At 36.5% G+C, this 72,089-nt stretch overlaps 1 pseudogene; it reads right to left on the reverse strand.

Annotated features, from left to right (window-relative positions):
- Positions 1-34,961: 34,961 nt before the first annotated feature.
- LOC114508770 lies at positions 34,962-35,561 on the reverse strand (annotated as a pseudogene).
- Between the last annotated feature and the right edge of the window lie 36,528 nt (positions 35,562-72,089).

The raw sequence follows: 72,089 nt of genomic DNA on the forward strand, positions 1-72,089 counted from the left end.
GGATCTGGGGAAAAATATACATTTGTCTCAGAACTTGACATTTCTTAAAAGGAAAAAAAAATACCACTCACACAGTGCTCCATCAGCTAACTTTGCTGATGAATTTGTTTTTGGCAGCATTGGCACCAAGTACAAAGATAATATATATCTAAGAATTTAACATAGCAGGGAGGGGTGGGAAAAAACATGAGTTTTTCACTGGATACTTCAGTTGATACAATTTTACAGAAATTACATTTGATGGGGAGGAAAATCATGTGACCGCTTCCACATCTGATGGACAGGATCTTGATTCCAACTTGACACCTTCACAGGAATGAGAAAAGTACTCACCCTGAGACTTGCTATCTGTCCACAATCACTGAGTCTAACATTCTGTAGCAATTCATTTGGTTTAATAAACTACAGCAAACTTATTCAAACTTCTATGAAGTTGCCAAAAAAATGAGATGATTTGACTGGAATAACATGTTCTAACTGCTCTGTGATGTAAGAGAGGTGTTATTCTACTTTCCACTGTACCCACTGCATTCCACGGTTTGCCCTCAATTGTCTCTAAATAGTGTGCCCAAGAACTTATATAACATTTCCTCCTTCAAAATCTGGTTTCACTTAAAGAGACAATAAGCAGTCAATTATTTGTTTCATATGATTGATTTTATCAGGGAGTATGTTTTTTCTAACTTCTTATATTATAATATTGGGCCTGGCCAGGTAGATCAGTTGGTTCAGTCCCAATATGCCCAAGTTGCAAGTTTGATCCCCAGTCAGGGCAAATACAAAAATCAACCAATGAATGCATCACCAAATGGAACAATAACATATTAATCATGATCAATATGTTTTACTACACAAAAACATAGGAGATTTTTCTGTGAATTCAGTATAAGAAAGTCTGGTCTTCACATGAAATTATTTTATTGTTACCTATTAGAAGGGGAGTAGGATGGACAGGGCTAGGACATCAGTTTTTATCAAATGTTTCCCTAATTCAAAAATAGGTTTCTATTTTAGTAGGAAGTAATTCTAAAGAATTGAATAGTACACGTGGATTTTTTAAATAATAAAATATTAGGAGTAAATCCAACCATTATAAAATCATAGAGAATAATCTAGAGGCATATCAATATCTTTGCTGGTGGCAGTGACCCATTCAAGGTGTCAGCTCCCTTGTATGACTTAACCTCTCCAACAGCCCACAATACATTACAATGAAATGTTATGGATCTTATATGTTCTGAGCTGCCTTATTGTGGAAACAAACAAAAAACAATCAGTCTCAGGAGAAAAGAAAGAAAAACGAGATCTCCTTTCTTTATTTTTGCATTAGTAATTCAACAAATGAGAATTATTTAGGGGAAAATACCTGCTGTTCTTTTATAAACCTAAAATGTACACTGTTAGAAGCAAAAGTTGAAATGTATTTTTCCCTTTATATCTTTTTCTATGTATTTTTGATAAAAACAAAATTTTATTTCTGTTTTTTTCCAACAACAATCAGCTGCTAATGAATATGAAGAATAACACTTGCTATATTGAGGAATTCCATAACATGGATACAAAGTTAGAAAAGTCTCATTCTTTCAATATCAAGAATGTCATAGAATAATCCATAACTTACAGTGCACCATCTCAGGGAAAAGTACTCTTATTTTACCCATGTACTTTGATCAATCATATGAATGAATTAAGTCAACCTTTAATACTCAGATAATAATTATTTTTTAACTAAATGTTTGTTATAGAACTAAAATGTGAAATAAATTAAATCAGTTTTTCCCCAGCTTGGAGATTTATATTAAATATGAAAATATAAATAAATTGCATTAGATCCATTCAAAACTTCATACTGAATGAAGGAAATATTTGTAAATCTATAAACCAAAAAATAAACTTAAATTAAACCTCAACTTATCCTATCTAGTTAACAGTTTGCTTACAATTAGGGATTTTAAACCTTAAAAATGAAATTTTATTTGCCCTAACTAATGGATTCATAAGAAATATGTACTGTTACATTTAGGTAAGGCTTTATTGATTTGAAAGTTTTGTTAATGTTGTGTTACAACCTGTATTAGATAAGTTCATGTGGAAATAAAACAAAGAACAGAATCAATATTGTATCATTGTGGAGTTTTAGGCAAGAGATACTAATTAAAATTAGAATTCAATGAGGAAAAACTTTTCAAGAGAAACGTAGCACAAGATTTTTAAATAGGCCCAAGTAATAAGACAATCAATTTGCTTTCCTTTGTTTTCTTTTTTTCAGTCACTCTACTTATTTTTAAACTAAGATAAGAGAAAGAGCAACTACCCAAGTATAACAGAAAATGATACTTTTAACAGTGCTGAGAAAGTAAGATAGTGAAACAGACCATTGCAAGTTTCGATAAAAATTGAATTTAACAGAATAGATTTCTCACAGCGCTAACTTATAAATCAAAATTAGGTTCTTCATCCTGTATTAACATAAAACAAGAGATATCTAGAGTTAGGTGGAGTGAAATAAAAGACACTGGGTTCTGGCCAAAGGAGCACTGGACAACTCTCTTAAGTAATAAGAATACAAGACACTCTATATGGAAATAAGGAGGTTGTTTGTGTCCAGTAAAAAATTGCAAAGTGTAACTAATTTTTAATGAGTTGCCTACGCTCTAAGGAAAGCTGCCTGAGGGTGTGATAATAAATAATAACTGAGAAAATGTCCCAGATTTTATTAATTAGCCAATAAGGAAAAATGTGAAGTTTATTGTCTAACCCACATTATGAAAAATGGACCAGCAAAGTAAGGCTGGCCAACAACTGACCACAAGCTCTAGGGCTGTAGCTATACAAAGATATGAACTGTGGGCCAGGCAGAATGGCAATATTGAATCTATTCCATTACTATTTATAAAACAAAGACTGAAAACAATATCCCTTGCTGCCTCAGCCATAGAGCAGGAACAAAATCCCCACCATTTGTAACCCTGAGTGTACAGTATGTCTCAGTGAAAACAAAGGACAGGCAAGAATAAAAATTATGGTAGTTCCAATTAAAATAAGGCAACTGGGAAACAGTTATCTCCCTAATACAATTCATATTTTTCATCTGTGATTTAATACAGTAAGTAAATTAATTTATAATCCAACAATGTACATAAGATGGCAAAACTAAAGCCTGTTTACAAAACACTATGTGCATAATTCATAGAATATTCAGTAGAATAAATTAGGTAAGTAACTTATTATATCATTTTAATAAATTATTAATATATTCACATATTGCCTATAAAAATATGAAATACACTAAAAAGTGATCCTATAATCTTAATCAGAATAGGAGATATGAAATACACTTTTGGGGTCTTTTTTCCCCTTCTATTGTTTTTTCTAATGCTTTTTTCTGCATAAGACGCATCTATTATTATACATTAAAAAGCTTGCTTTTATATTCATGGTGTATGTCACTTTTCATATTGAATATTAATCTATTGGAATGGGAAATATACAATCTGAATAGCATGCCTTGTCACCTGTGAATAATTGCAATTTTAAACTAGAATACTATTGTAGTATGACACATGAAAGTATTTAGTATGCTTGCCAGGTATGTTTTAAGTCCTTAGAGTAAAAATCTTTTACTTAGTAGAAAAAATTTGCAGTGGAATCTACATAATTATAATTATTCATGCAAAATACTTCATACAGCTTCTTACAAAAACAAAGTGATTAAAAGGCTGCCATTGTTAAGAAAAAGAAAAATACATTTACAAGTTTAGCAGGTTGTTTAGACTAGAATGTATATCAATTCCAGACCTAAAAATAAAAATATAGTTGTAATTTAGTAAAATCAAAGCCTTGAAAAGTGTCAAATGCATGTATTAGAAGTTAAGATTTTATTTTCCCCAAAGAGCTAGCATTGAAAGAAATTCCCATTTCCTACCTTACCCATCACATACCTACTCCCAGAGAGCAGAACATTTGAGCTCACCATAATTCCTTTTCCACTCAAGATCCTCTTGAATGTAACACCACCTAGCATTACTAAATCTATCTTGGGTTGCAACATTTGGAATAGCTTAATTATTAACAAGTAATACATCATCAGGCATGTTTCACCCAGAGCAGATCCTTCAACTGATTCTGACGTGGACCCCATCAAGCCTTAGGCTATATCAGTGTTCCCCAAGTGTGGTTCCTGAGCCAACAGCATCTCCTGGCAACGTTAACAAATGAAGATTCTCAGTTTCCACCCCAAATCTATTGCATCAAAAATCAATCTGTGTTTAGCATGCCCTCCAGGTGATTCTCATGTGCTAAAATTTAACAGTCACTGCTCTATGTCACATAACAACCTACCTAGGTCCTGAAGATAAAGTTAGGTTGAAGGGGAGGGACTATAAGAGGCACCTTCATTCAGTTTAAAAATAGGACATCGTTTCAAGGTGGTGACAGCTCTCTACACCTCTCTTTACAGAAAAGAGCTAGTGTAATGGTACTAGTTTGCCCAAAGCACATCCCAGATGGTACTCCCATGATCCATGTAGCCCCACTTTGTCCTTAATTTTTCTTTCCCATTTAGAAAAAAAATGCCTGTTCAGGGCTATACATTATTTACCTTTTTCTCTCCTTTCTCCAGTCACATAAGCAGCACTAAGAAAGATTCTGAGGTTTGTTTGTTTATTTTGTTAATCTGCCTTTCTCTCTGGGGAAAACTGGGCCTTCTCTGTTTATATCCTTTGCAGATGTGAGGGATACCAGGGACTAATATCAGCCTACCTTTACAAGCCCTGCCCCTACCCCATCCATGAGTCTTCAAACTCCTCTGTCCCTTGAATGCAGCAAACCCATCCATTTACCATTCACTGTTAGCCAACTCATTCCCCCTCTGGCACTTTGCAGTCACTGCTCCTCTACATGGAACATTCTAGAACCCAGGCATTACTAGGTTTACTTTCTTTCTGCCATTTGACCTCAGCCTGAAGTCATCTCCTCAGAGGAACCATCCCAGAACACATAGCCAACCCTAAGCCTTGCCCATTAATGGCTTATCATTGACCCTGTTTGAGTGTATTTACGCTCCCTCTGAAAGTGCTGTATTTTATTTCTTTATTTGTTTGGGATTTCTGGACACCATAAAGTTCCTGAGAGCAGGGACCTTATCTCTCTTGTTCACCATGTTTGTACCTAACACCAAACAGCACCTGGCTCTGAAAAGTGGGCATTCTAAAGATATATGTGTTTATGTGTATGTGTGTTCAATAAGCGAATAAAAATATTGCCACAATGTTATGTTTATTTCCATTGGCGGATCTCTTTGATTGAAAGTAAATAAAACTATTTCAATACTATTCTAGTAAATAAAGTATTTGTTAAAGAATATAAGAATGTTTCTCATAAATCCAGGAAAGGAATAAATGTAGATCCAGGACAACTGGAATAAGTGCATGAAAGAAATGCAGTATGGGCTCTCCTCTTGTCTCATGCCGTTCCTTTGCTGAGGTCCCCCAATCTTTTCTCTTATATCGAGTTAGAATATCTCATATCTCTGGTCCACATGGCAGAAAACCTGACACCACTATCTTTGAAGTTGTAACTGTTCAAGTTTAAGCCTGGTGGAGAAAGATAAATTCTCATTCTCATGCTAAGGTCAAAAATTCATGGAAGTTAAATATTTGACCCAGCTGATGATAGGTTTCCAACCACAGTGGGAGTGGAGAGAGGTCATAAATAGGAACCCTGAGTTATACTAGACATGAAAGTATTGCGTAACCCAGGTTTAATAGGAAAGAAATGGATTAGTTCTTCCAAAAAGAGAGAGAGAGAGATAATTCTCCAAAAGATAGATGCTGAGTAGACAAAGCCATTAGTTCTATTGTAGTTGAGTAGTAGTAAGTACATTGGGTCTTAAAGGCTCTTGATAAACTATTGAGAGGCAGTACGGCATTTGTAGAGGGCATATAAACTTTACAGCCAAGCTTCTGGGCTTTAAAATCCCAAGTCCGTCACCTAAAACCTATCTGAACTGAGGCAAGGATTATTTGCTATTATGCTTCAGTTTTTCCTCTATAAAATGAGGACAACACAAGACTATTGTGAGTATTAACACATGGAGAGAACTTTGTGTCTGGCATGAAGCATTGACCTACAAGTATACCAACAGAATGTTATAAACACCCTAACTAAGCCATCTGCAAATGTATACTGTCAAAAGAAATGCTAGATATACTTCATATTTTTTTAGGTTCATTTCCACACATCAGTAGAAATACTACATTTTGAGATAAAAATGACAACCATTTGGATAAGTGAATGTGAGTTCATACTATATATAAGAGAGAGCATTTTTCCCTATAAATGGACATGTGATGGGATCATATGTGGCCAGCCTCCATGCTGTTCTCCACCCTCATACCCACACCCAACCACTCTCAGCAGTCTCCTGCAGGACCTCTTTCATCTCCACCATTTCCCCATTGACAGACCTGGTCATCCACTGTGGACATACTGAAATCAGTCTGTGAAAGTTGCTCCAAACAGAAAGAGTCAGAGATATACCTGAAAAGTCCTGTTTCCTTCAATTGCTAAAACTAGATAAATGGTAGCAAGCCCAGAAAGAGAGAAGGAGTATAAAACATAGACAGAAGAAGGCAGTTGGAATTCCCTTGAAACGAGGGAGCCATCTTCAAGAAGGTCTAGCTGGAGCATGGGAGCAGATACCCTACAGAGCTGGACTGTGCCCCTGCTTTCAACTGGAAGTCCTACTGCCACAGAAACACAAAGGGCAGCTAAGATGGGAGTAACATTTGTCAGTGCCACAGGGACTTCACCCAGTCCCACACAATCCCTGCAACATACATGACACTGAGTACTTGTGATTGATCTTCTGTCCAATGGACACTTGAAAGTCTTAAGAAACCCAGGCCCTTTTTCCTCCACATATTGAAATCTTTCAAAAACTTCAAGCAGCAAAAATTTTCAGGCCACACAGAAAAGATATGTGATTTTTTTTAATCCAAGGAGCCTTAATTACTATAATAAATTTAAACATATATTAATAAATCATGTGTGATGGTCCATAACTATTTGATAAGTTGGCCCTTTCTGAAACAACAAGACTTCTCACCAAGCTATAATAATTTGGCAAGATAATAAGTGGCTCATAATGAATATTATAAAAACATGGTGTCACATTAAAAAAAAATATCTGTCTTTAAGGTGGTAAGTTCATCATAGAAATTCTCCAGCATTTAATATCAGAAAGATATTGGTCTTATTGTTTCAAAATCAGGAACAAAGACATTGGTCTCATTGTTTCAAAGGCAGGAACAAAGATGCTGAACTTATGGCAATTTGGTCTATTTTACCTGTTGTCCCCTAATGCCTAAAATCAAGGCTGCTCTTGTTGCTCCTAACTTGATCTCCCATTGGCCATCTCAGATATTTGGGCATTAAACTCTTAATAGCTTGTATTCTGAGACCATTTATTTAATCATGGTGCTTTGCTGATATTCACTCATTTCTCCTCTGGAGGGTGGCTTTGCTCTCAGCCTTCCTCCACCATACTCTCTTATACACAATATTTATTAGGAGGGCGGCAAAGAATTCCTGCTGCAGGGGTTTGGTCTAAATTACCTTCAATGGCCCTTTAAAAACTGAGAGTTTTATGACCCTCAGTATGCATGTAAGTCAGGATTTAATCCATTCAATTGTTGATGACATGGACAACCTAATAAAGTTTCAGAGATCCAAACAGATGTTCTGAGAAAACACGCCAAAGTCATTCTCTAAAAGATCAGCTGTGCCTGGAAACCATTAGAAAAAGCTAGGCATCAAAATTACATTTGTGGTAACTCCAGAGATTGATTTTTGTCATCATTTTCCTCTTTAAATATAAATAAAAATAGGAAACATGGTCATATTGTTTTGCCTTATGGAGTCCTAGGAAAGATGAAATGTATTTTATTTCACTTAACTGTTTTATATGATTTTAAGATATAGGATTACTTCATTCTTGAAATGTACAAAATGGCCACCAATGGTGAAAACATTTTCCAATTTAAATGTTGTACAAATATTTTGTAAATAACTACAAAAATAAAATTTCAAAATTGAGCATGCCTTCTGGTTGGTGATATGGAAATAGCACATTGGACATTCACAATATTATCAAGAAATGCTACACCCAATGAATAATTCGAACTTATACTAGCAACCCAACAGCTGTATGATTAAAGAACTTTTCATATAGCCTTGTTTTCTTTAAGATTCTGCAGAGATGTTTCTGTACCACAAGTTATATTTTCAAAAAGACCAACGTTGTCATGATAATATCAAAGTTATGAAGCATCTCGCACCTAGGGTTTTATGATATGTTTTACTGCATGTTACCATGTCTCTTCAATGAACAAAAATTCATTGATTTTTCCGTATCAAATTCCTGAATGTCTACCAAAGTGGGTCGTGGGAGTAGAGACTTCACATATTCCCATCCCACAGATCAAAGTATAAGTTTTATCTTGAGCAAAATTCTACCCTGCTTTACCCCCAAAGTTCAACAAATGTGTGCAGTTTATTCATGAATGTCAACTGAAAACATAAAGCATAATAATCATTTATAGGTAGGCAGATAATGAAACTTCTCTAGAGGTTATTTGTATTGCTCTTATCCTGCTTAAATGGATTGAATATGTCAGCCCCCTTCTTGCCTCCTACTCCAGAATGTTGAATAGCAGTTTCTGCTACCATCAAATAAGTTTAGTGTAAAACTACTGATAGCCTAAAAATTGTGTACAATTCAACTACTTCACCCTTTAGTGAAAACTGTTTTTTCAGATATGCAGAACCATGAACCAAGATAACATATTTGCCTATTTACCAGGGTAACAGCTGCTGTAATGAAGAGGCAAGTGAGTCTGTAACACATGCTTTCTGTAAGGGACACAACCTTAGTCAGAGTGGAGCAGAGCTGGTGGTATAATTACCCTACCCACTGAGCCCAAACTTCCTTACAAAGTCACACATTATGGTTAAAATACAGACTCAGCTTATGCAACTAAATATATTCCACATTTTCTATGATCAGCCAGCATATTATATCCTCTTGAATGATCAGAAGTATTGGCAAGCAAAGGATTTCATATTTTTTAAAGATTTTATTTATTTAATTTTAGAGAGGGAAGGGAGAGAGAGAGAGAGAGAAACATCAATGTGTGGTTGCTGGGGGGTCATGGCCTGCAACCCAGGCATGTACCCTGACTGGGAATCAAACCTGCGACACTTTGGCTCCCAGCCTGCGCTCAATCCACTGAGCTACGCCAGCCAGGGCTGGATTTCATTTTTAACAATTTATATCCATTCTTGACCATGAAAATAGAATTTTCTAGAAAGTGCTATCTGAAAACATTAATAGGTACCTATAAGAAGGAGCCATCCTAGACGATTGTATTACTGGGCTAGTGTTTTTGCGTGAAACAACACTAAAACAATTTTGATGATGCCTTGAAAAATATAATTAAAAAAACAATTTATAAACACAAAATCTTTTCTAATGTCTTTTTTTATTGTGTAGTAAACACTCATATTTTTCTCCAAACCAATTTTGCTTCAAATATTTCAAAGAACAAATTCTATCAAACCTGTAGAAAAGTAACTCAGATGTTTATATTTAAAATAAGCTCAGCCACTAGGGAGCTGTTACTTTATAGTGGGCTGTTGTCAAATAGAAATTCAAATCACCTTGCTATACTTTTCACAAGTGTCCATAATAGTCAGATACACATGACCTTCCAAAGTTAGTTTATTTTGGATTGATACCTTGATTCCCCAAGGATTTGGATATTTAACAAGTATTACCACTGACTTAAATAAGTTCAGAAAAGATACTAAGTAAGCTGTGTATGCTACAATCACAAACACAGAGACGTATCTGTGATGGCCAACATTCCTGTAAGTGTGTGATCCATTTTAGCCTGATTAGCAACGGTGTTCAAAATGGCTCCATTAATCCTCACAAAACCTCCCCCACCTCAACCCAGAACCAACAAAATCTTCAGCTTATTTAAGTCTGAAACTTGAGAAAATAATCTTGCACTCTGTCGGAACCCCAAATGCAGCTGTAGGTATCCCTCTGAGGCCTTCATGGGGTTGTAGACACCTCAGTAAAAGAGTTTTATTAGTGTTAATTATTTAATTTTGAAGGGATTAGACGAAATTTTAGCATAACTGACTGCAATCCACATTCCACAATCACCACCTCGATACCATGACTTCTTCCAAGAAAATGGCCACGTATTTTGAGAATGGCTTTATACAGTCAGCATGTTGTGCTGCTTGAGGTTTCTCTGAAGCGGAAAAAAAAGAGATGAATAGTTTGAGGTTTTTCAGGCTAACTAGCTACTTAGGAAGGAAGCAGTCATAAGCCAAAACTCAGTGAAACATGTCACGCTGTTTAAAGGCAAATCTGTGCCTTTAATTCTCATTCCTATCTGAAAAAGAAATTTTATTCTCAATGAACAAGTTTATTCTCATTGCCTTGCATCATAGGGGTTAGATACTAAATTAGAATACATTGTGAAAAAAAACCTTCAGGTCATAACTGAGCATTTAAACAGCTTTTCTTATTTGACAGCATTAGCAACAAAAGCATTAACCCTTGCATTAAGACCATTCAGACTCAATTTTGGGGAAACAAATCAGCCAGAAGCCACATGGGTGATGTTGCACACACACACAAAAACATTAATCTTGAGAAAATGCATTTTTTACTGATTGCCTCCTATGTACCTAGTATTATATATACCAATGTGTAATGAACATACTATTTCCAGATATTATGTTCAGCCAGAAAATTAACTGTGGATTGTGAAAGGGGAAAAATAATCCCTCCAAACAAGAAAATTACCTACTGGTTCATACAAATCAGACCTGGCATTTGAAGCACAGGATGCTGGCTTTTCTGTGCAGCATCCAGTTAAGCTGGCATCTGATGACAATGAGCACGTTGCCAGTATCAGCTGCATGCCAACCCTATCACTAGTTGGGCTCCAGCCCCCAAATAAAACAAAGACCAGATTACTGCCCTGGAAATATCAAGAGGGAGGAACTGCTGCTTAAAATGCATTTAAACAATCTTCCTATGTTTCTTACAAGATTAACCCTAAAAGTCCCTGAGAAACCAACTCCTTCCTGCCCCATGCTTTGTGCTCTCTTGGTTACAAAGCTTCATTTAGACCTACTCTTTGTGTATCTCTCTACCAAGTGTAGAAGTTGGACCCCAAGAGCTTGGCTTGTCACTCTTAATGAGGATGTAGTCAGACAGCTGAAACCCATGCTTAGAACTATAGTTTCATTACACCTCTTATCCAGGCAAACAAAAGAAATTTGGCTGTATTGGTATACTTAGGGGCCCAATGCTTGTGCCTTTTATGGATCTACCATTTTTCTTTCATGCGTATGCACATGTACCTACAAAACTTACAAAATGAAATGAGGGTTGTTTTCCCCATTTACAATGGGAAAAATAATGAAACTGCAAGATTCAGGCAATTTGCTGGGAGTGCTCTTTCTCCCTCTCATCACTACATCTTGACCCAGGAGTTTTTCTAAAATCCTCTTTCCTTTAAAGTTGTGAATGTGTTAAATTTACACAACTTCTCAATGGCAAGGAGGTGAGAGAATCATGCAGTATAGTCATAGTCACCAGATGGATAGCACTTACCAATTTAGGTTACAAATGTTAACTAGAAGAGCTGCTGGTATGCCATGGTATATTGACTATGGCAGTAGGTAACCATTCCCCCACATCATATTCATACAGCTAACAGTAGCATGCAGGGTAGAATACCCCTTCTAAACCCTGGAAATTTTACTAATTAGTTTTAGGCATGTACATCCTTTTAAAAGCCTATCACTGAACTAATAACTTCCAAGAAAGGATTTTAAATATCAGAGATCCTAGACTGTTAATGAGAATAGCCATATCACCACAGCATATTCTCTCCTAAATAAGAATTTAGAGGTTCTTAAGATTTAGGGATCCCCAACCTTCTTCCTCCTGGTCCTTGGATGCTGCTCCCTGTTACCACCTGAACTCTGCTTCCTGTCTTACCCCCAACCCCAGTCCTGGAAAAATTTTGCCCCGAAACAGGTCACTGGTTCCAAGAAGGGTTGGGGACTGCTGTTCTATACAACACCATAAAGAATTGTTTTAAGGATGACAACACAAATAGAAACTGTGAGCATAGAGTTCAGGTCATGTTCAACACATAGAGCAATAGCCCAATAAAATCTACCAATTAAAAGAAAAATATAGGACATAGATTCCAAAAATGCAAAGTTGTCAAAAACAGATCAACTCTACTATGGATATTGAAATTCTAAGTTGAATGTTAAATGTGAAAATTGCTCAGAAACGTTGTTTGTCTTTAATTATTATAATATTCTCATTCAAATTAAAAAATTAGGTGCTGTAAATTCCAAACTTTTAATTAAGCGAATTAGCTTTTGACATTTTCTTGGAAAAAGATGTTCCCAATGTGGTTATTCCCCTTTACTTGCAATTAAACATTCCCCAGCACTATTTAAACACTTAGTAAAGATAGACAATTTAGAGCAATGTGCCATCTTTTCAAGCAGTGACAAAGCAGCTGTTAACCTTAGGCATCATGCTTTTAGCAAGAGGTGGAAATTCGCATGGAATCTGAATGACCTTTTTATGGTGATGGGTTCAAATACCACAACTCCAACCTACCACAACTCAACCTATAGCAAGATCAGTTTTTGATTCTAGAGAAAAACCAGGCTGGTACTCCTAGAATAGCTGTTTCATTTACTAAGGCAGAGCAGATCCTTGCCATACCTAAGGATGTCTAACTTTGCTTTAATATCTCAACTATAAATATTCTGCTGCCACACTCCTGTTTGCCTCTGTCACTTGAACTTGTCAGAGGAAAAAGTTAACTCTGTCAAGAAACAAGGCCTCTTTATATTTGCCTAAAGCATAGCTGAAGGAGCACTGGAACTGACATTAACTACAGAAGTACCACCTTGCCATGTGTATTATAAGCCTCATGATATCACAGTGTTCCTAATAATTGGTAAAGATAAATAAAGCCTGGGCGAGATCATTAGCAATATCTTTCTCACTCTGCCTTTGTCATTCAGTGTTTGCTTTTATGATGGAATAATGAATCTCATTTTGCAGCTCATTAAATATGTCTTTACATTTTAGCAAAATAATAATAGTAACACTTATTTCCTTTGTAGGAAGTGCCCACTGTGACATTTCTCTAATTAAGAAGTTTGACTTTTAAAACCTGCTCTGTTTGTCACTTAGATACAAAAGCTTCAAGAGAATTAAAATGGTTAGTGATGTTGAGGTCTTGAATTGAACGTCTCTGCCCTCCTTCCATAAACCCTCCATATGGGACTTAATTTTCATCATGAAGACAGAAGTTCTTGTAGTTTATTTTTAACATTAAGACAGGAGCATGGAGAATTGATTTTTTGTGACTCATGAAATGTTTGTTCCTTCAAAAAGAATGAATAAATAAAGCACAAGTGATTGCATATATGTGTATTTGTGCCCATTTGAAATCAAGTTCTTTGATATGTAAATACTGATTCTATCACTAGGGAAAAGAAAAACATTTTAAAGAACCCCTTTTAGAAAAAGGTTCCAATTCATTTCATAAAACCTGAAAAACTCTAGAAGTACATATAGTTATTCATCTTTGAAGTCACCTGCTCAGTCAAACATTCTTAATTGTATATCTGTGGTTTCAAATGTTTGCTTTTGTAATAAAACAATTCTAACCTTATGGGACTGTCAACCTCACAGAATAAGATCAGCTAACTAAAAGCTTTTACTTTGGTTTTTCAACAATGCAATAGAAGAAAATGAAAAGAAATAAGAGGACAAGAATAACATGGTATTCAAACAACTCAAATGAATATGGGAAAAGAAAATTATACTACAGAAGCCATTGAATAATGGTCTGTGATCTTATCAATTTTCATAAATTAAGCAGGTTGAAACTGGTCAGTGTTTACCTAGCAAAATTGAGTGACTAAAAGAGACTGATGAAAAGCAAATACAGTCAACTTGATTTTATCTGTGGGCAGACTTAACCAACCTGTGGGTTAGCAATGCCATCTGATCTTTCGCCCACCCACGGGCTTTGTGTTCTTTCTGAAATTCCAATCCACCTGGGGCTAGTAGAAAATCTCTTCACAGTCTCCACTGGGCTACACTAGCCGTACTTCAAACTGAAAAGCATCACTTACAGCCAGTCACTGTAGTGAAGAGAATGAAGAGAAATTCTCCCAATTTAGCATCGAGGACATGATTCTCAAATTTTGATGTATGAGACTTCTCTTTATTTAAAAAAATGTTAATGTTTGCATATTTTGTGTCAGGCACTGTGCCAAAGACATATGTATGCATTATTTTATTTAATCTTCACAATACTATAATGAAAAAATTATTGTAAGTTTCATTTTGGCACCAAAGACAGTAATTTCAAATAGCTTTGAAGTCCCACAGACAGTGAATGGGAGAGTTAGGATTTGAACCCATGTTTGTCTCACTCCAAAGCACTTTCTTTGGGAAGCCATCTCTTCTACCTTCCACGAGGTAGAGTCAGTGGTACCGGAGGTGGTTCATGACATGGGCTGGACTATTCTGATTCTCCTGGGCACATGAACATTGAGGAAGAAAGGAGATGGAGTTTAGTCATCAGAGGGCTGAATCAAGAACATCAAAGAGCCCTTGCAAGGATATCAATAAATTTCTCTGGTCTTTGTCTTCCTACTACCTGGTTGCTCAGCACTTCCTTTGATTCCAGGAGCCACTCAAGATCTTTCTACTAAACCCTCTTTCTTGTTTTATTTGGAGTTGGTTTCTGGTGCATGCAAGCAAAGGATACCTCTCAGAGACTCTATTATAATAATGCTTAAAATACGCATACTAAGTATTTAGTATCAAGAAATAAGGAAGATATTTCCTAGCCCCACAGGGAATTTGGACTGTACATGGAAAGACACACACGTGTGTAGCTGAAGCTCTGTCAGGAGTATGAACATACATTATCTGAGCATGAATAAATCAGCAATGAATTCTGCTTAGGAACTTCAGAGAAGTTTCAGAAACACTGGTGGTTAACACAGTGCAATAATTTCATTCTTCTTAAGACATGAGGATGCCCTGGCTGAAATAGCACATCTCTTGTTTGGAGCAGCAACATAATTTGTTCATTAATTTATTTGTATTTTCATTCATTCTATATTCACATTTAAGCAATTCTTTCATTCTCTTTCTTTAAGTATATATGAACAAGAAATTTTAAAATAAATAAATAAAAATAAACAAATAATTCTGTTTGCTGGTCTCAAAGAAAGATACATATGTATCAAATACTTCCAGTGATCTTTTACATATCAGGTTGACTGAGAAGCCATTGTAGTGCAGAGAAAAGAGAACAGATTTTACGAGTCACACAGACCTGAGTTCAAGTGTGGCTTTGCCCCTAGCTCTGAGTATTCAGGCAAGCAACTTAAAATCTCTGAGTCTTGAGCTCTTTATTGGTAAAATAAAAATCATGATGCTTGACTCATATACTTTTTGAAAGATTGCATAAGAAAAGCTATATCTGTAAGTTAGAGGTCTGATACAGGTCTCAGCTAAAATCAAAGTGTTGGCAGAATTGACTATGCTCCTTTCTGAAAGGCCCAAGGGGAGAATCTGTTTTTTTTGCTTTCGCAATGTGTAGCAGATGCCCTAATGCCTTGGTTCAAGGTCCCCTGACATGGAGCAAGGATGGCCAGTCAAATCTTCACATTATATTATCCTGACTCACTTTCTCTTCTGATTTCCTCTTTCAGTTAGAAGCACCTTTGTCATTTTATTGGACCCGCCTGGGTAATCCAGACTAATCTAGGATAATCTCTCTATTTCCAGATCAGTTGATTAGCAACCTTAATTCCATCTGCAAAATTAATTGTCCTTTGCCAGGTAATACTATATATTCACACATTCCAGGGAGAATGACATGAACATCTTTGAGGGGCATTTTCTGCCAATCACAATAATGAAAAGTAGAAACCATAACAAGCTGGTACATATTACAAGAACTACATGCACCATTGCAAGATCATTTATTGAAAAGTTACCATTATTGGAAAGTCATCTTATTCCATACCTGCATGTGTATTCATTTATACAAGTCTCAGACACTGTACTCTAAATAAATTTCACCTTAAAAAAAGATTCTTTATGACATTACTTAACTGGCATTATGTCTCTATTTTGAAAGTCTTTTCTTTCTGTGTGTACATATTAAAGTTAATGTCATAAAACTTACCTTTTTTTCTTTGCTTTGCATTGCTTTTGCCTAATTCACTTCCTGGCCTTTAAGAAACCTAGCAGAACTAGAGTTATCATATTTCACCATTCCCGAAAACACACTTTGAAATCACTGAGTTGTCTAATAAGTACCAATAGCTGAAACAAAAATCTTTCTTTAAAATGAGTTTGACAGTCACCTTCATACTGATATGCACTCAAGAAATTAATTAACAGGTTATTTTCTTAATTAACTCCCTAAGTGTAGGCTTCAATATAAAACACAGTCAGTTGCATGTGGTCTTCAGAACACTTTGCTTAATGGGGAAATGATGGATGAGAGGAATGTATAAGAGGAAGAAAAGCCATTGGAACACCTCTCATTCATCTTTTTCCATTTCACTCTAAAAATCACAATGTTACCATGTATAATTATTAACAGGTCTTTACCTGAAAATAAAGCTGCTTCCCCCAAATTATATCAGGTTCATGATAAATTTTTCCTTGAAATGAAAATCACTGCTTCACATTCACAGAAAAGAGTAAGGCACTACACCTTGGTAGAAACTGCAATCAAGTCCTTAGTTCACAGCAATACTGTGTATGATATGAATGCTTCTATAGAAAAACAAAAATAAGCACATTCATCCCAATATCTGATTCAGTATTCTTCTCAACCACTTTATTGTTGCCCTCACCTAGGAGGAGTTTTTAGATCTCTTTTTCCTCTAACCACCTCACACAATGACATTGTAACACCACAAGTATACCAAATAGCTGATTAAGTACTACATGTATATCTATGCACATTATACATAAAAGGAGTAAGATGTTCTCACTTCCACCAAGAATGGATATTGCCTTGTAGAGAATACACGCATATGTGATGCCCAATCACATTCACTTGTTAATTAATTCACCCATCAAATGTTTACTAGGGGCTTACTGTGCAAACAAACTTCATGCTTATTTTAGTAAGACAGAGCAAGCATACAACTAATTACATATGCATCCTAATCTTGATGTTAAAAAACAATGTCAAGAGCAAGAAAATGTTTCTGTGGGCAATGTCTCAAAATTAAAACAACAAAGAGTTCGTTATCTGCAGCACTCCCTTGTTGTAATGTCTAAGGAAGCCATGGGTCCATGGACATGGCAAGAGAGGCCGGCACTAAAGTGGAATTCTTCTGAATGTTCTCAGTTCTTCAAGGCTTGGGCTATGCAAACTTATTGGCCACCTGCATAAAGTGCCATCACTGTCACTGAGGGTTTGCCTCCATCAATCCTTCCTCCAGAGGCCTACGCACTTGGACAAAAGAACAGTTAACTCCTGGGATAGGAGAGATACATAATGTTCAACTGTGTAAAGGTGGCCAGAATCCTCTTTTTTAAGTACTTTTTATTGATTTCACTATTACAGTTTTCCCAATTTTTCCCCTTTTATCCCCCTCCACCCCGCCCTCCCAACCCTCCAGCATTCCCCACCCCTTAGTTCATGTCCATCGGTTGTACATATAAATTCTTTGAGTCCTCTGCTTCCTACACCATTTTTTTATCTTTCCCTGTCTATTTTATGCCTACTAATTATGCTTCTTCCCTGTATCTTTCCCCCCTAATCCTCCCTTCTCCCTCCCCAATGAACTACCTCTGTGTGAAGTCCATTTCTCTGATTCTATTCTTTCATGTCTTGGAATACTTCTTTCCAGCCCCTTCTTGCCTGTAAGATTTCTTTTGAGAAATCAGCTGATAGCTTTATGGGAACTCCTCTGTAGGTAACTGTCTCCTTTTCTCTTGCTGCTTTTAGGATTCTCTCTTTGTCTTTAATCTTGGGTAACTTAATGATGATGTACCTTGGTGTGTTCCTCTTTAGGTCCAACTTCTTATGGGACTCTCTGGGCTTCCTGGACTTCCTGGAAGTCTATTTCCTTCACCAGATTGGGGAAGTTTTCCTTCATTATTTGTTCAAAAAATTTTCAATTTCTTGCTGTTGCTCTTTTCCTTCTGGCAGCTCTATAGTTTGGATATTGGAATGCTTTAGGTTACCCCCGAGAGTCTTCAGCTTCTCTTCATTTTTTTGGATTCTTGTTTCTTCGTTCTGATCCAGTTGGATATTTATTTCTTTCTTTTGTTCCAAATTGTTGCTTTGAATGCTGGTTTCCTTCTTGTCACTGTTGGTTCCCTGAATATTTTGCTTTATTTCATTTTGGCTATCTTTCATAAGTTCTTTCATTTTTTGACCAAGCTCAATCACTTCTGTGAGTATTTTGATTACCAGGGCTTTAAATTCTCCATAAGATAGGTTGGCAATCTCTTCATTGCTTAGTTCTGAGGTTTTGCTATGTTCTTTCATTTGGACCATATTTCTTTATCCTGGCACACCTGATAAGTTATAAGGGGTGGGGCCTTAGGTATTCATCCAGGTACGGCAACCCTCTTTGCTATGCTGCCTGTGTGGGAGAGGCCAGAGAGGGAACAATGCAGCTTACCTGCTGGTCTCTACGCACTTTCCAACAGCCCCTCGAGTCAGATTGGCAGTATCTCCCACCATGGCAACCCCAGCTGTAGCCCACAGTCAGCTCTGAGTCTCAGTTTTCCCCTTAAGTCAGTCCTTGCCTCTCAGCTCTGCTTACTTCAGCAGTCAGTCCTGCCCCTCAGCCCGCCTGGCTGCAGTTTTTCTGTGTTAGGCTGCACAGTCTGCCTTACCACTCTGGTTGTTCTGGTTGATTTTTTCTTTAATTTCTTGGCTGTCAGAGTTCCATGCAGTTTGGTTTTTCTGGTGCTTCTGGTTGTTTATTGATTTTAGATTGGTTGTTATCCTCCTTTTAGTTGTGTGAGGAAGTGAAGGGTTTCTACCTATACCTCCATCTTGGGCAAAACCCATCCAGATTCCTCTTTTTTCAGTGACAAGTGTTGACAATGTAACAACACAATTTATCATCTATAATTAATTTTAAAAATATTTGAGGACTAAAATACTTAGAAATAAATTCAACTGAAGAGGTAAAATACCTGTACTAGGAAAACTGTAGGCCACTGAAGAAAGAAATCAAGGAAGATACAAATAAATGGAAGCATATTCCATGTTCATAAATTGGAAAAATTAACATCATTAAAATGGCCATTCTACCCAAAGTCTATATACTCAATACACTCTATACACTCTAGACAGTCCATACCCCCAAGGCAATTCCAATTAAAATACCAATGGTGTACTTCACAGAACCAGAACAAATATTCCAAAAATTTATGTTGAACCAAAAAAGACCCTGAATAGCCTCAACAATCCTGCAAAAGAAGAGCATAGCTGAAAGTATCACAACTCCTAATATCAAACTATACTATAAGGCCACTATAATAAAAACAGCCTGGTAGTGGCTCAAGAACAGATGTATAGATCAATAGAACAGAACAGAGAGCCCTAGAATAAACCCACACCAGTATGAGTAATTGATATTTGAAAAAAGTGGAAAAAACATAAAATGGAGCAAAACAGTCTTTTCAATAATGGTATTGGAAAAACTGGAATGGTACATGCAAAAAAATAAAACTACACCTCAAACATATACCATAGACAAAAATAAACTCAAAATGAATAAAAGACTTAAATGTAAGTCACAAAACCACAAAAATCCTAGAAGAAAGCATAGGTAGTAAAATCTCAGATATTCAAAATAGAAATACTTTTGCTAATATATCTTCTAAGGCACTGGAAACAAAGCAGAAAATAAACAAGTGGAACTATATCAAATTAAAAAGCTTCTATACCGCTAAAGAAACCATCAGCAAGATGAATAAGGAACCCACTATATGAGAGATCATTTTTGCAAATGATGTATCTGACAAGGGTTTAATCTCCAAAATATATTAAAAAATTAATACAATTCAATGCCAGTAAGGCAAACAACACAATTAAGAAATGGGCAAAAGACCTGAATAGATACTTCCCCAAAGAGGACATACAGAGGGCCATAGACATATAAAAAATGCTCAACATCACTAATCATCAGAGAACTTCAAATTAAAACCTCAATGAGATATCATTTTACACATGTCAGAATGGCTACCATCAATAAGTCAACAAACAATAAGCATTGGCAAGGATGGAAACACTTTTGCACTCTTGGTGGGAATGCATTCTGGTGCAACCACTGTGGAATCCATTATACAGTATCCATAAATAATTAAAAATAGAATTCCCTTTTGACCCAGGGATTTTACTTTTGGGAATATACCCTGAAGTTCCAAAAATATCAAAACAAAAAATATATATATGCATCCTTATAGTTATAGAAGCATTATTTATATAACCAAGATTTGGAAACAGATTAAATGTCATCAGTAGATGACTGTCTAAAATACCTGAGGTACATTTATACAGTGCAATAGTATGCAGAAGTAAAAAACAAGAAACTTTTACCTTTTGCAACATCCTGGATGGACCTGAAGAAAATTATGCTGACTGAATTAAGCCAGTCAGTGAAACAAAAATACCACATGATCTCACATATATGTGGAATCTAATAAACATAATAAACTAACAAACAAAATAGTACCAGAAGCTTAGATACATAAAATTGACTGACAGCTGCCAGAAAAGATGCAGGGAGAATAAAATGAAAGATGGGGAAGGCATTAACGAAAGAACATTTATGCACAACCTATGGACACAGACAACATTATGAGGGCTGGCTTGGGGAGGGGAGAGAGTAAGGATGGGTAGTTGTGGGAAGAGGGAGAGAAAGCAGGAATAGCTATCACAGCATAAATAATAAAAATAAAAATAAATAAAATATTTGGAGACTGTCATATAGACAGTCTGATGCAAGAAAAATGGCATATATTAGAATGAACAATTTATGACATGTCCCAATGGTTTTTAAAATGATAATACATTACAATATATGCTCCTGATAAAATTTAGAATATGGAGAGAATTAGAAAAAAAGAGTGACTCAGAGCCCCATTCCACTAATAGAAGCAAATTTAACATTTAGTTTGAAGCCTGGGGAAGTGGAATTCATTAGGAAACAGAAAGCAGGAGGCACAGAGATTGGAAAGGATGCAGGAGTTGGTGGAGGGTGGGCTGGCAGTACAGGGAAAAGGATGTTGTTGGAGAATTGGAGGCCCAAGCCGGGCAGAACACCACAGCTGTTGCCAGTGGTCAGAGCAACTGCCAAGCCCTGAACAGCAGTCAATCATGCTTTGGTTTTCCACAGACTGGCCATGAGGTTGCTCAAATATCTCTTCTGTTATTATTGCAGGGGACACTCATTTACTAAGACACTTAGATTGTGTCTCTCTTCTTCAAAACTGTGACTTAATTCAACCTGATTTGTCAAATGCTTACACTTTTAAATAAATCCAAGTTTATTCAATGATTTGACTCAAAATATGAAAAATAAGCTCTATTTATTTTTTCACTGTCTTTCATAAAAAATAACTTCTCTTTGATATAGCCAAGTACTTTCAGTGTGATTATCCCCCCTATCTAGGACTGTAACCAGTTAGCTAGGAAGACAACCAGGGTGAGGTCTAAATGGGAAACCTAGAAATGAGATAACTTGGCTTGAGGGTCCTTGGCATAGAGCCAAGGTTTATGAAGTCTGGGGAGAGACTAGAAGGATGATCTGACTCAATCTAGCTTAAAGTGAGGCTCAGAGAAAGATGGAACAAAGAACAGTTAGCATAGAGAGGCACTTAGAATGAGGACCCTGGCTACCCAACATAGAATAAATAATAAATCTTGCTTCTCCCACTTACCATTGCATGAACCTGGACAACTTACCTGACTTTTTCATGCTTCAGTTTCCTCTTTTGTAACATGTGGATAATAATAGTGCTCACCTTGTCGTGTTGCTAAGTAGTAAATAGTATTGATTAATTAATTATTAGTAAAGTAATTGGAACAATACCTTGTACATAAAAATATTATGTATAAGTGTCTATTAAATGAATTAAATTAACACATCAGATTCCCAAAGAATCTGAAAGAATAATGTCTATGGTGTGCTGCCCCAAGAATGTCACTCATGGGAAGACCCTGAGTAAATCTTTAGGTGGAAAATAGTGGTTCAGAACATTGAAATCTGTGCCCATGTCAGATTTGAGGACACATTAAAAAATTAAAAGAGAGAAAAATATTCATAACTTGAAAGCAAGTTTTTAAAGACCACATGGTCATTGTAATTCCCATCATAAACTAGCAGGTTAATTTGACATTCATGTCAGGGCATTTTACACTAGTTCCCTCAGGTGATTAGTTTCAGGGAATGCTGCCTCTGTTGGCACAGTCCTTCACTAGTGTTCCTGACAGTAGATCACCTACAAACTAGTTAGTTCCTGCCATGGTGTTAGGTTGATCATTTGCAACAACACTCAATCAGGTATTGGTGTGTATTGAGCAAAACTCCAATCTTATGGGTCTATTTTTCTCATTTATGATATTCTAAAATTTAGATAGATTTTCATTCATGCTTCCTCACTGGTATGCTACTAGAACTCTTACTGTGCCTTGGAAAAATGCCATTGGCGGAGACTTTATCTCACTAGGAATTTGTAAATATATTCAGGAACCTCCCTTTGTCTCAGCAGAGAACTGTTTTGAGTCACCCTGAGATGCAGACCCATTTTTCTCTCACTGCATCCACTTTTTTCTCTCCCATGTGTTTCCTGTTTTACTACATTTCCACATGAGATGACACACTAGTTCTTATCCTCGTTTCAAATATATTAACTATATTCTAGGCACCATGCTCACCACCAGTAGAGTAATGATGAGCAAGGTAGACATACTTCTTGCCTCCTGAATTGAATATACAGAGAGGCAGGTGTATTAGTCAGGTTTCTCCAGAGAAGCATTACCAACAGAGTATGGATAGATAGGTAGATGGAGAGAGAGAGAGAGAGAGAGAGAGAGAGAGAGAGATTGACTTAAGGAATTGGCTCACATGATTGTAGTCTGGCAAGTATAAAACCTGCAGGATCAACCAACAGGCTGGAGACCCAGGGAAAATTTGGTGTTGCAGTTTGACTTTGAAAACAGTTTGGACAGAGAATTTCCTCTTCCTCGGGGAATCCCAGTCTTTCTCTTCAGGCCTCAAACTAATTGGATAAGGCCTACCCACATTATGAGGGATAATCTGCTTTGTAAAAGTCTATGAATTTAAATGTTAACCTTGTCTAAAGTATACCCTCATAGCAGTATCTAGACTACTGTTTGACCAAGTATCTGAGAACTGTGGCTTGTGGCCTAGCCAAGTGGATACATAAAACTCACCATTAAGTAACAAGCAGGCATTATCCACTAGAGTGAAAAAGCCTACAGAAGAAACAGATGGTGCTATCCAAACACAAAGGAAAAGCTCTATCCCAGACTCCAGTGGTCACAGGAGGTTTCTGCAAAGTTTAACATCTAATCCAGGGGCCACTTCCAGTCATAAGGAATATCATGCTGTATTCCAGAGTAAGAAATCACGTGCCAGAATAAAGACCTGAAAGTTATCTGGAAAAGTGGGAGTTGAGAGGCAAGTAGGTAAGGAGAGAGACAAGGCTAGCTTGTCTTGTAAAAGGTTCTGTTGACCACATCAAGAAGCTGATTTTTTTCCCAAAGGCAGGAGGGAGTCATTGAAGTGCTCAAAAGAAGTGATGTGATGGGAATTATATATAATGCCCCTCATTGTATTATGGAAAATTCTATTGAAGTAGCAAGCAGGAAGTCCCTCTTGGAGTAAGTTGGGAAAATTAGGATGAATTGCTATGGTGACTTGTGTGTGTGTGTATGTCCTCTATGGCAGGGTTCAACAAACATTTTCTGTAAATGGCCAGATAGTAAATACTTTAAGTTCTGTGGACCACATGTTCTTTGTCACCAAAATCAGCTTGGTAGTTGCAGCATGAAAACAGTCATAGACAATACATAACAAATGGACATGGCTGTGTTGCAATAAAACTTTATCCATGAAAAACAGGTGGTGGGCTAGATTTGACCTTCAGGTTATAGGTTACTTACTGCGGATCTAAAAGAATGAAAGGCCATGGACGACTGATTAACAAATTGCTTAAGAGAGAGAACCAGCATGAAGTGTTGACCAGCAATGGAGGGGGAAAGCTGGGTTAGGGAAACAGGGAGGAGGAGGAAGTATAAAGGATGATACATTTAAGAATGTATCCAAGTGAAGATGTTAGTTAAGGCTAGAACATGAGAGCCTAGAACTCACAAAATAAGTCTGGACTAAAGGGAGTTGTTTGCGTACAGACTTTCATTGAAGAAAATAAATTGTCTATGAGGAAAGTGTAGCTAGAGAATGGAAGAAACCTCAGAAAAGAATGACTCCCAGCATTCAAGAGATGTACAATGGAAGACAAATTTAGAAAAGTGACAGGAAAAGAGCGCTCAGAAAGGGAAGAAGTAAAACACAATCTTTGTATCCAAGAGACAGACGATAGAAGGGTGCTTACAGAGAGAGAAAGAGTGCACCAATCAGCACTGTTAAATGTTTCTGTAAATATAAGCAAGCTCAGACCTGACAACATGAGTGAATTTAGTAAGAAAGAGGTGTTCCATGAGCATGGCCTAATGGGTTTCCCAGAGGAACAGGGAAGAAGGAATCCACTACCAATCCCTTTGCAGATGCCTTCTCTACAATGTCTTCAGGAGCACTACCAATACTCAGTTTGCTATTAATCATCACATTACTGTAGTCTGTTCTTTTGCTTCCAGTCCATGCAAATTCTTAATTATAGTGCATATCTGAGGAGACAGTGTGGAAAAACGTTAACCACATACAATTTTTCTCCAAGCAGTATTTTTAGAATCTCCTATTAAGGCACTATTCATATAATACTAAATTGACAAATGAAGACTGGAAGGAAAAAATAGTCTTACTGGGTATTTTAGTTATTGTAATACTTGACTGTGTGTATTAACTATATATGGTGCATATGTAGTTTTGGAAAACAGAAGTTTAAATTAAAAACATATTATCATTACAATTATTAAAATAAATCATTTTATCTTTACTGATTACACATTTTAGGTACAGAATTTATGTGCGTGTGCATATGTGTGCACACTATGCTTTGTTGGCATTAAACACAGAGAAAAGTTCTGCTTTAATTAATAGGTGTAGGATAAAAATTTGATGAGGAAATTTTATTTTAAAATACCTTTCATTAAAGGAAACTGGTCAAAACTTTTTTCAGCTGCTATTTTCAGCTCCCCTTACCTGCTCTGAAGTACCAGCTTAAACAATTTCTTTCCCTTCACACTTATCTTGAAGCTTGTGGGGGCAGAGATAGAAACAAATCTATTGCAAGACAGCAAGGATGAGCAAACGTCTTTTCTTTCATAGCTCTGATCTGAAGTAGTGTTCATTCTACACTGGCTCTAAGAAGACAAGAAGAGGCCATGTTGCAAGCACTCCCAGCAATACTCACTTTAATTACTTTAATTGGCTCTTCACTCAGCATAAGAAGAAAAGAGAAGAAAACATGAGAGTAATTTTAACTATTATCAATGTTATATTTTTCATAATCTTGTTTTGATCAAGATTTTTCAAGTAATCTTGAAAGCATTCACTTTATTTTTCTAATCGGTTACTTTTAGAAAGAAGTACACATTTTCTATTACTCCAAAAGCAGCTCTTGATTATCATATTAAATGGCAGATCAAAAATTCATATTTATTATATGGAAAAAAGTCCAGAAAATATCTTCCTATTGATGAAGTAATATTTAGAATTTGACACAGCTGGGTAAACTTTAGAACTATATGTCTAATTTCTCTATAAAATAAAATGGAATTCAACACCATATTGCACCTAATGACTTTTAAGAGGGCATCATTTTTACAACTTTAGCTTGGCTATTAATTTACTTTAAAACAAATTACAATAATAGACTTTTTTTTTAAATTATATGTAAGTTAGAAACTTTTTCATTGGTCTCAAAATTAGAGTTTACAACCATTTTCATAATAAATATTTGATGAGAAATAAAACGAACAGCTTGAAATTCATTACATAGAAACCAATTTCTTTCTTTATTAGAATTCCTTCACAAAAGGTATTAGGTAATTATCGTGTTATATTGTAATTCATGCACATAAAATATCTCAGCAATGAAGGTTAATTGAAGCTCCCTCCTCATCATTGTAAATGTCTCTAAGCTGCTTTGTCTCAGCAAATTAAAACAAAGATATTCTTTAATAAATGCTCAGATAAAATTGATAACAGAAGGATACTAACCTCATAAATGATGTTCCCTGATATATTTAAAGTTTTGTTTTAAATATTTCTAGTTTGTATTCCTTACTCACTCTATATTAAGCATAATGCCTATAGAGAGAACATATAGATTTATAAACCATATTTATTTTCTTGCTATAAAAATGCAAGAGAGAGATTTTACCATATATTATTTCTTTCTCTTTCTTTATGACTTTATTTAAAACTTGTGCAAGTAATCAGCAGTTTAAGTTTTCTAATATATTATCAGTTTTATCATGTTTTCCTGACCTTTGGCTATTTAATAGTCAAAACTTCCACCTATTTGTTAGTTATTTTCCTGTATTTTGTTAACTTCTTAAAATTAACCAAGTAAAAATGAGTAGCAATTTGTCTTTTATTTAGAAAAAATACATATTAGTTGCATGAGCATTGCATGTGAATGTGTCATAAGGGGGCATATACACTGTCAGGAGCAAGGTAGTATTATGTGTCTCTTGTGAGCAAGGAGGGTTAAGTGAACATTATGTCTCTGGAAATTTTTAATAATATATCTCTCTTTTGCTTATTATAAAGACCAATGGAGATGACTCCAGGAAGAGAAAGCAATTATGAAAAGAAAATCACAAAGAACTAATTATGTTTTTACTTATAACATAAGATTAATTTAAAACTGAACATCAGTGAAAATAGTAAAATAGAAAACATCTTTAAAGCTTCCAACCCAAACTTCAAAGGACTGACAGAAAGAACTGATACAATTGAATAGCTGGTGGGAAGAGGGCAGGGAACTTTGTCTAGGTTGTCACATAAATGGTTAAAATAATAAGTTCTTACAGATATTTATAGTAAAATTATTAATAAAGTTTATTCCCTCCCCCCATTTCTTTAATCTGAAATCCAGTCTTATTCCAAGTTCTGGTGAGACAAGAAATGCCTGAATTTAACAAGGGAATAAAAAGAAATAAGTTTTCATTAACAAAAAGAAAACCAGCAGTCAGTAGGACACTGCAGTTCACACAGTGACATTTCACTTACAATTTACATTCATTAAATTTGAAGAGCATATATTTTCAAGCACCTTTGTTGTCAAGGTTTATTTATGAAGATGTGGCTTGCTCCTCAATGAAATTCAGGCACTTTTTTTTTTAACTTAATCCACCAGTGCCAGGAAGTAGAATCATGATTGGAAGGTTCTGTCAAAGCTAGTTTGAGTGATAGCTGCACTTTTCATCCGCATAATCCACAATCTCCCCTTCCATTGGCTGCCATAATTCATTGTCACAGCCACACATACACTCTCTCCTGGGTTAAGAGAAGGAGCCAGTCTCACAAAGAGAAATGCTTCAACATCCATACTGGAGCCATTCACAAGCTCCTGCAGCTGATATATAGGCTGATGTTCACAAATTATCTAGTCGTGGCCTTTCTAGGAATCACCTGTATACTATAATGACGGCTGAATTTATAGTTTGTCAGGAAAGCCATACCCTTACCGTGCTGTGTCAATCACGGCCTGAAACCTTTTACTTTAAACCTTCTAACTGCTTTTCACACCACTCAAGGAAGTCTGACATCTCGTAAAATTAAAAAATGAATTTGTGTCATAGAGAGAAAAAAAAGACTGAAAGAATTCTTGATTCAACAAAGATAAGCTCTGTCTTATTGCCATACAAAATCCATTTGCTTATTTAGAAGGCTGATGTCAATAAAAATCTTTGATCAAAGGTCTTTTTATTTTCCCATTATATTTACATTATTTTATTTTTTACCTTTCAATAGTGAAAGGGGAGATATAAGGAATTGCATTGGGTTACAAGTTACAATCCTATTAGATGTGATGAGTTGCAATTACCGATAATAAAAGAAGTGGTATGTGTGTACGTGTGTGTGGTGTATAAGATCTAGGACAGATTCATCTTGATAAATGCTTATCTCAGGAGAATTGAAAAGGGTAAAGTGTTTTGTGTCCCTCCAAAAGCAACATTACTGACATGAGAATCACTGGTGTTATACCCTCCCCATTTTTAACAAGACATGTTGCCATGTTGTGTTTTGCTAAGTGTCACATCAATGTCTGGTTAGCAGAAAGACAGGATGGACAAGTGGAAACATAGGACAGGACAAAAGCTGAGCACACATCAGCATCATAATTGAAATCAGTAGAGTGAGTTATGCAGCCAAGAACCAAAGAGTGGATGGCTGCTGGTGGATACAGTGAACAGAGACCTCACATGTCCAAGGCAGTCAAGACTAAGGAGCAGCAGCTAGGGAGATGGAGGACACAGCTTGGTGAATGAAATACAGAGGAGGAGCCCTCAGAAAGTCCTCAGAAACCATGACCCTAACCATAACCCCCCTAACCCTAACCATAACCTCCCACACCTGTGTCACAGCACCTCCAGGGGGTGACCTCACTCTAAGTAGGGAAACTCAAAGCTGCCAGGCAGCTGGACTTAGTAACGGACTTAAAGAAATAACCTGCATCTCAAAGACAAGGTTTTTTTTCAGCACAGGATTCCTCCATGGCAATCTACATGCAAGTGACTTCCTAAAAGAAGCTTAAAGCTGAGTAACCTCACAAGGATTTGCAGCTATTATTCCCCAGAGTCCAGGCAGCCTAAGCCCTCTTATTCAATCCTCTGAGCGTGCCCAGTCACAATAGCACTTTGGTGATGCATGAGGCTGCAGGGCTGGTGGATTAGTGGGCATCTCTCTGGAACTCCCCAGTGGAAGGAAGTGGCAGAAACCTCCATTGTCTGCCTTCCTCCCAAAGTCACTGATTTAAGGAGGAAGAACTTCTAATACTCCTGGATCTGGGCTTGAGCACTTTGATTCCAGGAACTATCCACTGCCAAGAAAAAAGACACTATAAGCCTTAAAAAGACAGAAATATATCATAAAGAAGCAATTTCAGGGGCTGTCACCTTATCTGACTCACTGGTGAAAGGATGCTATGCATGGGGCCCTTCAACCAATATTCTTATTTTCTTTATTTTTATTTTACATCCCTGTGAAAAGTTTGCATTCCATGTGAAATAAGGAATTCTAAATCATCACATGGCATCAATTTTAAGTTTTCTTCATGGGTTTGTGTGAATCTATTTATAAATATATTCAAAAAGTAGTTTTACCACAAAGTAAATGGTTTAACACATGTTCTCTTATAAATATGTTAATACATAAGTGTGGTTAACTGTTTTATAAGAGCAAAACTTAGTAATTGTGGTTAGAAAACCTGAATGCAATTTGAAAGCTACCCATGAATATATCTTCATTGTTATTCTAATGTCTAAATATTGTCATTCTAAACAATATTTGTGAAGGATGATGTATCATTATAATTAAACATAGTTAAATATTAGGTAATGGGGGATAAGCAATAGGCAGATGAGGACAGTAAGTAGTTAAAACCACATGCTCTAGAGCCAAACAGGCTGTGCCTCGTCCAGGGGCACCAGTTACTGACTGCAACCTTGGACAAATCATTCAACCTCAGTATTCCTCAGATTCCTCATCTATGAAGTCATAAGAGCAAAAGACTTATAAGTTTGTTTTAAGGATTCAATAATATTATATATTTCAACACTTTTGTAAATGAACATTAAGTAAATCAATTTTGTCCTTGGACCTATTTTAAGTGAATTCTTATAGGGGACCCAGGAGGTCAAAACCATTTCATAATGATATTAAGATATTATTTCCCTTTTCTATTGTGTTGACATTTGCACTAATGCACCCAAAACAGTTTTGTTGCAACTGCTGTCACCTTAGTTTGAATCAAGACAGTGGGACACAACTGTACTAATAAACATGAAATTCTTCACCATCGTGCACTTTTAACAAAAGAAAATTACCAGTTTCAATTATGTCATTGGTGGAGCAATACAAATCATTAACTTTATAAATGTCAACCTTTGATCACATGCCTTTTTAAAATATTCTCTGCAACAAAATGAGAAGAGTTTCTGTTGCATACTCAAGTATAATAGTTGTCTCAAGGAAAAACACTCAAGCAGTCTTTTTTTCTTCATGGAAGACAAATTTTATTCTAAAAATGTGTTTAAAAAATCCATTCAAAATGCAAGACAAACCAATAGATTTCAATGTAACGTCTCAGGAAGTTAATTTATACAGTTGCAGATTCCACATTGTAATTAACCTTTAAGTGATGACCATGTGTTGAGTTTTGGTGTGGTATCAATGTAGACTAACCAAAATATCCTGTTCCCATCACACATCCATGTGAGGCAGGATTTTCTTCATATACTTCAGCCAGGACAACATGTTGCAACCAATGAATGAAAAGTAGATATGAGAATTCAGCAGTCTTTTAAAAAAATCCTCACCTGAGGATATGTTCATTGATTTTAGAGGTAAAGAAAGAGAGAAAAAAAGAAACACTGATGTGTGAGAGAGAAACATTGATTGATTGCCTCGTGTTCACACCCCCACCAGATCAAACCTGCAACCTAGGTATGTGCCTGGACCTGGAGTAGAATCTTCAACTATTTAGTTCAAAAGACAACACTCCAACCAGTTAAGCCAATGGCCAAAACTAGCAGTCTTTTATTTATCTTGAGCTTAAAGAAATTTACTGAAATGTAAAATGTCATTCTTGTTAATATTTTTGCTTTAGAAAATAGTTGCTTTTCCTTTAAATTGTATCATTATACCCTAAAAATCCGATATTACTTGAATTGTGGGAAAAATTGAAACAATGATAATGTGAATACAGGAATGTTGAAAGAATTACTATGTACTAATGCCAAACTGCCAACAGAAAACAAGTTTTTCACTGATAATGAATTTTTGTTACTGTTGCTAACAAAAGATCATCAACCCCTTCGTTTTGCTCATTAAGCAATTTTCTTCAAATGCTTTCTGATCTCTAAGCACAGCAAAGTCCCTCAAAAATGGATGGAAATGACCTGATTTTCTAGTTACCAAATCTCAGCGTAAGGAGGCTCGAGACACTAAGGGGAAATGTCCTGACAATCCTAATATCAAGTGTTTCTCCTTGGAGCCTTGGACTTTCATTTTAGATCACTCTTTTTCACTCTAGATAAAATGTTTTAAACCCATTCTCCCTGTTGCAGACCAAATCGTGTCCTTCTCAAAATTCCTGTATTGAAGTCCTAACTACTAGTGGTCAGAATATGCCTGTATTTGGAGATAGAGCCTTTAAAGAGGTAATTAATGTAAAATGAGGTGATATGCATGGCCCTAATCCAATATGACTGGTGTCCTTACAAGAAGAGATTAAAACACAAACACCAACATGTGAAAACATAGAGAGATGGCCATCTACAAGGCAAGAAAAGAAGCCCCAGAAGAAACCAACTGTCTGACATCTTGATCTCAGACATCTAGCCTCCAGAATAATGAGAAAATGAAACTGTTGTTTTAGTCACGCAATCTGTGCTATTTTCTATGACAGTCTTAACAAACTAACAGACCCTTCTCTTCATAGCTGACCCACTTCACCCCATCCAGTACCATGTCTTAAGTGGCTTTATAATGTGGTATTTTTTATCATTTTTTACTGTTGTTCGAATACAGTTGTCTCCAATTTCCCAACACAATTTTCCCCTGCCCCAGCCCCCCCCCCACCTCCCACTCTCAATCCTACTCTCTTTTGGCTTTGTCCATGGGTCTTTTAACATGTTCTTTGGCCACCCTTTCCTTTCTTCCCTCTGTTATTTCCCTCTCCACTCCCTTCTTGTTACTGTCGGTTGTTCTTTATTTCATGTCTCTGGTCATATTTTGCTTGCTCATTTATTTTGTTGGTTAGATTCCACTTATAGGAGAGATAGTATGGTACTTGTCTTTTACTACCTGGCTTATTTCACTTAGCATAATGCTCTCCAGTTTTATACATGCCGTCATGAAAGGTATGAGCCCCTTCTTTCTTTATATTGCATACTGTTCCATTGTGTAAATGTACCACAGTCTTTTGATCCACTTATTTACTGATGGGCACCTAGGCTGCTTCTAGCACTTGGCTATTATAAATTGTGCTGCTATGAACATTGGGGTGCATAGGTTCTTCTGATTTGGTGTTTCAGAATTCTTAGGATATAATCCCAGCAGTGGAATTGCTGGGTCAAAAGGCAGTTTCATTTTTAGTTTTTTGAGGAAAGTCCATACTGTTTTCCACAGTGACTGCACCAGTCTGCATTCCCACCAACATTGTACTAGGGTTCCCTTTTCTCCACAACCTCCCCAGCACTTATTGTTTGTTGATTTGATTAAGGTGGCCATTCTGACCAGTATGAATTGACCAAGGAGGTAAAAGACCTGTAAGCAGAAAACTATACAACACTAAAGAAAGAAACTAAGGAAGACACAAATAAATGGAAACATGTACCATGATCATGGATTGGAAAAATTAACATCAGCAAAATATCCGTACTATCCAAAGCAACTTATAGTTTCAATGCAATCCCTTTTAAATACCAATGACATATTTCACAGATATAGAGCAAGCATTTCAAAAGTTTATATGGAACCATAAACGACCCTGAATAGCTGCAGCAATTTTGAGAAAGAAGAGCAAAGTAGGAGCAAAGTTATGTCAGGGATCATCATACCTGACATAAAACTATATTACAAGTCACAGTAATCAAAACAGTCTGGTACTGGCATAAGAACAGACACATAAATCAATGGAACAGAACAGAGAGTCCAGAAATAAATCCAAGAGTCGATGGTTAATTAATATTTGACAAAGTGGGCAGAAGCATAAAATGGAGTAAAAATAGCCTCTTCAACAAATGATGCTGGGGCATCTAGACAGCTACATGCAAAAAAATGAAACTCAACCACCAACTTACACCATACACAAAAATAAACTCAAGATGAATAAAAGACTTAAATATAAGTTATGATACCATAAAAGTCCTAGAGGAGAATATAGGCAGGAAAGTCTCAGATATTCCACACAGCAATATTTTCACCAATATGTCCCCTAGAGCAAGGGATATAAAGGAAAGAATAAACAAATGGGACTTCACCAAAATAAAAAGCTTCTGCATGGCTCAAGAAATCATTAGCAAAAGGAAAAGGGAACCAACTGTATGGGAAAATATATTTGCCAATGATTTCTCAGACAAGGGTTTGACCTCCAAAATATATAAAGAACTCACAGAACTCTACTCCAGGAAGACAAGCAACCCAATTAAAAAATGGACAAAGGACCCGAATAGTGTGGTATTTTTATAATTAGGGATTTAACTTACTGCATGGCTTAGACATCTGTTTTCCTGATTTTGGAATGAAATTTAATCATGCAAAAATAATAATAAATACATATAAACCTCAAATAACCTGTCATTAATTGTATATGTTAGATGCAATGCTTCCTGATCTACTTAACCTAACTTTTCCAAAGGATTACAATTGGCTTAAAACCAAATCTGCATATATAATCTTCCCAACAGTAAGGGTAGAATATGAGAAGTTATGGAGTAGGAGGATATGGAAGATGACACAAGACATTAAGATTAACAAGAGTTGCCCTGGCTGGCATAGCTCAGTGGATTGAGCGCAGGCTGCAAACCGAAGCATCTCAGGTTTGATTCCCAGTCAGGGCACATGCCTGGGTTGCAGGCCAAGGCTGCCAGCAACCGCACACTGATGTCTCTCACTCTCTCTCTTTCTCCCTCCCTTCCCTCTCTACAAATAAATAAATAAAATATTTTTTAAAATCTTTATAAAAGAAATACTAGAGAAAAGGAGATTAAAAAAAAAGATTAACAAGGGTTATAAAAATTAGACAGAAAAGAAGGGCCCTGGGATATTGGAAGATGAAATCAATGTAGGCTTCAAAAAAAATCTATCACATATTATATAGCACAAAAAATATCCATGACTTTATGGGGATTATAAATTAATAGTACTGAAACAATGAAACTTAAATTTTCAGTTCTCAAATTATTAACACTAAATGAATAAATGTCAACACAATATGGTTTAGTACTTTCTTGGGATAAATAAAACCAAGAAGCATAAACATTTCTTAAATCTACCACTCCCTGTCACTCACAGGTTTCAGTGAGAAGAACCACATTAAAAAGATCTTGTACCACAATGACACATCAAAAGGAAGCACATTTCCCTATATTATTCCAAACAAAGATGCATGTGTTTGTCCAAACAGGGCAAGATTTTTCTTAATTTTTGTTCTCATGTGATGCTTTTCACATGATTTCTCATATTTTTGATTTAAGAAAAACTAACTTGACACTGATATTGACCTCTAAACCTGCTCTTTTGCTCCTTCCCTCTCATTTCACATCAACTCCATCCCTAAAAATACCTTGGAATCATTCTTGACTTCACAGGTCATCTCACACCTTGTATCCTATCCAAAACGAAATTTCTGTTGGCTTCACCTTTATTTTTATTTTTTATTTTTTTTACTTCATTTCTTTTATTAACCCATGTGTAATTACTTGTCTTCTGGTTTGTTGAAGCAGTAAGTCAAACAACATTTGCTACAGTAGTGTCTGTCAAAGTGGCTGGCCATAAAAACTCCAGCACCACATTCATCTGAAGGGCACTCCAGACTGAAGGTGACTGATTTTGCCATTTTCATCCACTTTGTAGTATTTCAGGACTGCCAGCTTAACCTTCTTTCTCTTATGCTTATTCTTCTTGGGAGTGATGTAAGACTTCCTTTTCTTAACACCATCACAAAGTCTCAAAACTAGATAAAGAGAGGACTCCTTTTGAATGTTGTAGTCAAAGTACACCCATCTTCCAGTTGCTTGCCAGGAAAGATCAGTCTTAGCTGATCATGAGGAATTCCTTCCTTACCCTGGATCTTGGCCTTTGTATATTCTTTGAATCCAAGGGTTCGACCCTGAGAGTGATGGTCTTCCCCGTAAGGGTTTTCATGAAAATCTGCATCTTGGCAGAGATTCCACCGCAGATGCTGGATCGAAAAGGGAGAGCACCTTTAAAATATATCCAAATGTGATCACATCTCTTTACCTTCATTGCTGCAATACTTGGGCACCATAATGTCTGATTGGGATTATTGTAGCAGCCCCCCACCAGCCTGTTTCCATGTCCTCCATTGTCTCCTCACAACCTGTTCTCCATGCAGCAGTAGAGGGATGACAATAAAACATATCACAGGACTCCTGTATTTAAAACTATCCAATGATCTCCCATTTCATTCAGAGTAAACTCCAAATTCCCTTTCATAATCTACAAGACCCGGCCCAGTATAGCCTCCTGTTGCTTCTCTACCGCATCTCTTTAATTTTTCCCCTACTCATGCCAGTGTACTTGATCAACCAACTTGTAATTCCTAAAATGGACAAGAATGCCTCTCATGTTTCCATTGCCTGGAATCATATTTCCACCCAAAATCTGAACGACTAATTCTTTTACCTCTTTCAAGTATTAGCTTAAACTATACTTTCTCAGTGAGTCCTCCATCTCTACTCTTTAATAATACAGTCCCACCTCTACCACATGTTCTGGTTACCCTTACTCTCCTTTCTCTAGTAACACTTAATTCTTAATATAATTTAAAATAAATGATATAAAAATGACATACTACACAGTAAAAATATTTCAAACACATAATGAATTTAGTTATTATATTTATAGTCTGTATTCCCCAACTCCCCTACACTAGACTGTGAGTTCCACAAAGACAGGGATTATCTTTTTTGCTTGCCAATGGAGCTAAGTTGAAAATTCTTGAATTTGTGAAACCTTTAGGCAAACCTCTCAAACTCAGTTTTTCACCATAGCAGCAGTTTCAGCAGAGTAGGAATCAAATAGATTGTTCATATACTTTCTTTCCTTAGTGCTTTTTCCATAGTGTTTTCTGAACAATAAGAAACTCTAAACAGCCAAACACATAAATGGAAACCCAAACACTCACTGAACTACTCAAATGTTTGATCTGTTTCAAACAAAAGTGACAGAAAATACAATTTTTTTAGAAAGTTTAGGATCCTAAGCAAAACTCTTCACCTTCCAATATGTAAGTTTTATACTTTTTCAAATACTCAGAATCTTTATTTTTCACTCTGGCTATATAGAAACCAACACATTGTAGTTAATAGATCTGCCTATCCTCCAAGAACCTCCAAGTGACTCTTAGCTTCTCACAAGTCACTCCACCCCTCCTCCCCTAACTCTGAACCAATTGTCTTTGTGCTCAGGGCAATTGCAAATCAGTAAGGTATTTTGGAGGAAAGGACTGTTTTTAAGAGTAGCTATTTTGAGGTGTAAATGACTAACAGTGTTAACCCTTCCTAGGATTGTTTCATTTTAAAAAGAGATTTTATAAACCAACTGAATGCGTAATGCACATGAGACAAACTTGTGATACTCCTTTCCTGTTCTTGGCTTTATCTGGTATGCAGAAAAAACAAGATTCTCTAACATAGTACCCATTTCTGTAAGATTGAGAACATCTGAAAAACATGGCCAAATTTTCAGATACTTGTCTAGATTATCTGATATTAATGACACAAAATTTTAAAATCTTTTTCTTCTTTATTTTTAAAATATCTTATTTGACAGTTACTAAATTATGTGCAAGCTGGTGAGCCATGTATTATATCACAGAGATAAAATAAGTAGGAGCTAACCTTTCCAGAACCAATTATAGCCAAGTGATATGAAAAATGGCATTCATGGGCTTTCTGATTTTTTTGTAATATTGTGGATTCCAAGTCATTCTTAATTTGTAAAATGCATTTTTGTGAATTTCCTCTTCTCCAAAAATTATAACATAAGTTATCCAAATTTACTGCCACTGTCAGCATGTATTTTGGCAAAGAAAGATACTGGCATGAAACTAAAGTTGTGGTTCAAAAAAATATAAAAACCCCTTCAAGTGATCTATCATATTTTATTTGAGCTTTTCTTCTCCCATCACAAGATATTCTGGCTTGGAATGTAATAACCTAACAAGAGCAGATGAGCTGTTATATCATCACACACACACACTAAAGGAAGATAGAACGGAATATATTTAATTTATGATGAATTTTCAAATTAATTTCTTTTTTAGTGGCACTGGATTTTGCAATGTCAATATACTTACTGGTAAATGGTTGACACAGATGTACAAGAGTGACCCCATAGAAATTTCAGAGCAGCTTAAAAAAAATTAGCTATGCACCCCTTTTTTAAGCCAACCATTTTTTTCCTAAGCGAAAGCACATGTTTTAATCTGTTTGTGTATGAAATGGAACTATAGGTAGGAAATTGGAAGTGAAGGGAGCTGGAAGTAGAGTGAAGTTGTGGAAATATTGAAAGACAGTGGATAATCCAAAACGTAACTGAATTTGGAATGAAAATTCACTCATACGTTTTAATATACATGTGTCTGAGATTCTTGTGATTCACAAAATTTAAACAGAATTAGGAAAACACATTTTAAGGACATGTCTTAAGTCTCTGGGAAAATGCCTCCCTTTCCCCACTTTCTGTATATTCATATTCTTTTCACTTTCCTGTCTATGTTAGGAAGAGTTAGCACATCTGTTCAGATTGACCTGGTGTGCTATCTGCCAAGTGAACCACCTCGCCCTTAAAGATATCATCCCAGACCCTCCCTTTCCAAGTGAGTAGAAAGGGTAGGGAGAAACTCATGTTTATGGACATACATGGTTAACAGTTTGACTGGATTGTGCCAACAGTTCTGCTTGATTTGGCATGCAGTATATTTAAGGACCATTGATATGCAAGTCAAAATATATGTCAAACCATAGAGTGGACCTGTGCATGAGGATTTTCAACATTTCCAAGCCATTTTGGAACTGCTTTATACAGAACAAATCTTGAAGTTCAATTTAATGTTGCTGCCATGTCTGAAGATTCTGTGTAAATAGAGTCCCAGTCTAAGGTAATATGGAAGCTAGAGAAACTATGTAAAGAATGTGGTATAATTCTACTGAATAATATACATAAAAGTTTGTTTATGAGTAGGAACACTCAATATTACAAAGACAAATTCTCTACTAATTAATATTTGAAGTAAGCATGACTTTAATCATATTTCTAATTTTTTCAGAAAGTAAGAAATTTATTCCAAAGATTATTTGGAAAGATATTTGGTAAATAATCAAAAAAAATCTAAGGAACAAAGAGAATAGCAGAATTCTAAATAATTAAAATGGAATGGTGATGATGCAGAGAAATAGTGATGAGAAAAAAAATGGTCTAGACTAGAAACAACCCCATATGTGGATACAGCATATGATAAAGATGATATTACAAGTGAACATGAGGAAATACATTTATTATTCACAATGTTGGCAGAACTCACTAGTCATTTGGAAAAAATTAATGAATAAATCTGCATTTTTACTTCACTTGTTAACACTAAAATAAAACCCAGATGGAACAAATGCTTAAAGGTAAAATATTAAGATAATGAAAAAAAGTCTGAATATTTTCATAATTTGGCATGGTAAAAGTTTTCTGAACCCAATGCAAATGCTATAAAGTAAAAGATGACTCAGACAGAAAGTAGGATGACAGCAGGGTATAGGGTGGTTGGAGGGTGGAGGGATTGAAAAACAAAGAGAGAAAAACCTCACAGACCTGGACAAATGTGTAGTGATTGTTAGGGGGAGAGGGTAGAGGAGGTAAAGAAGGATATCGGGAGATAACTGGTGATAGACAGAGAATTGGAATGATGAATACACACTACAGTGTACAGATGATGTGTTGTACAATTGTGTACCTGAAACTTGTATAATTTTGTTAACCAGTGACACTCCAATAAATGCAATAAAAAGGAAAAAAACAAAAGTAAGTAAACTTTAAAAATGGAGGGGGAGACTGAGAAAAATATTTACAACACATCTCACAACAACCAATTTTCTTAATATTCTGAAACCTTCTTAAGTGACTAGGGAAAAGATGCCTGATCTGTTTTAAAGTGGGCAAGGAATATAGAGTCATTTCACAGAGGACATAACAGAAGGGGCTATTAATCATTTGAAAACCTAATCAAATTCATAAATAATTAAATTCAAATAACAATAAGATACAATTTTTAACTATCAAATTGGCAGTGGTTAAAGATTAATAATTCCCAATATTGGCAAGAATATGAGAAAACAAGTTCTGTCATATGCTGCTTGTGGGAGTGTAACTGAATGCAGGTCCAGCTGCCTGCCACTTTGAAAGCCAATACTTGAAAGGCAGGTGCTGATGTAAAGGAAAGTGGTTTTATTCAGCTGCCAGCAACATGGAAGATAAGAGACTCTCATCTCACAGACCATCTTCCCATCTCAGGTGTCCTGACTAGCTTACACAGAGACACTGTGGGAAGAGGGAAACTAAGGAATTTCTGGTGACATGCAGTTTCTCAGCTCTGCTCTTGGGCGGTCTCATCATTATCTCTTGCATGCATCATCATATAGTTTCATCACTCTATCCAGTTTTACTGCTGATGTCTGGAAACAGCACATGCAGACAGTGTTTCTGCTGGTTCTGATATGAGTTGCTGATGCCCAATTTCTCGTGGTTAGGTTTATTCCTTAATTAAGCAGGAATTGCAACTGCTAATGTCTGTGAAATACTTATAAGGACACTTTTAATATATGAATCTTCTATGAGTTTTTTTGTACAGCTTATTTTATAATTACCACCTGATTAGTATATTATATTTCCTTCAATCACTGTTATAATTCCCCACTGTCCATCTTTCCTCCCTACTTATGGAGCTATTGATGTCCTCTGAAATCTTCTGGGGAAATGAAAAACTTTAGCTTGTTGTAAAGCAAAATCTAATGAGTTAAAAGCAGACATATTTTTTTACAGGCACCTGTTGAACAGATATAATATTTCTGGCATTGGAAAAACAAGCCATAAAGACTTTGAAACAATAGAGAAAAGCATTATAAAGAAAAGAATGGTTAAACCTAAATTAAAAAATCCAAATATGGGCCTGAGTCCCTGTGGTAGCCATGAAAATAGGCATGCAAACCAATCTCCAGTTCCCTCAAAGAGAGGGGTGTGATGGTCCAATGTTTGTTGAAGCCAGGTAGCCTGTTGCCTTAATTATTGATGCTAGTTCCACCTAAGCTAAGGTGTCAATGTAAATAGAAGAGGAGTTGATGGTCATACAAACTCTTCCTTGTTCTTCTAACATGTAGTCTAAGGCAATTTGATTATCTCAGACTTTTGCTAGAGAGTTCATAGATTTCTGAGTATTAGCAAGTGAGGTGGCATTTTTATTGGCTATGGCAATTAAAGTCTTGGAGAGATTCCTAAGTACATGCTGATGTGTAGCTACTATTCAACAGGGTCATAGAGTACATCTAAAGAAATAGTCATCATTATCCGGGATTTCTCTGAAGAGAGCTTAGCCATTTGGGTGAACATTGATTGCTTGCTCTGGAGTCTCATCTGCCCCAAAGAGTTTTACTCACTTGCTTATAAATCTCAGGAGGAACAGTTTTCCTCTGGGTCTCCCTAAACAGGTTAAAAGCATCAGGAGTTGGAGTTCATGTTCTAGCAGGGCTTGCAGGTGAAACTGCTACCTTTCAGGAAACAAGGTTACTTGGGTGGACAGTTACAGAACAAGTCCCATCCAAGCAGAGAGATAGGACATATAGGGAATAAGAAGAAGCTGAGGAAGATGTGTGATAATTTAAGGTATCTGAGTTGGCATTCTAAAGGCTAGAGGGAGGCTTGTTTTTGCATTTGTCTCATCCCTATGGTCAAGACTGTTGTGGGTCTTGTTTGTTTGTTTGTTTGTTTGTTTGCTTTTCAGTTTGGTGTCTGATACAGAGTTTGTAGCTCCCATGTTTATTAAAAGTTAATCAATTTGTTCCCCACTGTCAGTTGTATATGGGGCTCCTGTGGGGAAATAATGATGCATTGGGAGGTACCTAGAGAAGCTTTGAGCCTCCTCATTTATTATCTGAGTCACCATTCCATTTTAGCATTTGTCTCTGTGTCTTTTTTCATTTTATTTCTCTTTCCAATGCTTGTTGCTAGGCATCTGAGTTTTCTGCCTTGGTGACCTTCTGCACCTGGTCTATTGTCCCTGCTCCAACCTTGTCTGTGCATAAGTAAAAAATAAAACTTTTAAGAAAATTAACTGAACTAGAGTTTAATGACCATAACTGTGTATTATGGAGTTTACTAAAACACAATTTCTCCCCCCAAATTACCCTCACTTTTATCAAAAACTCAAATCAAGACCAATTCATCTACTGTATTAAGCGCAGTTTTAATTAGGTCTGATTATTTGCATAAACACCGCAGGAACAGCAGACGATTGTATAGACTTTCTTTGCTTAAAGGATTGTATTCCTTTCTATCTTATAAGGAATTTCCAGATTGAGCTTTAATAAACCCCACAGGGTAGAGAAGCCAAGACACTCAATTGCCATCAGGCTTTGCCTGCAATATTTAAAACTTTGGGTGAGTTTCTCAAGTTCCTGAGGTCCCCAAAGTGTCTTGAGGTTCCTCCTTGCCATCTCCCAGGAAAGCAACTTTCACTCCTTACCTGGAAAGACTGCCATGAACCTTATGAATAAGCAAGGTACCAGGCCATTTCTCCAGGGGGCTTTTATCGGCTTCAAAGTCAATGTTCATTCCTTAAAGTTTTTTGGTGACATCCAGAGTCTAGGCGTGTCTCTCTCAGATATGACATGCTAGTCAAAGTCTTGCTTGGTTAATAAAAAAAAAAAATTGGAAACTGGCTTTATGTGTCCTTCTATGAAGAAATCAGATTCACACTAGATTTACGGAAACAAATATACTGCCATGGAAAATACTTACTCACTCAGAGTATCCAAATTCTAGAGGGATCAGAGAGGGAGAAAAATATAAATTCCTTAATATTGCTTATGAAGGTACAATTTAACAAATTATTTTAAGGGAAAAAAAGCAAGTTTCCTTATGTCTGAAAAGCAAAAAGATTAAAAATTAGCAATATTTTCAATAAAAAATTACAAAAACTGAAATCATCTTCAGTTCATTCTGTCCCATAATCAATTTTGTTCATCTTGATTGTTTGCCAATATTTTTCTAAATCCAGTTATTCATTAGAGTTCTAGTAATCTTCATCCAGTTAAAAAATATGATCTGAAAAATTATTGTCAGAAATATGTAATTTAGAAAAAGAGACCTTTCCATTATCTTTCTGAAGATGTAACATATTTGTAAATGACATGGTTATAGGTCTGATTATAATGCTATTGACAAAGGAATTTCTTTTCCTGTAATGACATTTTAAGATAACAATTTAAAATACAAATTAAAGTATATCAGGACTTTGTAGACTCTTCAAGATTTTTATATAATCTCTAGGACATCTATTTTAATAACAAAAATATGTGTAAACAAATAGAACATAGTTATTATTTCTTTATTTGACAAAGCTTCCAATGTACTTTAAGCATATCAAATAGGCCTAAATGGTTCAAAGTTTCTTCATAAGAAGAAAGAGCAAATTCTTAGCCCTGGCTGGCGTAGCTCAGTGAATTGAGCGCGGGCTGCGAACCAAAGCATCTCAGGTTCAATTCCCAGTCAGGGCACATGCCAGGGTTGCAGGCCACATCCCCAGTGGGGGCCATGAAAGAGGCAATCACACATTGATATTTCTCTCTCTCTTTCTCCCTCCCTTCCCCTCTCTAAAAATAAATAAATGAAATCCTTAAAATAAAAAAAGAAGAGCAAATTCCCATGGCATTCCAGGGACCCAATGGAATGACCCAAGCCGATTTTAAGTCAAGAAAAAGTCTCTTAAAATTTAAATCCTGGGAAGGTTGACCAAATGTTTATACATCATTATGAAACAACTATTTTTTTACCCAAAGTGACAATAAAAGTATTAAACATAAACACAGGTCAGCAAACCTGTGTTATTACAACAAAGAATATTTGTTTTTAAGCAATTAAGTACCTGATTAACACTATATGAACACAATTATTTTTTTAATAATCTTTGCTTTCTAGGTAGATACAGGAAAAAACTTTTTCCCTTTTAGCTGATTGAAAAAAAATGTTTGTATTAGCTTATTTTTGATATTTAGATTCATTTACCCAATTAAATTCATTATTCAGCTTAAGTATATAATTTCCTCTTAAAATCTCTCCTCATAAAACTTCAATTTTCATAGACATTGTGTAATATATACAATCTTTCTGCAAGATTGTAGAAAGGACTTAAGAAAGTCTTTTCTACAATCTTAAGGGCTTTCTGAAACGTCCTTTCCAGTTTGCTTTTTTAATTCATTCAAAAATAACAAATTTTAGGGCATATTATTTTCTTTACCAAGTATTTTTGTATTTTATACATTCTATTACCAAAGCATACAGTTCCTTTCTGACTTAATTATAACTCAAAATTCTTAGAAACTTTGATTTTTAGTAATAATTAAAAGTAATCAGTATTCTTTAGATTTACATTTATATGAATATATTTCATAACTTTTAGAAACAATTTCTTTCATTGGTAAACATATATTTTAAAGAGACATACTTCAAATAAAGTACAAAAATATATTCATTAACAGATCCAAATTCATTTTATTGCAATAAAAAGCCAAATTAGGCACACTAATATTTAACTGACTAATAATTAACTGACTAATCAGTCAGTTAATATTTCAGTATCTTCTTATTTCAGAATATCTACATATTTAATAATTTTTATCATTTAACCCAACAAAAATCCAAAGATCCAAGTTACCCAAGACTTTGGAGAACCATGTTAAAATTATTATTGAAAAGTCTTATCAAAAAGTTTTCATTTTAGTTACATCTATTTATTAGTTCTTAACAAATTTATGAGATTTTTAAAGTCAATTATTACCCAACCCATTTTCTTGAAAAATTCTGTAACAGAAATAACATGGACTTATTCCTGAAAACCAGGCAAAACGAATACATATTTTATGTTAATAACTTTAAAAGATATCAGTTAAAGCAGTTTTAATATCAAATATTTTTCCAGACCACATGGTCCTGAAAAAAACATTTGGGACAGTTCTTACATTTTTTATTATAAACATAAACAGCATGATTAATATCCATAGAGAAGACAAGAATTTTTTTGTTCTTGACAACTTTAAGGAGAAGAGGCAGGGGAGACAACAGAGTTGGTTGGCTTTAGCTGCTTGCGTTTAAAAATACCCATTTTTTTTTTTCACAATGAGGTGGGGCAGTCACCCCTGCTATTTTCACAACCTGTACAGAGTTTAGGGAGTCGTATTAATTGTCATTTTGTTCCCAGCACTTCAGCAGATCCCAGGCCTCCAAGAGGATTCAGAGTGTTTAAAAGATTTATCTCCTCATTTTTCTTCTGAATTTACAGTCTAAGAGGAAAATGATACTATTTCCCCTCTTTAAACCATTAATTTAATTATTTTCTAAATAGAATTCATATGATGTAACAACATGAAAGCTTGCACATAAGAGATCTTACCCCATTTACCAGACCTTTGACCAAACACTTCTAATTAGTCATCAACTTATATAGAGATGTAAGTTGACCAGCCAGCTAAAATGCAACCTAATGGATTCTCTGACGGGATTGAGATGGAGCTTCCCATTTCAAAACATATAAAATAATACCTAAAACAAAGACAAACCTCAAACAAATGAGTCCTCCCCAATTAAATCCTCTAAAAGGAGGGACTGGGACCTTAATATCTTTGCAAGTCTTAAATGGAACAATGCCCAGATGACAAAGACAGAGAATTCCCTGTATGAACAAAACAACAAAGAGTGAGTCAAGTTCTTGAAAGATAAGACAGCAAGCAAAAAACAACCATAGCCACAGTTTCACTTCAGACAGACAAGAGCTCTTGCAGTCTTCCTAAACAGAACAGACAAATGAGAGTTTTCAAACAGAACAAATACTCAAAACCCAGGAACCCATAAACCAGAACACCGAAAGTGGTCTCTGAATCCCACATTGGGGAACTAGGATTTTTTCTTAGTCACTGAGTTGTTACTACTGCCATGAGGCACCTACTGATTCATGTAGGATCCCAGACAATTCAAAGAACTCAGATTGTGGGGCTGAGGACCCTGGTTGTGGATACCAGGGACTTTACCCAGTTTGGGCTCATCAGCCCACCAGTAACCTGTTTCCTTTCACCAGCTAAGTCTTCAAATGTTGCTGATTCCTTGAGAGGGAGAGCAGAAAGAATCCCTGAGATAAAAAACTCTCTGAAGCTCCTTGGAAATACCTGAAATCTCTGCCATGGGATCAGCTTGCCTTTAGTAGCTGGGACACCACATCAGGCCATCCAGACCTTACCAGGTCTGCACTGTCCAATCTAGGTTGCCAAAAACTGTAACCAAATGCAGTTCTAGCTACCTACCACTTCACAAGCCAATACTCGAAAAGCAGGTGCTGTTATAAAGGAAGGTGGCTTTATTCATGTGCCAGCCACCTGGAATAAGAAGGACTCTCATCCTAAAGACCATCTTCACATCTCACTTGTCCTGGCTAGTTTATATAGGGGAACCATGGAAGGAAGAAAACTTAGGAATTTCTGGAAACATGCAGTTTCTCTGCTCTGCTCTTGTGTAGCTTCAATGTGATCTCCCGTGTACATTATCATGTAGTTTTATTGTTCTATACACAGTTTTACTGCTGATTTCTAAGAGAACACAAAAGCAGCATTTTTGCTGGTTCCAATATGAGTCACTAATGCTTGCCAAGTTTCTTCTGGTCAGGGTTATTCATTGGTTAAGCAGGAGCTACAACAGCTCATGTCTATAAAATACTTTTAAGGAAATGTTTAATACATGAATCTTCTATAAATTTATTAGTACACCTCATTCTATAATTACCACATGATTAGTATATTATGTTTACTTTAATCACTGTTATAGGAGTATTAAAAACTTGCTAATTTTTTGGAAGGAAAAATTATAATATCTATTAAAATACTTACTGTTCATACGTTAACTAATAATTTCACTTTTAAGAATTAATTCAGTTCTATCTGGGTAGCTCATTTGGTTGGAGCATCGTTGTGATACACACAATGCTCCAGGTTGTGTGATACACAACAATGCTCCAGGTGCAATCTCCCATCAGGTCACATAAAAAATCAACTAATAAATGTATAAATAAATGGAATAAAAATTGATCTCTCTTCCTCTCCCTCTCTGTCTCTCCCGCCTTACTTCTTCTCTCTAAAATCAATCAATTTTTTAAAAAATTCATACAATAAGGTGTCCTGACAAGATGGAAGCCTAAGTAGAAACACTTTGCCTCCTCACACAACCAAAAGAAGGACAACAGATTTAAAAAGAAAAAAAAATAACCAGAACTTTCATAAAATTGAACTATATACAAGTCCAACAACCAAGAAGTTAAAGTAGAAACATTCATCCAGACTGGTAGAAGGGGTGGAGACAGGCAACCAGGGTGGAGGGGACTCATGGCAAGATGGAAGCTCACAAAGCAGGTGAGGTGGTGGCTGGCAGAGTGGGTGGTCCAACATTTGTGTGTGGATAAACCAGGAGGAACAACAGGGGAGCAAGACAGACCAGGCAACACAGGGTCCCAGTGAAAGAAAATAAAGCTTCAAAACTTCTGACTGAAAAAAACTGTGGGGGCTTAGGCAGGAGAAACTCAGCCTCACATGAGAGTTTGTTGGAGAGACCCACAGTGTCCTAGAACATACACAAAACCACCCATCAGGAAATCAGCACCAGAAAGATACAATTTGCTTGTGGATAGTGGAGGAAGTGACTGAAAGCTGGCTGAGAGCCCAGCAAGTGGCACTCTTCCTTCTCAGATCCCTCTCCCACACATAGTACCACAACTCAGTTATGTGGGTTGCCCCACCCTGATGAATAGCTAAGGCTCCATTCCTTACTACATAACAGGTGTGCTGAGACAAAAATATGTGGCCCAAATGAAAAAACAGATCAGAGCTCCAGAAAAAATACAACTAACAATGAGGAGATAACCAACCTATCAAATGCACAGTTCAAAACACTGGTAATAAGGATGTTCACAGAATTGATTGAGTATGGTCATAAAATAAAGGAAAAAATGAAGGCTGTGAACAGTGAAATAAAGGAAAATGTACAAGGAATGAAGAGTGAAGGGAAGGAAATCAGGACTCAAATCAATGGTTTGGACCAGAAGGAAAAAATAAACATTCAACCAGAACAGAAAGAAGAAACAAAAATTTAAAAAAATGAGGAGTGGCTTAAGAACCTCGAGGACAACTTTAAACATTCCAACATCCAAATCATAGGGGTGCCAGAAGGAGAAGAACAAGAGCAAGAAATTGAAAATTTATTTAAAAATATAATGAAGGAGAACTTCCTTAATCTGGAAAAGCAAATAGACTTCCAGGAAGACCAGAAAGCTCAGAGAGTCCCAAAGAAGTTGGACCTAAAGAGGAACACACCAAAGCACATCATAATTACATTACCCAAGATTAAAGATAAAGAAAGAATCTTAAAGGCATCAAGAGAAAAGAAGACAGTTACCTATAAAGGAGTTCCCATAAGACCATCAGCTGATTTCTCAAAAGAAATCTTACAGGCAAGAAGGGGCTAGAAAGAGGTATTCCAAGTCATGAAAGGCAACAACCTACATCCAAGATTAGTCTATCCAGCAAAGCTATCATTTAGAATAGAAGGGCAGATAAGTGCTTCCCAGATAGGGTCAGATTGAAGGAGTTCATCATCACCAAACCCTTATTCTATGAAATGTTAAAGGGACTTATCTAAGAAAAAGAAGATCAAAACTACGCACATTAAAATGACAACAAACTCACGACTATCAACAACTGAGCCAAAAAAAATAAAAACAAAAAAACGAACTAAGCAAACAACTAGAACAGGAACAGAATCACAGAAATGGAGATCACATGGGGGGTTATCAGTGGGAAAGGGTAGGGGAAAATGGGAGAAAAGGGACAAGGAATAAGGAGCATAAGTGGTACAAAATAGATGGGGGGAGGTTAAGAATAGTATGGGAAATGTAGAAGCTAAAGAACTTATATGTATGACCCATGGACGTGAACTAAGGTGGAGGAATGATGGTGGGAGGGGGGATACAGGGTGAAGGAGAATAAAGAGTTGAAAAATGGGACAATAGTAATAGCATAATCAATAAAATATATTAAAAAAGAAAAAGGAAAAGAAAAATTTCAGACAATAAGAAGAGATTTTATTCTAAAGAATTACTGTAAAGGATGGTGAAGGGAAAATTGCAATATGATGATAAAACTCAGTGTGTACAGAGTTAGGCAACAAATGGATTTTCTTTTTTTAGAGAGGAGTAAACAAGGCAAGAAAGACCCCGTTGTGTGGGAGTTGGGTGAAAGGGGAACATAATCAGGCATAGATCAGAGAATGTTTTACTCTGAGGCCAGCCTGTTCTCAGGAGTGACACCTACTGACTCTGGCTGTGGGTGGGCCAAAGTTCAGAAATCTTGGGATAGAAGAGAAATTTAACCAAAGTTTGACTAACAAGCATTTTGTTCTCATGATCAATGGAGACAAGCAGTTCAGCTAATCATTTATGAGGCCAAAAATGAGAATCGGAGGGTCTGTATCAAGCCTTGTTACAGGTAGAAAAAGGAGGCATATTAGTCTTATCTATGTCACAGGGAGAAATTAAGTTCCTCACAGGAAACTTTCCCAGAACACAAAGTGTGGTATGCCTTTTAACCTTGGCTGTTTCCCAGAACCCCAGTGCCTGGGTAAAGCTCAAGACTGTTGGTTCCCTAGTAGCTCCTGTATCTCTGCAACCAAAGCTTTCTTGAGGGGCCTCCTCCAAAGCTGCAGTTCACCAGGGCTTTAGTCACTTCCTCAGCTTGCCTTCTCATTTCTAAAGTTTGGGAGGCTTCCCACAATTGCCGGTCTCTGGGAACCTCCACATCCCTCTCAGTTCCCTTAATTCCCTCTGTAACGGTCCCTCATTAAGGTCTCATCATTTGTTCTGGGTTTAATCCTATGTCGTGCTGTGGCCTGGTGATTTGTAACAACTGCTTACAAAGTTGACACTGTTTTCCACTTTTGACCTAAAGCGTTTTTTTTGTTAGGGTGGCAGGTTACAGACAAATAAGGCAGAAGTTGCAGTGCCAATATAGAAAAGAGATTGAATCTGGAAAACTCACTAAAATCTCATAATCATAGCATGGTTATGAAGGACATTAACAATTAGGATTATGAAAGTAAATGAATAAATAGAGTGGGGGCCCTTATAATCACTTAGAGATAACAGGGTTTTGTTGATGGATGCATCCCCAAGGTCACAGCTGAAGGAAGGGAGAAATCGGCACTAAATCTGCTCGCTCAACTTGCCTCCTTCCTTCTCCCTCCCCTACATTAGCAATGGGGGAAAGGCTTTTCTTTTCCTTGCTTTGCATCATGCCTTCCTTTTTGTTTCCACAAAAGCCTTCATAACTTTTCTAAACAGCAAACACTCTATCAACTTAGGTCATCAAACCCAGTTGTTAGTAGGGCAAATGCAGAAATAAATAAATTCAGAAAGTTGTTCTCAAGATAATAGCCTGACTTACATGGCTATTTTCTGAAACATCTGTTTGAAACATCAAGAATCATGTATCTTCATAGTTGTTTTCCTCTGCATTTCTTTGAGAACAAATCACCAGATCCTTGAAAGCAGAAGATGCCTTTGGTGATCTAAACTCTGACCTTTTATTCACTACAGTGAAAGAGAAGATCACTAAATAAGTCTTAAATATTGTGGTCATTATATATCCAAGCAAAGTATAGCATCTGAGTTAAAACCATGCTAGCTACAACTACAGTATGAATATTCAAAAACACCTCAACCACAGTGAGATGTAAGATGCATGAAGTTCATCTTCACATGTGATGCAATATGCCTTTTGTTCTTACCATTTAAAACCTCATAAGAAGGTGCAAGACTAACACACAACAGAATTATAATTCTGTTCTCATAGTTATCATTTACATGTATAGAACTACCTCATCTAAGGTTTGTGTGATGGTTTTGTATTGACACAGCATCCATAAACTAACAAGATTACCAACACCTCAAATATATACAACAGTTCCGCAACAACCCTCCCCCACCCCAGACCCAACATCACATCACAAGGCACTTCAGGAAGCTTGAAAATGAGAAAGTTTGTGGCCTTTAAATGCCCAGCCTCAGAGGCAACTTGCAGAGTGTATTCACAATCTCTCTTGGGAAGTTTTTGCATTCAGAGGGAGCACAAGATTCACATTCTCTGTTATGGTTTATAATTATGCAACAGGGAGTAAGGATATAATAACAAAGCAATAGAAATTAAGTTTATTCAGTTTTATAGTTATGGCAAAGAGTTTTGGAATCTTTAGATGAAATTTAATCATTGAAAACAAGGCAGAAAATAGTGTTTGCTTTCACACAAAGGAGAAATCTGTGTAAAGCCAGAAAATAAGCATTAATCAGGGATACTATTGGTCTGAACTCTGAAAATTTCTATAATCTTGAAACTTATGTCTTTTGATGCCAAACAGGGGTCAAGTGGCAACATTCAACACCAGAAACCTCCTCCAGCCCCAAATGCCATCAATAGGTGACCTTCCCAAACTCTAGTCACCAACACAGTTTATTGAGTTGAACTATTAATGGACTTTTGACAGGTTCGTGGTAAGAGATGGCCTTTCAGGTCCACAAATACAATAAAGCAGCCTCAAGTATGGGACTGTGTGGATCACTAGGGTCAGGGACCATGGGTCTGTAAGTAAACTCCATGTCAGAACATCAGTTTCCAAATGATTCTTCTTGGTTGGATACTGACATGGACATGTCATCTCACCTAAGACCCAGACTGTCCTTGTTGTCTTTTGCAGTGTGACAAACCACTCAAAATCAGTTGCTTAAAACAAAGACAGTCTTTATTTTGTCCTATCTGGTTGACTGGGCTCAGTAAGGCAGTTCTTACTCAAGGTCTCTCAACCAGCTCATTAAGAAGGTGCTCAGGATTTGAGTCACCTCAAAATTTGCTTTATTCACATGGCTGAAGGGAAAACTCAGACATCTAGGGGCTGAGGTAGCTGGGGCTCCTTGGGTGTCACTCCCTCTTAAGCTATGTGTACTATTCACAGGAGGGACTCAGAAGCACCTGACCCTCCTAGACTGAGGGTCCTAAAACAAAGTGGCAGAAGCTGTATGATCTTTGCTAAGCTCCCTCTGGAAGTTGTGCAGCATCACTGCCACAGAACTCTGCCCTGGAGGCACACCAAAGACCCACTCCAATTTAAGGACAGGGGTCCTTGTCTCTAACTCATGGCAGGTGGCATTTCAGAGAACTCATTCACCCTGTTACCTGACAGGGGCCTGGCGCTAAGTGGGTCTGCCTAGGGCTAGCTGTAGTGTATGAGTTCTTGACTTCATGTAGGAAAGATTTCACAGCCCAAGTTCAGGTGACTATGAGAATACCTTTGTTAAAGCTGGGGACAAGGAAGTGCTTAGCATAGAGAACGCAACAGAAGAGCTTATATTGGGCTGCCTTAGCCCACTGGGAAGTCAGAGAAAATGGGGTTTTAGGGACAGGTTCAGGGCATTAGCCTGGGACAAGCTGCCAGTTACCCATTGCCTTAGAGTTTAGGAGACACATGCCTGTGAATAAAGAAGGGGGCAGGGAGAAGAGAGGAAAGGGAGTGACTGGGGCTGCTCCCCAGAGGGAAAGCACAGGCAGGCCTCGTCTTGAGGCTTTTATTTCTTTCTTACAGGCAGGTGGGAATCTTAGGGGAGGGTCTAGCAGAATATTTATCAGTTTTTCAGGTGTGGCCTATTAAGGTCATGGTCTCCAGTGATTGGTCAGTGACAGGGCAGGGGGTCTTTAGCCATTGCTATTGGTTCTGGTATCACCCACCTTGTTTTGCTGCTTTTCTGGGCCTAGAGCTGAAATACAACTGAGGCCTAGATGTTCTAAGCTAGAACAATTAGCTTAGATGGTTAAACTCTCTCCAGGGAGGGAGGTTTACCCTGGGTAAGGTCCTTGTTTTCTCATTTGTGCTCCCTAACAGGCACTTGGGGTCTTCCAGCTCTGGTCACAAGCTGCACCTGGCTTAAATTGCTCAGTCATTGTGTTCAGCTTTCTGTCTCAGTTTCCCTATTCCACTTGCCAAGTAATTTTCCTAGCTTCTTACTATCCTCTCTCAACCTTTGAGTTGAGACCACCACCATGGCTTTCAGGAAAACTCTGAAGGTGCAAAACAAAACAAAACCACATAGTGGAGAAGGGAAGTTTTTCTCAAATACCAAGTGTATTTAGTGATCCCTTGACAGTGAGGTACCCATAGAGATATCTTCAAAGTGAACAATGCAAATTAAAGACATACCCAAGAAGACAAAAGAAGAAAAGCACCACAAGATGCTATATGAGCCAGTTCTATCTAATAGTTGCACTGATACCCATAGGATGAGAGGACAAGTTTTTACTTAATACAAGATTCAAGAGGCAATTATGCCATTAATTATGTATAATTTTCTTCAAGTATGTGTACATGATTTAGCTCTTAAAAACCCCTGTGTAGGTCTGTGAGGCTCATCCCAGAACATAAATTCAGTTCTTCTCAACTAACTTCTTTTGTTTTTCTTATAAACCCTAAGTTAAAAGAACCTAGTTGCATAGCACAATGAAAAGGTCACTTCAACTCCTAAAACCATTCTATGGTCCAGATTAAAATGACAAAGTAGGACCCAGGCCATAGAGAATAGGGATTAATTTGAGACTGTCCCTATTAGTGTATGTCACCTTTTTATCAGCACATAGAATTTCAGGGAAGAAGAAACTCAATCAAACTTATGTGTATGTTTTTTAAAGGCTTTAATGAATATCTAGGACATTAATGCCATCAGCTGATCATTCATTCTTTTAGCTACTTAATTTTAGCTATTACCTTCAAAAAGTTCTGATTCATAATAATGCCAAAATGGAAAAAAACAAAATATAATTTACAGTTGTATTATAATTTGTGTATGATTCAAAACTGGGCAAAACATTTGCTCTTAAACAACTTCTGAATAAATCAGTTTGAGGGACTTGATAATTGTACATGCTTTTTTAGTGTAAAAATGAAATCACTAAGCAAAAAAACTGGTACTGAAATGTTAAGGCCAGGTGAGTGCTGTTTTTCATTATAGAAATTTTGTTCTGTGTTAAACAGTGAACTTGTCTAATACTCTCATTAACTATTACTGTCTGACTTTATAATTAAAATAATGAAACTATTCATTTCACTTTATATCACCATGGCCAGAAAATGTCACTGTTTTAGCAAAGATTAAAATGTATTTGATTGCTGGTCTTGCATCAGGCCATAACTTAATACAAATGCATGAATGGCATATCATTTGAAAATTGTTCTGATGTATTAAAATTAATGGTCTAATCATACTTTTGTCATTATTAGGTAGAACTAACACATCAGGTAATAGAATTAAATTCAAATAGAAGTGCTCATATACTTAATAACTAATTTGGAAGAATAAAGTTTAAAATTTTAAATTTATTTAACAAAGAACTATTGAGTATGTTCATGAATACAGCAATTTTAATCTGAGAAACACGTGAGAGTTTTAAACATTGAAAATTTTAGGAGCACACACTCAAAAAAAGCCATCTGTTTTAATACACCTGCCCACTACTTGGTTGGCTTCAGTCCCAATTTTCCTGCTGTTTCACAATATCTTTCAATCCTTTTTTCTCAGAAAGAAAGCTGTTCAGCTTCTGAGTTTATTTTAGGACTTTTGTCTCCTCCACCTTAGGCCAATTTCTCCTATATGAGGTCAGCATGTAGGTAAGCATTTCTCCAATACCAGTGCTCTCCTTCCTTGTGCTTTCTTACTCATCCAATACTCAGGACTGAGGTTATTAAAATGCTGAATCTGTTTCACGTAATGGGACATGAGTAGATGACAAGGAATGCTCCTTTACACATCGGTAGCACAAAGGGTTATAGCTAAGGTAAGCGGAGAAGCCTCAAAGCTGTGGTATCTGAAGCTGACTCATTTCAGTGACTCACAGAACCAGTTGGTAAACTTTCAGGAATTTTGCAAGCAGACTGTTAAACCATTGCTAGCTTGAAATGGGCCATGAGGAGAATATTTAGAGTATTTTCCCCATGGAAGTCAGCAAGTGCTATAATCATGGCTTGGGAGAGGGAACCAGAGCCAGTTGTTAAACATTTACCAGCACACCACTACGTTGGAAACAGCAGTTCATTGTATCTACTATAGCATGTGCCACTTTTATCTAAAAAAATTACATTTAATTCTCACATAAACACTGTAAAAAACAGACATACTTACCATCATTTTTTTCCAGAGAAAGAGTTTTCTCAGAGAAGGTACTTGCCAGAACTTAAACTACTGCCAGAAGGGTTATAAAGTCATAACTAATTGTCCTCTACCTCACTAACCTCCATCTGCTTCACTCTTGACTTCAGGATTGTAAGAAATATTAAATGTTCTCTTGTCCTATAGGCCAGTCACATGGATCTGCATTATAACAAACCCCAAAATGGTTGTCCTGCCTATGCCTAAACACTTCCAGTGACAGAAAATTTGTGACCTCACACCATTTGTAGTTTGAAAGCTTTTATTCTTAGAAAGTGCCTCCTTATTTCTAATAGAATATTCCCTTTTGCCTCCAACCAGGAAACCGAAGGAATAAAGCAAAAACAAAATGCATTTATCTCAGCTTTGCATTTTGTTTTTGAATATATCCACCACCCAGTTTGCAAGCATATCTTGGCAGGTCATCAGTGATACTCACCAGACTCAGACTGGATAGACAAAAATGAGTCTCAAGAAGCTCACCAGCTTAGACCCCTGCTGCTGAAAGTGTGGTCCTCAATTCTTAATGGAAATGTAGCTTTAGGTCCTCTCAGACCATAGACTTGCTGGATCAGAAGCTACATTTTAACAAGACCACCAAGTGACTCTTTTGCACCTTAAATATTGAGAAGTTTTAACCTTAGCTGAGCTGAATATTTCATTTCTCTAAAGAAATGTGTTTCCATTGTTTACATTTTAATGAGGTATTTTTCTCAAGATCTATGAAGCACCTACACAACTCTGGAGCTAGTGCTCTTTATCTACATAATTCTCTTCTTATTTTGAAGATTTTTTTAAAGGTAACAAAGTTGTCCCACAAATATTTCACCTTAAGTTCACATTATTTGTAAGAGTTCATGGACACTCTTTAATGACTACCATAAAAAGTACCCAGAGTACTGTGATTCCAATATTGTATTATGTGTGGGTCATGCCATGTTTATATAGCTGGATTTGATTGCATGTGTACGTTTCTCTTCAGTCTGCATTTAGAATTCACACTTCAGATTTTCTTGGAGGATGTCCTGCAGAGAAGGGCACTGAAAATGGAGAAATTCTATTCTTCATCACAGACACTGTCAGCACTTGCTTCAGGGAACCACAGTGAGACCCGTTCAGAGTTGAGAGAGAGACTGATTTTCTTTTTTTTCTTCCTGTGAGTTGCTAGAAGTATTTATCTCGTCTTTGAAGAAATGGCCTTCCACCTGGGAGTTCACCCCCTAAGGGGTTAGAAGTCTTTTCAGTCTGTGATAGTTTACTTAATACTGAAATAAGGAAATAGGAGCAAAAAAAAAAAGGAAAATCAATCATGAATACACACTGCAAAACAAGACAGGGATAGAGGGTATATTTCCACCATGGGGCCTCTCAGGATGTTAAATGCACAGGTTGGGCTGAATACTGAAAACACCATGAGGAAACCACCCTTGGGTACACACACTGCTGTTTTGACAAAGCACACAGGCTTTCACACTTCTTCAATGTATACACATGATCTATGTCAGTACTAGTGATACAATAATATACCGTGTCCTTTCCACTAAGAGGACATTTTTTTTTGCAAAGGGACACTCCTTTTTTCTCTGATACATGGTAATTAAATTATTCCCAAAGAGTAACAACAGCATCACAACATTTTCATAAGAAATCCTCAGGAAACAAGTAATTTGAAATGACTACATTTTGAGTCCCATTTACATCCTAAACCACTCTTCCATTGTTTTTATTCTATTCGTTTTTGCTGTCTTTACTCCTTTTTATTCTTGAAGTAAATAAAACACAATTTCCAATAATAATACCAAGCCCTTACTTTTGTTATGTTCAGTAGTCTGCTAGAGTTGCCATAAACAAAACGCCACAGACTGGGTGGCTTAAACAACAGAAATGCATTTTCTCACAGTTCTGGAAGATCAAGGTGTTGGCAGGTATGGTGTCTTCTGTGGCTTCTCTCCTTAGCTTGCAGACAACTTCCCTTTGCTGCTTATTCATATGTCCACCCTTCTGTGCCCTTGATGTCTAAAATGCTATTAATAATAACATGATATAAAAGATAACCAAATTTCACTGGTATGACAAGTTTTCGTACAAACATGTACATCTTATATAAAAATACATAAGTACATAGTAATAAAACATGAAAAGCCCAAATGAAATTAATAAGCTTTACTTGATGTAAAGTTACCTTATTTAATACAATTCTAAATCAATATCAATTAGAATTATAAGTATAAATTTTATACCACAAATAAATATAATGACTGCCCTTTGATCATACACATTAATTTTCCTATTAAAAAATAGATAAATATCACTGAAATATCAGTGACATTCTTTGAGGGTAAAAGTGCATTGCTACAGAAATAACATATGCCTCACAATGGATGTCATCTGGGAGGGCACTGGAAAACAAAACCTCAGCATTATTAATCTAAGGTTTTTATTATTTGTTTTTGTTAGATCCAGAGTCCCTCCTCATCTCTTCATCATAGTAAGTACCTACTCCTCTCCCACCCTGTTTGCATGGACTTTCTAGCTCTCACATCCCTGCAAGGGAGATGAAGCTGCTCAGAATACCTGGCCTAGGTAGTTTCTTATCCCAGCCACCAATTCCTTGGAAACTATTTCTAAATTGCCACTGCTACCCACCCCACACTGGAATCAAGATTATCATATTTAGACATCTAAAGGACTTCTGGCCAAGATGGAGACATAGGTAGACACACTGTTCCTCCTCGCACAACCAAAATAAGGAAAGAAACAATTTAGAAACAAGATAACAACCAGAACTAACAGAAAATTGAACTGTATGGAAGTCGAACAACCAAGGAGTTAAAATAGACACATTCATCCAGACCAGTAGGAAGGGTGGAGTCGGGCAGCTGGGCAGAGAAGGGTAGCAGCACAAAAAGCAGTGGCACCGGGTGTGTAAGGCCTCCCAGGCATGCAAAACCACAGCAGGTGGACCCTAGGCTCACAAGCAGCGGATGGCAGACCCTGAGCCACCACAGGCCACCCCTGGCCCCAAGGCAGCAATCATGAAGTGAGGCACGGTGTGCAAGGCGGCTGGTTGATTGGGCAGTCCCAGGGTCCCAGAACCCAGAAATAGAGCCTTGGGGCCCTGATTGAATACACCTGCGGGTGTTGAAGTGCAGGGAGAGACTCCCAGCCTCACAGGAGAGTTCTATGGAGGGACCCACAGTGTCCTAGAATGTACACAAGCCCACCCACACAGGAATCAGCACCAGAAAGGCCCAGTTTGCTTGGGGGGAAGCAGCGGAAGGGCTGAAATCTGACAGAGAGCAAGCAAGCGCCATGGTTCCATTTGTACCCCGCCCCCACATACAGCATCACAACCCAGTGACTGGGTTGCCCTGCCCTGGTAAACACCTAAGGCTCTGCCCCTCATACATAACAGGCGCATCAAGACCAAAAAAGAAAAAAAAAAGGCCCAAACAGAAGAACAGATCAAAGCCTCAGAGCAAATACAACTAAGTGACTAAGAGCTAGCCAACCTATCAGATGTACAGTTCAAAGCACTGGTGATCAGGATGCTCACAGAATTGGTTGAATTTGGTTGCAAATTAGATGAAAAATGAAGGCTACGCTAAGTGAAACGAAGGAAAATACACAGGGAACCAATAGTGGTGGGATGGAAACTGGGACTCAGATCAACGGAGTGGACCAGAAGGAAGAAAGAAACAACCAAACAGAAAAGAATGAAGGAACAAGAATTCAAAAAAATGAGGAGAGGCTTAGGAACCTCCAGGACATCTTTAAATGTTCCAGCATCCAAATTATAGGGGTACCAGAAGGAGAAGAGGAAGAGCAACAAGTAGAAAAGTTATTTGAACAAATAATAAAAGAGAACTTCCCCATTCTGGCAAAGGAAATAGACTTCCAGGAGGTCCAGGGAGCTCAGACAGTCCCAAAGAAGTTGGACCTAAAGAGGAACACACCAAGGCACAACATAGTTATATTAGCCAAGGTAAAAATCAAGGAGAGAATCCTAGAAGCAGCAAGAGATAAGGGGACAGTAACCTACAAAGGAGTTCCCATCAGACTGTCAGCTGATTTCTCAAAAGAGATGTTGTAGGCAAGAAGAGGCTGGAAAGAAGTACTCCAAGTAATGAAAGTCAAGGACCTACATCCAGCAAAGCTTTCATTTAAAATGAAAGGGCAGATAAAGTGCTTCTCAGATAAGGTCAAGTTAAATGAGTTCATCATTACCAAACCCTTATTTTATGAAATGTTAAAGGGACTTATCTAAGAAAAGAAGATAAAGAAAAAACATGTGTAGTAAAAGGACAGCAAACTCACAATTATTAACAACCACACCTAAAGCAAAACCAAAAGAAACTCAGCAAACAACTAGAACAGGAACAGAACCACAGAAATGGAGGGCACATGGAGGGTTAGCAACAGGGGAGAGGGAGGAGGACAGAGGGGGCAAAGGTACAGAGAATATGTAGCATAGATGGTAGGTAGAATATATACAGGGGGAAGGCAATAATAGTATGGTAAATGTAGAAACTAAAGAACTTATGACACAAGGACATGAACTAAAGGGGGGGGTAATGTGGGTGGGTAAGGGCATGCAGTATGGAGGGGAATGAAGGGGGGTAAATGGGACAACTGTAATAGCATAATCAATAAAATATATTTTAAAAAGATTATCATATTTAATGAAGCTGTACTTCCAATAACATGCATAAAAAAGAAACCTGATTTCAAACATCTAACATCACAATAAGAAAGGATAGAATATACAACCCGTTTGCTTTTATTGGAAATTTAGCAAATGGTTAAGTCATTCTATTTCAATGAAGGAAGGTAGACAGGAAAGATGCCACTTTCTATCTCTGCCGCTATTAAAAAGTTACCCTAACTGATACCTACTATGTGCCAAGCTCTTCAATAACAGCTTCATCATCATATCATCTCACTTGCTTCTCAATACAAGTATATGAGACAGATATGAAATTTCATCTCATAAATGAAGAAACTGAAGATCAAATAAATTATTTGTTCAGATCCTCCACTCTGAGTAAGTGGCAAAGGAAGGATTCAAACCCACAATTATCTTATTCCATACCCTGACCTCTCTCTCTCAATCATGAGAACTGTGATTCTGGATTCAGGAGTGGAATTTGAGAACTAGAAGGTCATCAAGTACCAGATATTGAGTGTCCAGAGAAATCAGAAGTTTGGAGGGAAAAATCCCTATGGACACGATGAAATGAATCTCTTTCCTTGTAACTTTGAACAGACAGGGAGTTCCTGCTCTGTCATTACCCCACTGTGAACCTCAGTGGAGTCCTGCTCTGTATTCCTTTTATTCATTTGTAAACAAGATTCATTCTTACCCCCAACCTGCTTCACGGGTGGTGCAGATGGAGTATATAATGTCTGTAAAAGCCTTTGAGCACATCAAAGACGGTGCTGTATAAATACTATATTATTATACACGTTCCCATAGGAAGCATCTCCAGGACTCTTTGATCCATAAATATTTCATTGACTCAACCCAGCCAAAGCCATCTTAGACTCTGAGGCATCATAAGGTAATTGACCACAGAAAGAGTTCAAAAAGTAATGCATTCTACATCCATAGCACAACTGTCTTCTTGACTCTTTAATTTTGACTTGTTCATTTTTCAAAATAATTTTATATCTCTTTTATATGTTCAATTATACAGTAAGCATGTACCTGCACATAATTCTAGGTTCCAAGATAATACAATGACCATGGGTGCTGAGACATAAGGAAACAACAAAACTGTTCATACTTTTTAAAGAGTAAGAAATGCTAAAATATTCAAGCTTCTGCCCTCCAAAGATAACACTTGATATACCTAGATCTATTTTTTCTGCTTTTACTAATTTTTGGATTAAATTTTATTCTATTTCTAAAAGACAGTCAATAAATGAATTTTTAAATTATTTGAAAAGGGAATAGATTTAAGTTATATCATTCTTCAAAAAGTCAAATTCATTGTTACTTTCTTTATATTGTTATTGAGATGCCTTGATTCATTAGGAAAAACATAAACTATGTTATATTTAATCCAATTAACTTATTATAAATCCAGAAAAGCTCCAACCCTCAAAACAAAAGGAACCCTGGAACAAATTAGCAGTTGGTGATATTTATAGAGATGAATATTTTTCAGGAAAAAACTATAAATTTATAAATTTTAATGAACATTTAAACATAAGCCATTTGTAAAAATTGCTAAATATTAAATAAAATTTTCAGAATTTTGAAGTAATAATATAAAAATATTATAATTGGTCAGTAATTTTCTAACAAATATAAATGACTTCAATCCCGGGGGGACAAAATGTAACTAAAAGCCACAGTTAGTTTTTTAATCTCAAACATTTCTCTGGCTTCTACTCTGCTGGCTCAAAAAAAACAAAACAAAAAAGAACAGGGAACAGGAACTGGGGAGAGTGAGTTCATTCACCTCGAGGTTACATCAGTGGGAGTAAGAGTTCCCACCCAGCTTTGCAGCAGATGTGGACTGATGTTTGTAAAGAAATGTTAATCATTGTGATTCTTTTTTTAAAAAAGGGGGGGAGATTATATAACAGGCATGTATTTGCATATAGTATTTTATAAGTCCATCATGGCCACTGGAAATAAAGATTTATTTTTACCTATATACTTTGATAAGTGTGAAAATTTCTATAAAAATATTTTATTCTTTATACATTGGCCCCCACCCCTGATGTCTCCTGCATTATTCTAGCAATAACTGCTCTTTGTTCCCCAGCCAAGAAACCCAATTTATTTGTGTCTACTTACACATCTGATTGTGGATACACCACTAATTTGTTACTACCAGAAGGATCATGATCAAATCTATGATAACATTTTAGGACACAGAGGAAATTTCACATAAATTCACAAGTCACTCAGATTTGAATGTGCGTATTTAGTTAATATTCAGTAGTTCTGTAAAATATTATGCCTCCTCTAGGACATACAAATGTTGCCTCATGGTCTCAGAGCTCTCATCTTGGACCACAGCCAGTATAAAGAATAGTCACACGCTCACCAAACTCACTCACTGTACACCAGACACATCAAATCTGTCATTTTTATTAGCCTCTAAAACACATCTACTCAGTCGTTATACAAATAACTACTGAGCATCTATGAAGTGCCAGGCAATGTTCTAAGTGATGGAGATACAATACAGAACATGGAGCTACCTTCCTGGAGGGAAACCTGAGTTGTTAACAAGTAAATAAATAATCAGTAATATAAATTCAGAGAGTTGTATCATTTATGGAGAAATTAAAACATGGTCAGAGGACATGGAATATCTGGTGGGTTAAGCAAGTTATCAAGAAAGGCTTTCCTAAGAAGGTGATATTTAAGGAGCGATTTGAATGGTGAAGAGGAGCAGATTGTTCAGAGCTCTGCAGGAAAAAGTCCATGCTCAGGAATAGGTGAGAGCACAATGATAAAAGAAATAAAACAGCATGGTGATAATACTGCTTCAAAGTCCCAGGAGAGAGATGAGGGCAGCCTGAGTGGAAAGGTTATGATGGAAATGGGGAGCTGTGTTAAACTGGATCTTCAGAAGCAGATGCCAAAATGGGATACAGTGGACAAGGATTTTACTATGGAAATGCCTGCGTTGAAAGCAATCAGGAAGGAGTCTAAAAGGCTGGGAGAGAAGTGAAAGGGTCATGCAAGTCTGACTGCAGTTAACGGGCTGGGCAGAGGCATCCTAGACTGCCATGCAGTCTAAGTAAGGGTGGGTAGGCAAAGCCTGTGAGGAATTCTTGAGCCAATGGCAGTCACCAAAGAATCTCATGACTCCCAGGAATGGCTGCTTTAGTAGTTCTGCTGCATGTACTTCTTAGCATGGAATAGCCCTAGAGAGGCTTGGTCTTGGCAAAAACACAGCAAAGATTTCAAAGCCAAGCTTGGACCCTTGTTTAATTACACTCCCTGTAGGAGTTCTGAGAAGTGCATGCTCAAGGCTACCAGAAGCAGTGATTGGGCTAGCATACCCAGGAGAGAAGAAGACAAGGCTTGGGGTATGATTCCAGGAGTCAGATTAACAGTGGTTTATCCATAGAGTAGACTAATTCACACAGTGGAAACAATGAGAAAGCTTTCCATTGACTGCCAAGGAAAAACATGTTGAGAAAAACAAGGTAAAACATCAATATAATGGAATGTTGTCCATCTTTTCCTGCTCTTAGACACTGATGTTCCTGATTCTGGGGACTGTGGATTCTCTCTGAGATTTATACCATTTCACCCCAACCTCTAATCCCTGAGCCTTTGAACTTGGACAGGAACTTAAATCATTATCTCTCTTGGTTCTCAGATATTTGGACTCCAACAGAATTATACACCAGGGTTCCTGGTTCTCCACTTTGCAGGCAACAGATCATGGAACTTCTCAACCTCTATAATCATGTGAACCAATTCTTGTAATAAATCTCCTCTTGTATCCTTAAAGCCCATTGTTTTTGTTCCTCTGGAGAACCCTGACAAACAGTTTGAGTTGCCTATTGGACTTCCAGATGAGGCTGATGAACAGGTTGGAGTCTGTACTAGTCTTACATTCAGTGAGAAGCTCCAGAATGGAAATATAAGGCATCAGCACATAGCTGGTGGTATGAGCTACAGAACAAGATAAACTCTAATAGACAGAGAATGTAGAAGAGGAAGAATAATTGTGAGGCAATCTCAAATGAGGCCTGCATGAAGAGGAAGGGGATGTGAATATGGCTTATGATGTCAGGGGACAACAGAGAGAGAGAGATGTCCCTGGACTCAAGTGAAGACCACATTTTTAGAATGAAAGTCTGGTCTGCAATATCAGATGTGTCTGAGATGTGAAACTATGTCAGACGCATTGAGGACTGAGAATTAATTGCTGAATTTCCCGTGATGCTCATTGATGATTCTGAAAAAAGCTATCTTAAGGAAGGGAATGGGGACAGCACTGAGTTGGACTGACTGAATTAAGGAGAAAATTGGAGGTGGGGATTGGTGGCAGTGAGTAGATACCTCAGAGCTGCCTCTGTAAAGGGATATTAAGTTAAGAAAGAGTTGTTTGATTGATATCACCACATATCTGTGTAGTGATAGGACATATACAGTGAGAGTGATGTGGGTTTGCAAACAACCTAAAATTCCCAATTTGAACAGTTGTTTCCAAGATGTTGCTTCACAAAATTCCATATGAAATGTATGCATACCCAATATATTGCATGACAGAAATATCCAGCTATGAATTTAATTACTGTTAAGCCCTAAAACAGCACAACCTCAAGCTCTTTCCAAATTAATGAATCCATACAGAAATTATTAATTTTCAAGTTCTCTGTTTAATTAAGGTCATTACAGCTATTTCGATAATAATTTAATACATTTCATTTTTTCTGTCTTTGAAATTGGATTGACCTGTTAAAGTATATCCTCCACTATACATCAAAGGTAGTCTGCCTTTCATAATAGTTATTTTTAAATCATTGTTTCAGAGAAGGATCCCAAGAAATGTGCAAACAAGTAAAACACAGTATCTTCTCCCAGGAAATTTATAATGTGAAAATGGGAGTTAAAAATATATACATAAATCACTAACATGTTACATGTTAAGTTCTATAAGAGAAGGCAACCCACTCTAAGGACTTGGAGGAAAGATCAATTTCTGTCCTCCAGTGATGTGGCAGTGAGTCTCCCAAGAGGAAAGAACCTGCAGTGGAAAGTTGGGGAACTTTGAAAGGATTTATTTACAGAGGGAGCTCTGTAACTAGAGATGTGGGTGTTGGGAAACCACAACCCAGTAGCCTAGGGCTAGTAGCAGCAGGAGCTGCTACCACCTAAATTCACAGGGAGAGTGCTCTCTCAAAGGTTCACTCAAAAGCCTACCAGACAGGTAGACTCCTATAGAGAAGCATCAAGCTTTAGTCAAAGGACAAAACCAGCCAGAAGTGACATCACAGCAAGAGCCAAGAAAGAAATTCCCTGACCTCTCTATCCTTCCTCTGACCTTCCTCCAAGGTTCCCCCATAGGCATCTCCCACCAAGAGCCACAGGCCTAGTGACCTGTCACACAGCCCACATGGTATCCTAACACACAGAGAAAGCTGAATCAGGAGAAAAAGATGGGAGAGTTGGAATAGAAGATTTGATGAAGGAGTTGGCCTGAGACCCAAGATTTCAAAAGTGAATAAACAGAAATTAAGTGTGCCCTTGCGGGTAGAAGTTATAGCAAGATCAAATGGTGATAAGTGTGAACAGGAGTTATGCTTGCCACCAGCTTTTACTACATGGAGGGTTAGAGAGAGAAATAAGAATAGAAAATACAGGTGAGAGGATTGGGGCAGGGCAATAAATACTGTACTCAGAGTTTTAGTTTAATTTCATAGAAAATGAAGAATCAAGCCCTGGCTGGCATAGCTCAGTGGATTGAGCGCGGGCTGCGAACCAAAGTGTTGCAGGTTCGATTCCCAGTCAGGGTACATGGCTGGGTTGTGGCCATGACCCCCAGCAACCACACATTGATGTTTCTCTCTATATATATCCCTCCCTTCCCTCTCTAAAAATAAATAAATAAAATCTTAAAAAAAAGAAAATGAAAAATCACTGAAAGTAACTAATATTCCAGCAAAATAAAGAGAAAAGGAGAGACGCAAAAAAAAAAAATAAAGACAGAGAAAACAGTAGAAACTGCCTGGGGAAAGTGCCAAGGTGTGGACCATTGTATTTCTCTTTCTAATGTTTGCCATAGAATAATCTAATTAAAATCATTTTTTATCTGGGCAACAATTTAAATAAATTCTCCAGAATAGCAGAGATTCAGCTATAATCAGAACATTTCCATTACCATTGGCACAATGAATATTTATTTTGAGGAAATAAAATGATGGCACTTAGAAGTGACAAAATGCACTCTAGAACTTGATTAGACTCAGAATCCACATTCCCACTCTATAAAAATGGTGCAGCTGCTGTGAAAACAGTTCAACATAGAACTACTACATGGCCCAGCAATTTCATTCCCAGGTATATATCCTAAAGAACTGAAAGCAGTACTCTAATAGATATCTGTATCCTCATGTTCACGGCAGCATTGTTCACCATCGCCAATATATAGAAACAACCCAAATGTTCATTAACAGATGAATAAATAAGAAATAATGCAGTAAGTACACACAATGGAATATTATTCAGCCATAAAGGAAGTGAAATTTTGATATATGCTATAACATAAATAGATCTTTAAAACATGTTTAATGAAATAAATCAAACACAGAAAAACAAGTATTTTATGATTGTAATTACATGAGGTACCTAAAATAGGCAAATTCATAAATACAGAAAATTTAATAGAAATTATGAGAAGTGGGGGAAGGAATGTTAACTATTTAGTGAGTAGAGTTTCTATTTGGGCCAATGAAACATTTTTGGGTGTAGATAGTAGTCATGGTTACACAGCATTATGAATGCATTTAATACCACTGAATCATAAAGTTACAAATAGTTAAAATAATAAATATGATGTTATTTCTATTTTACCACAATTAAAAAAAAATAAACTACTGGCCCACACAAAAAACATTTGCATTAATACTTATTTTGCAATAAATTATACTTACAAGCAATATTTACATGCTATTACACCAATATTTTTCCCTGATATAATTTGCATCAAGAAAGATTCCCTGTGTTAGAGGGTTTGTACCCACTTTCACAGCATTTTTTAAATTGCCATCTCCTACTAATGAAGTTTACAGCAGTCCAGGCATTCTCTGTCCACACTGGTAAATTTTGGAAGTTTACCACTAGTAAGGCTACTGTGTGGCAGGCAGACTGCCTTTATTTCCGTTAACAAAACAAAATCTCTCTCCCCCTCCCCCTCCCCCCCTCCCCCCCCTCCCCCTCCCCCCCCCCTCTCTCTCTCTCTCTCTCTCTCTCTCTCTCTCTCTCTCTCTCTCTCTCTCTCTCTCTCTCTCTCTCTCTCTCGCGCGCGCGCGCGCACACACACACACACACACACACACACACACAGTGGGCCCGGGGTGCGAAACGCCTTTCTTTGCCTAGTCTAAGAAGCTTTTCTAAGAGACCAATTCAAACAGAAGTAAAGACTTAGTTGTACAAACTGCAGTAATTTTACAATTCATACACTGTTTGGGCTTCTGTTAAGGAAATGCTGTGATTTTAAAGTAACACAGGAAAACCAACAAGAGATCATTCTGATGCAAATGGTTCATTCCAATCCATTCACCAATGGAAGACTTCTTGAATAGTGCAAAAGTTGAGTTGTTAATAGTTGTTTGGTGTCTTTTAGTTGTTTTTTAGTCTTATTTATTTTAATCAGAGTAAAAAATAACAGAAAGAAAAAGGGAAAAAACTCTGTGGTGTAGTTTAGAACTTTTAAACGTGTCTATTTTACGTTATAAGACACTGGAAGCCACATTTCTAAGAGGAGTAAACTGAGAGGAAGGATTGAATATTGGGAAAAACAGCTTTTCCTGGAGTCAAGACAATGGAAAAACTCTTCCAGTAAGCGGAGACCTCATTTATAGAATTGTCATTACTTAACCACATATTTAAACATATTTTCTTAATCTTCTAGCAAGATTTTTTAAATACATAAAGAATAAATTTAGAACTTGCACATTAAAAACAGAAAAATAAGATCGACAGTATCTTTATGTCAATAACCCATTGCTACTAAAAATTTTTCTTTAAAAAATTATTTCAAGAGCATCTATTTTATTTTGAAGATAAATATAAAGCACAAAATAACTTTGTTTTGCACTTGCCTGAATAATGACAAAGGTCACTTCAAATAAGCTGTAGAATCATCAGTGAGAAATGAGTGACGGTTTCATAAAGAAAGAGTTAAACTAATAAATTTCTAATTGTCCTTTTAAAGAAAGGTGTTTTTAAAAATAAAATTTTTCCAATACTCATAAACATATTTTCTGAAACAATTGCTATTTCACTTTTATTTATTATAATCTAAAAATATTAATCTAAAAATCTAAAAATATTAATATCGATCCTTTAGACCAGTGTTTATAACAATAAAATTTGTCTCATTGCAAAGGAACATATTGAGACTAAATTTTTTTTTACGTTTTATCTTGATATCTAAACCTATACTTGATCCTATAATAAAGTTTTGCAACTTGACTATGGTTTTAAAACAGTCAGACAAAAAAGATTCTTAGGTTCATTGGTGAATTTTCTTTCATAGCAATTTTGTTCTCCATTTAATCAACTATGAGCTGTCTCCCATAGTCCAATAAAATAATGAGCATTTTTTAAACAATGCACCACTTTAGAAACTGGAGCCCACATCAGCATGCAAGGACCTCAAAGTGGAAAGAACCACAGAGAATGCTGGGTGTGATTTAAATTCTGCCTACTGGCAGAGAGATCTGTGAGCCTACACACCAGTTCCCTTAGATTCTCAATCTGGACCAACCAAGGATCAGGTGATTCTTATTTTTCTCACCTCCCCTGTGCCAGGACCCAACTCCTGTGTTTTGAGATAAGTCTGAAGACAAGCCATCCTGAGTGGTGTTAAAATGTGTTAATTTAAGCAGTATTTTTTTTTTTAGTGTTGAACTTCAACATTCTACCCTGCATTCCCTTCCCCTTTCTTTTTTTTTTTTTTTGATTCTTAATGGATGAAATAAATCTCCTGAATGACTTATCATCAGTACAGAAAGGATTATCTTTTCCATCAAACAGGCCACAAAAGCAGGAAAGCCAATTCCATGGAAGGTCCTGGAGGGCCCTGAAATACCATCTCTTTCAGGCTGTGATACTTTGGCCTTTTGAATACAATGGCATCTAAGAATTTGTAGCAAAACTATTTTTAAAGAAAAAAGTACAGACTTATCTTTCACATGAGCACTTCTTCAGGTTCCTTCAAAATTAAATTTCAAGAACAATTATTAAAATGTTTAAGAGATCATTCTTTCACCTTACAAGTAATTTTCTAGTTTACATTACTCTGATATTTTTTCCCACCACAATAACTGTATAATGATGCAAACCACTGCCATCTTTCAAAACAGAGTTGATTGTTATACTGGATATCAACACTGATCATAATTTAAGATAGATATTCATATCATTTTTAAATATTACTATGGGATTAAAATTTAACACATTATTATTACTTTCCTTGTCAACTATCTACTTTGTTGGTTTTGATATTACTTTTCTGAGCTCTAGATAAAATGTGGAAAGCCACCTCCATATTTTAATTTTGATATGTGCATATTATTCATATTAGAGGTCTGTGATTTTTTTAATTTGTGATTTCTTTTGATTTTTTTGGTAAGATGAGAGGTGTTATTACCTCATATTCTGATCAGGTTTGTTGTTCTCCTTATCTCCCAAATATATACACTAATTGTACTACTGGTTTCTTTTTTAAAGCTTTTCATCAACCTCAATGATAATTGCATAATTAAATTTTAGAGCTATGGGCATTTTATAATGTATATTTTCCTCCCATATTTTAACAGAAGATAAATACAGCCCCAAATTTGTATGTGTTTCCTTAATATAATTGGAAAATGTTACTTCAGCCTATCTACTAGTTGTTCCTTCAAAGTTTTCTAAAATTATTTTATAGAAAATTAATATATAATACTTATACTTCTCTATTTTATGTAATAGAATGTAATAGTGTTGTATTTATATCCTACTTAAAGCTAGGATATTTTGAATATCCTTTAAAAAGGGCCACCACATGCTCATTTCAGTTTTTCATATTTCTGAATAATATCTACTTTTAGTAGAAGTATCAAAGGCAAAAGAAATACAAAGATAGTCACAAAATTACTTTCACTTTCTAATTCTATAAAGAATCATTTAATTTTATATGTCTGTTCAATTAAGTTGAAATAATGGTTTCCACTTACCTTTAACTTAAATTGACCACCTCCTAAAGGGCATTTGCAGATTCTGAAACAAAAATGGATCTGAATGTTGGAGTTGGGGGAAAGGAAACCACATTCATAACCACAGTGTAAACAAACTGTCTTCAATATAATTCAAAAGGTAATATTTTCAAAAGAAATTAACTGAATTGATTTTTTTCCATTCATAATTAGTATTACCATAATCTCTCACCAAATCCCTTTTTGTCCCCCTGAAATTACCAGTCACTGTGGAGAGTTTAAAGCATACTCTTCAGTCTGAATTTGTATCCTCAGCTCATTTCAAGGAGTAACTAATTCTAAACCAAGGCTATGTATATACTGTGAATTATTCCAATCTCAGTGGGAATATTTTTTAATTGAGACAGCTGCATTATGAGATTTTGCATAAGACCTTAAAATTAAAGTTGGAGAAATATTCACTCCAAACTGATAAATTTGAGTTGAATTTACCATAATTACTATTCTTTTAAAAATAACTTTATAAAATAAGAAACACCTTGAAGGAACATAACTATATAAACCAAGGCAGAACTCCAAAACTTCTCAGAATCTTCACTCTTTATTGTCAATGTGTATTCCACAATCATTTACCAAAAATATGTAAAGAACTAGAAAATCTTACCAGTGAGAAGTCCATTTACCTTTAGATAATATCTGAAACTTGAATGTCCACGATGATGACAGAGTTACTTAAAATGCAGAGGGTGAGGTAAACAAATAGAACATGACAGAACCAAGGGAAATTCAGCAGCATGTGCTTGTGTTCACTTTTTTAGTGCTTTTGGTGCTAAGAGGTCACATCTTTTGAATTCCTTCAATGTTATCTGAGATCCCAAAACATGAAAGATGCATAGGGCTCATTCTCAGAGAACTATGGGGCTAATTTTTAGTCACATTTTTAGTCTAAAAAATTTGGTATGTCTCAAAAATTAAAAATCAATAATAAAACACACATGTAGTTGACCGTGTATCCACATGGTATCCACACGCACATTGAAGATTTCTACCATTGAAGTAGATGTAGACAGGATCCAGTATTTGAAAACCAAATACTGTATTTGAAGACTTTGTCCAAACCTATACCTTTGCTATCTGCATTTTGAAAGCTCTAGAATAGATGCTTTATTTAATATTTACAATAGCCATAAATGCTATCTGTAACTGCAATCCTCCATTGATTACCTCCTCTCTTCATATATTGTTCAGTCGCTTCTTCACCTACATCTCCTGCCCTGTGATTATATTCAAGTTCAAGTTTCCCCATTTATTAAAGGCATAAGCAATAAAAGGCAGACACATTTTACAAGTTCCCTGAAATTTATAAAGGAACGTGATGAAATCAAAGCTTTGGAATAGGGAATTAAGAGGCTCAGGAAACATGTAGGAAAGCAGCTTTTCAGCTCATATCTGTGTATATCTTTTGAACCATTACTTATTCAAAAACTAAATAAATATTTTTATGCTCAAATTTTTGGACCTCACCCTAGACCAATTGAAACAGAATCCCCAAAGTAGGGCCCCAGAATCTTCATCTTAACAAGCTCACTGAGCAAATCTCATGCATAAGTAAATAAGCAAAAAAAGTATTGCAAATAAAAACACAGATGTCCCAGTCTGAGAGGCCCTACATGTCAGGTAATGCAAGGAATGCTGAAGAACTACCGCTGCCAAAAAGAACCTCCCTTGCCAGCCTGCTCTAATGTCTGAAATAGTTTTGTTGGACTTTTTATCTTCAATATATCCTAATAAAATTGTAATGCCAGGGAAAGGCAGAGAGAGAATTTTTGCTGTCACGAAAGTCACTCTTCAATCTACTTTCCCAGTGTTATGTAATCAGCACAAAAAACTTCCTTTAAGAAACAGGCCATACAAATTCATGATTTCATCATCCTTACATGCTTATTTCAATCAGTTTTGATACTTAATACTTGCCTGAAATAATTTTCTTGAGGATCACCCATAATTCTTCAGTAGCCACATGCAATGACCTTCTCTTCTTCCTGATTCTATAGACTCCATAATTCTTGAAACTCTCTTTTCCCAGGAATTGTGTAATATTGTGCTGTCCTGATTTTCCTCTTTCTTTAAGGTGTGTTTCTTTATGTCTTCCAAACTCTTCTGCCTCAGTCCCTACAACACATACTTGCCCCCAACCCCGTCCTCCTAGTCATTTTCATACAGTCTTCTCAGAGATCAGTATTTCTCACCCTATGTTCTCTCTCCTGAGATATGGACTTGCTTCTCTTGCCCCCTTAAGCATCTCATCTGGAAGTCTTACTGA

The sequence above is a fragment of the Phyllostomus discolor genome, chromosome 11 (genome assembly GCF_004126475.2).
Source record: "Phyllostomus discolor isolate MPI-MPIP mPhyDis1 chromosome 11, mPhyDis1.pri.v3, whole genome shotgun sequence".
Classification (NCBI taxonomy): Eukaryota; Metazoa; Chordata; class Mammalia; order Chiroptera; family Phyllostomidae; genus Phyllostomus; species Phyllostomus discolor.